At 39.4% G+C, this 60,948-nt stretch overlaps 1 pseudogene; it reads left to right on the top strand.

The window, feature by feature from the left end:
* Nucleotides 1-25,834: 25,834 nt before the first annotated feature.
* Nucleotides 25,835-59,108, top strand: LOC130029576 (cytochrome P450 2C18-like; annotated as a pseudogene).
* The last annotated feature ends 1,840 nt before the right edge of the window (nucleotides 59,109-60,948 follow it).

Below are 60,948 nucleotides of genomic sequence, written 5' to 3' on the forward strand. Positions count from 1 at the left end.
GTGGTGAGAAAAGGACCCTCCTTCACTGCTGGTGGGAATACCAACTGGTCCAATCCTTTTGGAAAACAGTATGGACTATTCTCCAAAAATTAGAAATTGAGCTCCCATTTGACCCAGCAATACCACTCCTGAGAATATATCCAAGAGAGGCAAAAAAAGTATAGCCGAAGTGACATCTGCACTTGTTTGTTTATTGCAGCACTGTTTACTATAGCCAGAATCTGGAAATACCTGAGTGCCCGAGAACAGATGACTGGTTAAAGAAACTTTGGTACATCTACACAATGGAGTACTATGTAGCAGTTAGAAAAGATGAAGTCATGAAATTTACATACAAGTGGTACTACATGGAAAGTATCATGCTAAGCGAAATGAGTCAGAAAGAGCAGGACAGACATAGAAAGATTGTATTCATCTGGGGAACATAAAGTAACAAAATAGTAGACTAACACCCAAGAACAGCCGAGATAAGTACCAGGTGATTCACTCCATGAATTGGAGGCCAGCCACACATGCTAAGGAAAAAGGCAGCTCAGATAGAGAAGGGAGCACCAAATAAAGTGTGTTGGGAGGATCCTCCCAGGATGGGACATGCATGCTGAAAGTAGATTATAGACCGAACATGATCGACTCTCAATGCCTCTTTTGCAAACCAGTGCACCCAAAAGGAGAGAGAGAACAAAGGGGAATGCCCTGCCACACAGGCAGGATGGGATGGGGGGATGGGAGGTGGGAGGGGTACTGGAATCCGTGGTGGTGGAAAATGGGCACTGGTGGATGTATGTGCACTCGATTATTGTATAATTGAAACCCAATCACAAAAATTTGTAAGTCTACAACTGTACCTCATGGTGTTTCACTAATAAAAATAAATAAATAAACAAATAAATAAAAATAAAAACTGAACCTTTTGAATCCTCTATTACATTCTTCACAGATGCTACCAAAGAAGGAAAGGCTGCTTATACCGATATGCAAAATGATAAGGTTTTACAAACTCCATATAATTTGGCTCAAAAGAATGAATTGTTCGCAATTATTTCTCTTTTACAAAATTATTTTGAACGAGTAAATATTGTAGCAGACTCTCAATATGCAGCTTAGACTGTCAGTAATATACTTACTGCTTCTTTGCCTTTGAGTGACTCTGCGCTTATTTCTTTATTTAAAGATTTACAGCAAGTTTTGAGAGATAGTAAGCATCCTTTATAGGGATCCAGTCTCTGAGAATTGGATACTAGGCCAGGTAGAAAAGAGGGGCGATATTTTGCTTTTATTTCCACAGATAAAGATCATTTTCGATGTCCCACCAAAAGACTGAAGCTTCTCAATGAATCACAACAAGGGATGACAAATGAAAAAACTGCAGTATGGATCCCCTCTTTATAAATTTTTCTTGGCTTTATAAAAACAAAAGCGCTTTTTTGACCCAATTTTAACAAGCTGGAGATAGGCTAGTTAGACTGAGAAATGGAGAATAATCCCAATCGGCCGACAGGGAATTTTTACCCTGGGGGCTGCCTTTCCTTTCTCTGTGCGTCAGTTTTTTCACTAGTTCTTGAAGGGTCAGATCAATCGATCAGGTATGTATTAGTGCACATGTACATGTGATGTTCGTTGTCTTTCTGTCTGTCTGTGTTGAGTGCTCAAATGTTGGAGTCAGGTTGAAATTGGAAGTGGAAATCCTTAAAATTGGGCAAGCAGCCACATCACGGAGGTTAGTGATATGCAATTCAATAATTTAAAAAGTTTAGGTGTTTTGGGGACTTGTTAGATAAATATTTAAACAGAGATCAGAACGTGACACTTTCAGAGAAATTGATATTCTCAATCTAACATATTTTATTGAAAAATCATTACTGGTAATTAACAGTTGAAATTATTTTGAACTTCAGAATATTCCTCTACGAAGGAAGAACTGTAGAATTAGAGCATGAAACTAAGGTGAAAACTGGTAAAAATTGGTGTAGAAAGTTCATGATTTGAAATAACTAAGGTATAAGAACTATTAAAATTAAGTCAAAAGACGTTTTACTCGTGCTTTGTAAAAATTGTCAACGTTTTTCTTATGCTAGTGTATTTCTCTCTCTAAATATTTATATTATATTTTTGTTTGTATCTGTATTGCATTGGGTTGTTAAAATGAGAATTGAAATAATTGTATCATAAAACATGTTCAAAAGGTACTGGTTTAGTTCAAAATACGAGTTTCTAGAGTTATAGGTTGCAAAATTTATCCTACCTGTTTTTTATTTGATCTGAGACTTTTAGTAGCTAACATTTCTAGAGCTAATTAGCAAGGAGTTATAATGGGTTAATGTCAAATAACAGACTGATAGCCTGAAGTCACCACATTGTGTATTTGTATTAAGACATAACAGGTTTTCCTGCTGAAATGCCAGACTAGCTTCAGAATTTTCTTCTCCTTCTGCCCTTTCTCAGAATTCTGAAGTTAGAAAATTAATATCTAAACTGTTAAAAAGGTTTTGAATGCCTTTTGAATTGAGTATATCCAGAAAACAAAGTAAGTATTTGTAGTAAAAAGGATGTATCTTGGTAGGGAGGCCAAAATAAGAACAGCACTAGCACTATTGATATGATTTAGTCCAACAATAAATTTATCACGCCCTGTCCTTAGAGTGTGTGCCTCTTCCTTATGTAATGTTGGCTAGTGTTCCATGCATATTTTATAAAATCATCTACGAAATTTAAGAAGGAGGAAGTTTCTATTTTACAGGGTCCAAGGTGTCTGGATGCTGGTGATTCTTCCTTGGCCATGAGAAGAGAGTCTGATAACGAGAGTGCTTTTTTTTAAATTATTTTTTAATTTAATTAGACATACATGGCTGTGTAATCTGGTTTATAGCTAGGAATCTCCTATTCCATCACCCACAGTATAAACAGCACTACAAACAAAGAGGCACAACAGTGTTACTCATCCACCTCTCTCGGTGTACTAAGAGATTCCTGAGTTTGCTCATTGTAACAGAGAATCATCACAGTGAGGATAACTGAGGCAGTTGCTGATTTTGGAAAAACCTGAACTATGGAATTTGTCCAGAAATGGCATGAAAGTGTTGTTTTGCTTGGAGACTTAGTTGGTCACTGTTGACAAATGTCTCTGAACCAGGACTGAAACTGGAATATTACTTAATATGTGTAAACTCTGATTATGTAAACTCTGTAGCTCTGTATTATATAATGAGAAAGAATTTCTGTAAAAAATGTTAGAATCATTTGTTAAAGCATAAACTATTATATCTAGAAGAATAGAACTCAAAAGTATATTTAAGGCTTACCTTCCTACTCTTAGGTCTCCAGAAATTTGACCAAGGATTATTTCTGATGGTTTGAGTTTTCTCAAAGGAGGTCATTACAGTTACAGTTTCTGTAACTGACTATGTTTCCGTTTCTATAACTGTTTATGTTTCTGTTTCTATTAACTGACCTTTAATTTACATGGGCTGGAGCGATAGCATAGAGGGGTTTGCCTTGCACGCAGCCAACCCAGCGGAGCTGGGTTCGATTCCTCCGCCCCTGGTGGAGAGCCCAGCAAGCTACCTAGAGTATCTCACCCACAGGGCAAAGCCTGGCAAGCTATACATGTATTCAATATGCCAAACACAATAACAACAAGTCTCAAAATGGAGACATTACTGGGCCCGCTCGGAGCAAATGGGTGAACAACGGGAGGACAGTGACAGTGACAGTTAATTTACGTATTCATAAACTGTTGAATTTCACTGGCCATAATTATAATAAGCCAGCAAATAAAAGGAGGCTGAAAAGGATGCTCTTGGTCAGAAGAACTGAGCGAGTCTGTGATCCTCCGTGAATCATTAATTTCTTTGATGTGCCTATCTTAGCGCCTCAGAATGCCTAACCGAATGTTCGTAGAACATTGTATCACATATTTATAACTGTTACTGCTTATAATTTTGATGTATATAGTTACCGTACCACTTTACCACCAAAGTGTCCAAGACCTTAGACCAATTTTCTCATATTATATCAGTATACCTCATTGTTCCCTACCCACTTTATCTGGTATTATTAGTTTTGTAATCCAGAATCAAAGTTTTGCTATAATTTGATACCACCTTATCTATTTGTGTATATACCCGGGATGAGTGAAATTATTTCAAAATTATGCATCAATGTATGGCTTATTTTACTAGACATGATATAGTCCAGTTATTTCCACATTGCAGCAAAGTGTATGATTCGACTTTTCCTTAGAGATGCATACTACTCCACTATATGTATATGCCACAACTTCTTTCATTCATCTGTCATTGGACATTTGGATAGCTTACAGGTCTTGGCTATACCACTAAGAACTAAAATGAACATTAATGTGCAAATATCTTTCCAAATTAGTGTTTTTGTATTTGTAAACTTATATGCACAAAAGTGGAATCACTGGGTTATATGACAGCTCTAGTCTTGCTTTTATGAAAGTCTCCATACTGCTTTCTATAAAGGGTGAGACAGAATTTGCACCAACAGGAATACTTTTTTAATTTATTTGATGGGAGGAAGCTCGCCCAATGCTACTCAGAAGCTACTTCCAGCTTTGTGTTGAGGGGCATCTCTCTAAACAATTTTTTAACCCAGGGTCATCATATATGAAGCATATACTCCTATGTATTGATCTATTTTCCTGATCCCCATAAATGACACTTTTAGCATCACTTAGTGCCCTCACCCTCTATCTGGGTTATGCTAAGCCCCAACAGAGTAACTGAATGGATCAGAGAACAGAATCCAACTTTCTGCTTAAAAGAGACTCACTTTATCTATCATGACTTGAACTATCATGATAAACACAGGCTTACAGCAAAGAAAAACAGTTAAAAACCAATCATACAGACAAGAAAGGACTAAGAAAAGGTAGGGATAGTCATATCAGACTAAACAGACTTCAGTCTAAAAAAGGTAATAAAGGACAGAGATGGATATTACACATCAATTAAAGAATGTATACACTAAAAATAAAACTCTTTAACATATATGAATTAAACAAAGGATCATCAGGATACATACAGCAATTACTAGCAGGCATAAAGAAACTATTGACAGTAATACAGTAGTAAGATATTTTGCTACCACACTCTCATCATTGGATCAATCAATTAGAATGAGAACCAATAAGGAAATAGGACTCAGAGAAAGAGATGGGTTCATATTCTTTAGAGAATGTGAAAACTGAGTTTACATTCTTTTCCTATGCTCATAGATAATTCTTGTTTGTTTTATTTGGGGGCTACACCCAGTGGTGCCCAGAGCTTACCTTAGCTCTGTACACAGGGATCACTCTCGGTTGGGCTCAGTGACCATATAGAATGCCATGAATCAAACCCAAGTTTGCCATGTGCAAGGCAAATGCCTTATTTGCTGTACTATTTCTCTAGTCCCTCGTTCTTTTCTTAAGTTCAATTTTATTTTTTCATAAAGTTGTTCACAATAATTTTTTACATTCAATATTCCAAGACCAATCCCAACACCATTATACCTTCTCACCACCAATACAGTTTTCCCAACAACTTCCCACCCAAGCCTGCCCCAAAGCAGGACCTAAATAATTCAATTTGTGTTGCTTGTTATGAATAATGTATTAAAAATGATCCAGTAAAGTTTCATTAGAAAATATGTGTGAATATTGTTTTATCTCACCAAAAAAATAAAAAATAAAGGAAAGATGAAATCATGCAACTTGCCAGTTAATGAATGGAACTAGAGGGAATCAAACTAAGTGAAATCAGTTCAGAGGAAGAGAGACATACACAGAATAATCTCTCTCATGTTTGTGGAACATAAAGAAGCATGACAAGAGAATAACAAATGATTGATGGCTTCAGACTCTGAGACTGGCCAAAAGAAGCGAGTTTACCAAGACAGTGAGGCAAAGGGTACATGATAGAAGTAGAGGGATGTTAAGACTTTGGAAGTGGGTGTGGCATTGGAAGACTTTATTAATAGTGTTGTTAATGATAGTGCCTAAATAAATGTTTAAAAAGAAATAAATAGAGTTAGGAGGTAATAGGAGCTGGAGAGATAAAACAGCAGGTAGGGTGCTTGCCTTGCATGCAGCTGACCCTATTTCAATCCCTGGTATCCCATATGGTCCCAGGAGCCCACCAGAAATGATTCTTGAGGGCAGAACCAGGAGTAATCCCTGAGCACTCCCGGGTATGGCAAATCAATTATATTCTATTTATGTGCTCTTCTGAGTGAACTTTGGTCCACTAGTAATAAACAGAGATTGTCTGCTTTCTATTTTCCTTACAAAAACCAGTAATGATTGTGCTTTATGAGTGTGTAGGAGAGTAAGTTAAGGGCAGGGGAGGGGTAGATGTATTTATAATTTTTTAAGTGTTCCAATGTGCATGTAGGATTCAGAACCACTTGCATAAATCTTTTTTTAAAGTTTTATTAGAGAATCACTGTGAGTTACAGTTACAGACTTACAAATTTTCGTGCTTGGGTTTCAGTCATATAATGGTCGAGTACCCATCCCTCCACCAGTGCCCATTTTCCACCACCAATGGTATCAGCATGCCTCCCACCCCACCCCCTCCACCCCGGGAGTCAGAAAGAGAGGGACAGACATAGAAAGATTCCACTGATATAAATCTTTTGATTCAAAAGTGACTCAAATTTCTGTATTCAAACAACTGGAAAGTTTTTGTTTTTTTAGAGTAATCAATGTTTTCTGTGCATTTTACAATAAAAAATAATGGTAATGCTATATCTAAGGTAGGATACACTGTACTTGAAAATAAAAATTTTCCCCAAATGACATTTTAAAAAAAAGAAAATGAAAATTTTTGATGGGATGGAGAGATAATATAGTAGATAGGATACTTGCCTTAAATATGGTCAACTAAGGTTCGATCCCCAGCTTCCCATACGATCCCCTGAGCACTGCCAAAAGTAATTCCTGAGTACAGAGCCAAGAGTAAATCCTAAATACTGCCAGTTGTGCCCCCCCAAACGCAAAAAGTGACACAAAATTTCAACTTTTTTGAAAAAACGTAACAGGCTGGAGGAAGAGTCCAGAGGTTGAGGCACTTGCTCTGCAGTAAAGCCAACCAGTTAGATTCCCTGCACATGTGTGTTCCTCTATTCACTGCCAGGGTCCCTCCTGAGCACCAAACTAGAAGCAGTACCTGAACACCGAGAGTGTGCCCTCTGTTCCCCACAAAAAAACCCAAACTAAAAATAAATGTAAGCATAATATAATGATTCGTGGCCACGCGACCTCTTATTGTCTAGTTTTTGCTCTCAGAGAACCCGGCAGGCTACCAAAAGTATCCTGTCTGCATATATGCTTGACTGGGAACACCTGTAAAGGTGATTAGAGGCTGCCCCAAAAGCCTCCATCCCTCTCAGAAAGCCCAGCAAGCTACTGAGAGTATCCTGCGCACACAGCAGAGCCTGCAAGCTACCTGTGGCGTACTTCATATGCCAAAAACAGTAACAATGATGGTCCTCATTCCCCTGACCCTGAAAGATCCCCCGATATATCATCGGGTTACACTAGCACATGACAGGAACGAATGGAGACATTACCCACTCAAGTAAATTGATGAACAATGGGATGACAGTGATACAGTGATAATATAGTGATAAATAACATTTAGATTATTGATTCTTATGTGTGAACTCATGAAAGTCACTATATTTACTGTGTGTTCAGTACACTGAGATTTGATGACTTGTTATAATCTGACTTTCCAAATATCTAAATTGATTAGTGGTTACTGATCGTCTAAACTTGGTAGCACTGAAGTTTACCTTTGTAAGATTTCAACTCAGTGGAATGCAAGACTCGCTGTAATTATTACCTAAGCAGAGAAAAATTGCATCAGAACAATTTTATACAAAAACTACCTAAAACCCCAAACATGATATTATGAATATATATCCTGTGACTATTCACAAAAGAACAGCTTCCTATTATATAGATGTTTTTGTGCTTGAGTCCAAGGATTAAGATGCTATAGATTCTCAGGAAAAGAATAAAATTAAGATACCCTCCTCCTCTCCATCCCATCATCATTGTCACTAACGTTGCATTGTTCATGGATTTGCTCGAGCAGGCACCAGTAACTTCTCTATTGTGAGATTTGTTGTTACTAAGATATGCTTTTGGCATATCTAATACGCCACAAAGAGCATGCCAGACTCTGCTGTGCTTGTGGGATACTCTTAGTAGCTTGCCAGGCTCTCCGAGAGGGCCGGAGGAATCAAATCCGGGTAGGCATTATGTAAGGCAAACGCCCTACCCACTGTGCTATCACTCCATTCCCAGAGATAGCATTAGAAATAAATATTATGAAATAATAAGGAAACAAAGTAATGAGTGAATGTTTTATTTTACAGACGATAGTCAAGGAGACTTTTGAAGGGAGACATCGAATGAATAGCCATCTGAAGGCCCCTGGGGTCAACACACACACACACACACACACACAGGTGCGCGCACATATACAACACACACATTCCAGAAAAAAGAAGAATCTCAGGTACACCTGAGGCTAAAGTTCTGCTGGAAGAAAAGGAGAGTGTGGGAGCTGGAGGGTTGTGGGTAGAATCATTGTTTGGAGCAGGGACAAAATAAGGCAAGGAACCAAAGAGGTAGTGCAGTAGGTAGAACACCTGCCTTTTGGGTGACCAACCCAGGGCCAACTCTGGCATCGCACCTGGTCCCCGGGTACCACCAAAGGAACCCTATGCACAGAACAGCATCAGCAAGAGGGAGCTCTGAGCACAAAACCAGGAGTAAGCCCTATGCACCATAGGGGGAGACCCAAAAGCCAAATAAAGGAGGATAAAGAGCTGACATACATACCTATGATGGTCTTTCTCCATCTCATAAGAGATGAAATTTGCTTAACCCAATCTCAAAACATCAGGGACAGAGTTTGAGAAACTGGCTTCCCTCACCTCTATTACTTCAGACATAACTGCTTCTAATGCCTTTTTCAAATCTTCCTTCATCAAAGGTAGTGTAATGAATTATGCACACTAATGAAGGAAAATTAGCAAAAAAATAGTATTCATTGAGTGGAACATGGGAGGCAGGGACTTCACTAAAAAGACCCATGGCCTAGAACAATCACAAAGTTTATACTGATCAACAGATGACATTTAATGATCACAATACTCCAAATGTTAGTGGATGGCCATATAGATAGTACTGCTGGTAAGGAGCTAGCCTTGCACACAGCCAACCTGGGTTTGATCCTTGGTGCTGCATATCGTCCCCAGCATATCACCAGGAGTGATTCCTAAGCATGAACAGGACTAAACCCTGAGCACTGCCCAGTATGACCCCAAACATATATACATAGAATATATGTGTATATGTACCATTTTTTGTATCAGTGAGTGATAGAGTTACAAAATGCCATCCAATTTGTTCTAAATTAAATAGTTCAGTTATTCATACACTTACTTAGAAAATAAAAATTGCTGTGTCAAGACATTATAAAATGTACTATTGCTCTTTTATGTGGATTCCGGGGCCTGAACAAGAGTACGATGGGTAGAGTATTTGTCTTGAATACAGTTAACCTATATTAGATCCTTGGTACCCCATATGACCTCCTAAACACCATTCCAAATTATTCTTGAGCACCGCTGGGCATTTCCCCTGCCCCAACCAAAATAATTGGTTATGTGTATTCTGATAATTAATAATTTTTATACTCATTGTAACTCTTTTCAATTTTTTATTTACCTTTTCCAGAGGCAAAATACCACCACTTAAGGATCAGGAAATGTAGGCTCAGTGTTGAATACTTGGACAAAGTGCATGATATCAGGATGTGGAAGAGGAGTCAAAAGAGAAAGTTCAATAGTCTGAGTGCAAGTTTGGTATGTGGGCTCTGCATGGTCTCTGAGCATATCCAGAAGTGACCCTCAAGCACTGAGTCAATTGTAGCCCCAAGCTCTGTCAGATGTATTCTCCTCAAAAACAGACTGAACGTGGAAGAGATGACAGATGCACATCTTCTGCATGCTTCCCTCAAACAAGCATGTAGTTCAACTATGATTCATTTTGTGATTAGTCCTGAGCTATCAATTTCCAGATCTATATTTACTAATAACTATATTACAGTTGATTAAAGTTGGGATCAGGATAGTTTGATTTTGTAATCTTTTGAGTAAAACAAATATTCAGTGCAAGTGTACAAGGAAAATGAGAAGCATTGTTATCCTATATAAACTCTAAAACCACCTGCTTACTTGGAATCAGTTCAGCCATTTTTGCTGGCTTTTGGGCACACCTGGCATGCTCAGGTGTTACTCCTGACTCTTCACTCAGGAATTACTCCTGGTGGGCTTGAGGGACCACATGGGATGCCATGAAATGAATCCGGGTTATTCGCAAGCAAGGCAAATGAGCACCTGCTGTGCTATTGCTCTGGCCCCTTAGCCACTTTCTTAGAGCAACTATTTTATTCCTCAAAAATGACTGTCCTCTTTACTTTCCTGAGGTTCCTGACTGGCCATTACTTTTACTTAATGAGTGTCAAAGACAACTTAAATATAGATTGAGTGTCCAAGTTGAATTAGTACTTCCTTTGAATCATAATTTATCTAAAAAATAAATTGTTAATAGAGCATAATTGTGTTGTTGTTAGGATATTATGTCTAAGGGGGTTGGATTGAGGGGATAGGGTTAGGCATTGGGGTTAAGGATTAGGGGCTCCATGAACAGGCCCTCCCGTTGATCATCGATTTGCTCTAGCGGGCCCAGTAACGTCTCCATTAGAGACTTTGTTGTTACTGTGTCTGGCATATTGAATACGTCACGGGGAGCTTGTCAGGCCCTGCCGTGCGGGCGAGATATTCTCGGTACCTTGCTGGGCTCTCCGAGAGGGGTGGAGGAATCGAACTCGGGTCGGCCATGTTGGCTGCGTGCAAGGCAAACACCCTACCGCTGTGCTATCGCTCCTGTAGTACATATACAGAAAGGAATCACTTATCACTTAACTTCTCGTTAGTCGTCGATTTGCTCGAGCGGGCGCCAGTAACGTCTCCATTTGTCCCTGTCGCGTGCTAGTGTAGCCCAATGGCATCTCTTCGCTCCGGGAACATGGAGGGCCTCAAACCAATCGTTCATGATCTTGACAAAGAAGTCTGACCATCTGGTAGGTGGGCGGCCATGCGGTCTCTTGACATCCGTGGAATCCAATCAGTAACAGCTCTAGTCCAACGGTCGTCTTTAAATCTCATTACGTGACCAGCCCATCTGATTTTCGACACCTTGGCAAATGAGACAGCGTCCCTGATCCTTGATCATCGACGGATGTCAGAACTCCGGATTCGTTCTCTCATTTGAGTGAAACGTGATATTCCAAGCATAGCTCTTTCTATTCTTCTTTGGGAGACCTGAATGGCGTTCTCATCTTGTTTGCGTAGGGCCCAGGTCTCTGAGGCATATGTTAATGCAGGAAGAACAGTGGAATCAAAGAGATGTGCCCGGAGCCGGAGGTTCTTCGTCCTCTTAGCTATTTCTTCGACGTTCTTGAAGGCATTCCAAGCCGCTCTCTTCCTCCTGCGCAGCTCGGGTGCCAGGTCATTTGTCATGTTGACCTCTCGACCTAGGTACACATAGCTGTTGCATTCGGAGATGGTCGTTCCATTGAGAGCGAATGGGGCGTCAGGAACAAGGCTGTTTCTCATAAACATTGTCTTTGTAAGATTCAGCTGTAGTCCTACCTTTCCACACTCACGGTCAAAGTCGGCCAGCATTTGTGCCGCTTGGCTGATGTTTGGTGTTATTAAAACAATGTCATCAGCAAAGCGGAGGTGGTGTAGTTGCCGACCATCTATCTTCACTCCCATTCCTTCCCATTCCAGTCGTCGCATGATGTTCTCGAGGGTGGCACTGAAGAGTTTTGGTGAAATGGTATCACCCTGCCGCACCCCTCTCTTGACATCAACGATCACTTCTTTGTAGAATGGTGAGATCCTGGTAGTGAATCCGCAATACAGCTCACGGAGGATCCTGATGTATTGGGCTTGAATGCCCTGATTGGCTAGGGCTTCAATGACCGCTTCTGTCTCAACAAAATCAAAGGCCTTCTTTAAATCAATGAACGTTAAGCAGAGCGGCATCTTGAACTCCCGAGAAACCTCAATGAGCTTGGTTATCGTGTGGATATGGTGGATGGTGCTGAATCCTTTGCGGAACCCTGCTTGCTCACATGGTTGTCCTTCATCTAGTGTTCTGCCAATCCTATTCAGGATGACTCGAGTGAACAACTTGTAGATGACAGACAATAGGCAGATCGGGCGATAGTTGCCAATGTCATGGATGTCTCCCTTCTTGAACAGTAGTACGGTCCTGCTGGTTTTCCATTGAGATGGAACCTTGCATTCAGACAGGTAGCGAGTGAAGAGCCGAGCCAGTGTATTGATGAGTACTGACGGCAGGTTCTTCAGGTGTTCAGGTCTGACCTTGTCTGGGCCGGGTGCTGTTTGCTTCTTTACTGACGAAATGGCGTGTCGGATTTCGGAAGGGAGAACGTTGGGAACGACATACCCATCATGTGGAATTTGGTATGTCGGCAAGTGGACATGGCTATCGAAGAGATTTGAGTAGAAGTCATGGATAATCTTCTCCATTGCCGTTCTGGAGGATGTGATGGATCCATCAGGACGTCGGAGGGCAGTCATCTTGGTCTTATAGTTGGCGAAGGACAGGCGGGCGTTACGAATACTTTTCCCGGCTTCTGCCGCATCTACCAGTACTTCTGCTCTTCTCTCTTTGAGGTCTTCCTTGATCGCATCTCTGCACTGCTTTGCAAGCTCGGACGTTAGCTTGCGGTTGCCTGAGGCATGCGCCAAACCACGCTGGCGAATTAGCTCAAGAGTTTTCGAAGATAGGCGACTTTTTGTGGCTATCTCTCTCTTGGCGTTCCTCGCACATTCATGGAGGTGCTGAACCAGTCGATCGTATTCCTCGTCAATGTTGTCAACAATGGCATCTTCCCATGTTGCCGCAATAGTACCAAAGAGTTCCCAGTTGGTGGTCGTTCTGGGAGTTCTCTTTTTGAACTTTGCAGCCCTTTCTCCCCGCTCTGTGAAGTAGAATTTTGCACGAAGGAGACGGTGGTCCGATCCCGTTCGAAATTTTGGGACAACAGCGACATCAGTCAGGCAAAACCGTCGATTGAATATGATGTGGTCTATTTCCTTGTGGAATCGTCCACCGGGAGACTCCCATGTCCATCGTTTAGATTCTGCCTTCTGGAACTGTGAGTTACCATGAATGGTCTTGGTCGACATGATGAACTCAGACAGTCTCTCACCCTGTTCGTTCCATTCTAGGCCATGGGTCCCGATGTGAAGTTCTTCAGCTGTACCAGTAACTACAGAAAGGAATACTATGCAAATTTAAAAGAAGATAAGTCATACAATTTTCTGTAATGTGTGTGGATCTGGATAATAACATGTTGAATGAGCCAATGGAAGGGAAAGAACAGATTCAGAATGATCTCTCAGATGAGGGGAACATCAAATGCCCAATGTCAACAAAAACAAAGACCTGAACTGGTCTTCAGTAGGAAGCTTGCTTAGCACTGGGGTTGGGATGAGGGGTCAAAGTTAGGGAAGGGAACACGAGGGCAATATGGGAGGGGAAAAGTACTTGCCACAGGTTTTTGCTCTTACTAGAGATATTGGTCAATATTTTTTTGCAGTGATATCTTTGTCTGCTTTTGGTATCAGAGTAATGTGTCTTGTAGAAGCTGGGGAATTCCTCTTTTGTGGATTTTCTGAAGGAGCATGAGAATGATTGAAAGAACTTGCTGGTAAAGCCATCAAAGCCTGGGCACATGTTTTGGGGGAAACTCTTTATTGCCATATTAATTTTCTTGCCAGTAATTTGTTCAGCTGTTGCTTCCTCTTGATTCAGCCATGAAAGAATATAAGAATTCCAAAATTTTTCTAGATGCTAGATTTGTGGAACAGTTTTATGTAATATTCTCTGGTGATTCTTTGAATTTGTTTGGTGTCTATGTAATCTCTTCCTTTTCATTTCTGATTTAGCTTATTACATTTTTTTCTTATTATAGCTAATGGTTTTTCAACTTTGCTTATTGTTTTGAAAATCACCTTTGGGGTGCCATCCTCCAGAGCCGAGCCCGATTTTCTTGTTCTCTCAGGTCAGTGAATCAGACCCGGGCCGCCATTTCCTCTGCACCTGCACCCCAGTCGGCCCTTCAGACCTCGAGCCACCCTACCTACCTGAGAGCCACCCTGTCCACCCTGCGCCATCTTCCAGCACTTCGCCCAGTTTGCTCCCTATCTCAGGTTTACGCCCCCAACCTGGCACCCCACCCACATCACATTTGGTGGTGTGGTCTCCTCAGAAGTGGGCATGGCCTTTCTTGGGACTGCAGTTATTTTCCCCTTACCCAGCATCTGAACTCACATCTTCATCTCCATCACCTAATTCTGTAGAGAATATCTTGGCCATCTCAAACACATTAGGCCAATAGTCCTGTAGCCTATTCCAATTGCACCATAATACTGAAGGGCATAAGAAGCACGACAAGCCCAATATTAAAAACATATCCTCCAAAGCTTCACTAGAGAACTCACATAAGCCACAGAGGAGCAATCGAGAGGAAGGTGAAACTCTAGAAGGGGAAAAGGTGACCACCATCAACCAAGCTCATCCAGAATCCTTTCTCTAAACTTGGGGAATACTGATAATGAACTGGAAGGTCCCACCTCCATACTACTACAGAAACATGAAGAAACACAGAAAATCACCACCTGGAGGAGAGGATGATGAAAAGGGTCCAGACACCTCCACAGGCATTACCCACATATACAATCTTTCCGATAAAGAATTCAGAGATGAAATGTTGAAGATGTTCAATGAACTCAAAGAAACTTGGAACAGACATCCAGTAAATTAAAGGAGGACATGAAGGAAACAGTGGGACAGACAGTCAAGAAAAGTAAAGAAGAAATAGAGCAGAAATTTTAAAAAGCTACAAAAAGAAGTGTCACAAATAAAGGATTCAGTAGATGAAATTAAAAACTCCGTGGATGCCCTCAACAGTAGACCGGCTACAGCTGAAGACAAAATCAGTGAGCTTGAAGATGAGCTTCAGGAAGCTTACAGGCAACAACAAACAATGGGGAAAGACCTCCAAATATCTCTTAGTCAAATCAGAGACCTATGGGATAATTTCAAGAGGAACAACATTAGAATCATAGGTGTACCAGAAGGACAAGGAGACAACCCCAGTGAAAAAGCCACAGTTAAAAATATCATTGCTGAAAAGTTCCCACAGCTGGGGAATGCAGGCATCCATCCAAGCCCAAAGAGTGTCAGCTAAAAGAAATTCTAGTAAAAAGACACTGAGACACATCATAGTGAGAATGATGGATGCCATGGAGAGAGACACAATACTGCAAGCAGCAAGATCAAAGAAGGAAATGACATACAAGGAGCACCCCTTAGATTTAAAGCAGATATATCAGAAAAAAACCTCCAAGCCCAAAGACAATGGTGGGATATAGTGAAAAAACTCAATGAAATGAACGCCTCACCAAGAATACTTTATCCATCTAAACTCTCACTCAAATTCAAGGGAACTGTACACTATTTGATGGATAAACAACAGCTCAGGAACTTCATAGACTCAAAATCAAACCTGAAAGAAGTACTAAAGGGGCTACTGTAAGACAAGAAAAACTGCTATAAGCAGAACAAACCCTTACGAAAGATGGCACAAAGCCCCATGATAATTATCCCCCTCAATGTCAATGGTCTAAATGCACCAACTAAGAGACACAGAGTGGCAAAATGGATACAGAAACTAAACCCAACATTCTGCTGCCTACAAGAAACACATCTGAACAGTCAAAGCAAATACAGACTCAAAGTCAAAGGATGGAAAACAATACTGCAAACAAACAACTCCTTCAAAAAAGCCAGGGTAACCCTACTAGTATCCGACAACACAGATTTCAGGTTGAAAAAGACTAGAAGGAACAGCAAAGCCCTTTTTTCACTAATCCAGGGATTTGTTCAGCAGGAAGAAATCAAACTCCTAACTGTATACGCACCTAATGAGGGACCAGCCAAATACTTAAAACAACTGTTATCATATTTTAACAAGGACTTGCTAGCAACACAATAGCAGTTGGAGACTTTAACGTTGCCCTATCACCTCTAGATAGATCAACAAGATTAAACCTCAGCAAGGAAACATTGGCTTTGAAGGAAGAGATAGAAGAGATAGGGCTAATAGATCTACACAGGGCATTGAATCACCAAAATAAAGAATAAATATTTTTTCTAGTGCACATGGAACATTTTCCAAAATAGACCATGTGCTGGGTCATAAAACGTACCTCAATAGAATCAGGAAGATGAACATTTTATCAACTATTTTTTCAAACCATGGTGCACTAAAGATAGAAGTTAATTACACACAGACATGGAGAAACAAATCAAACACCTGTAAATTAAACAACTCAATGTTGAACAACAGGTGGGTCAAGAAGAAAATCAAGGAAGAAATCTAAAGATACCTGGAAACAAATGAGAATGAAGACACGAGTTACCAGAACCTATGAGACATGGCTAAAGCTGTGTTAAGGGGCAATTTTATAGCTCTGGAAGCATGCCTCAGGAAGGAGGAAAGGGCCTACATAGATAACTTGACTTCACAGCCCAACGTATTAGAAAAGGACCAACAAAAGGAGTCCAAACCAGGTCGAAGGAAAGAAATAACAAAACTTAGAGCAGAAATTAACAACATAGAAACCCAAAAAAACAATCCAAAAGATCAACAAAATCAAGAGCTGTTTTTTTGAGAAAATAAACAAAATTGATAAACCACTTGCAAGGCTCACAAAGAAATAGACAGAAAACCCTAATAAACCAAATTAGAAATGAAAATGGAGACATCACAACAGAAACCAAAGAAATTCAAAAGATCATCAGAGACTACTTTGAAAGTCTATATACCATGAAACAAGAGAACCTAGAAGAAATGGATAAATTCCTGGACTCTTATAATCTCCCAAAGTTGAACCAAGAAGACCTGAAATACCTGAATAGACCTACTACTATCAAAGAAATTGAATCTGTAATCAAAATTCTTCCCCAAAACAAAAGCCCAAGTCCAGATGGATTCACTAGTGAATTCTTCCAAACATTTCAAGAGGTCCTATTGCCAGTTCTTCTCAAGCTTTTCCAGGAAATTGAAGAAACAGAAACTCTCCCAAACAGTTTCTATTTGAGATATGTGAGACACAAATCTCCCTAATACCAAAAGCAAACAAAGACACCACATAAAACAAAAACTACAAGCCGATACCCCTGATGAACACGAATGCAAAGATCCTTAAAATATTAGCAAATAGAATCCAACAACTCATCAAAAAGATCATACACCACAACCAAGTGGGATTTATTCTGGGGATGCAAAGATGGTTGAACATCTGGAAATCAATCAATATAATCCATCATCTCAACAAAAGAAAAGATAAAAGCCATATAATCATTTCAGAGAAAGAATTTGACAAGATCCAGCACCCGTCTATAATGAAAACTCTTGCCAAAACGGGGATAGAAGGGACTTTCCTCAATATAGTCAAAGCCATCTACCACAAGCCTATAGCAAGTATCATCCTCAGTGGGGAAAAACTAAGAGCCTTCCCTCTAAGATCAGGGACGAGACAAGGATGCCCACTCTCACCACTTCTGTTCAATATAGTACTGGAAGTACATGCAATAGTGGTTTGGCAAGAAAAATATATTAAGGGCATTCAAGTAGGAAAGGAAGAAATCAAGCTCTTACTATTCGCAGATGATATGACACTATATTTAGGGAACCCTAAAACCTCTACCAAAAAATTCCTAGACACAATAGACTTGTATAGTAAAGTTGCAGGCTATAAAATCAATACCCAAAAGTACATGGCCTCCCCATACACAAATAATGAGAGAAAGAAACTGACATGAAAAAAGAAATCCCGTTCATAATAATGCTTCAGAAAATCAAGTACCTCGGAATCAGCTTAACTAAGGAGGTAAAGGACCTGTACAAAGAAAACTACAAAACACTACTTCACTAAATGAAAGAAGACACGAGAAAATGGAAAGATATTCCCTGTCATGGATTAGGAGAATTAACATTGTCAAAATGGCAATACTCCCCCAAAGCATTGTAGAAATTCAATGTGATTCCTATAAGGATACCCAATATTCTTCAAAGAAATGGAGCAAAAACTCCTGAAATTCATATGGAACAATAAGCCCCCAACAATAGCTAAAGAAATTCTTGGGAAAAAGAAGATGGGAGGCGTCACCTTCCCCAACCTCAAACTCTACTACAAAGCGCTAATAATTAAAACAGCTGAAACAAAGGCAGAGCCACAGACCAATGGAACAGGGTTGGACATTTTGACACATACCCTCAAATATATGATTATCTAATCTTTGATAAGGGAGCAAGAAATGTGAAGTGGAGCAAGGAAAGACTCTTTAACAAATGGTGCTGGCAAACCTGGATAGCTATATGCAAAAAAAAAATGGGTTCAGACCTCTACCTAACACCGTGCACAAAAGTGAAATCAAATTGGATTAAAGACCTCAACATCAGATCCGTCAGATCAGAATCGATCAGGTACATTGAAGACAAGGTCAGCAAAACTCTCCACGACTTTGAAGCTAAAGATATCTTAAAGGTGAAACACCATTGGTGAAGTAAGTGAAAACAGATAGACAAATAAGACTACCTTAAACTGAGAAGCTTCTGCACCTCAAAAGATACAGTGTCCAGTATAAAAAGACAGTATACAGAATGGGAAAGGATATTCACTCAATACCCATCTGACAAGGGATTGATATAAAGGATTTACAAGGCACTAGTTCAACTCCACAAGAAGAAAACATCTAATCCCATCAGAAAAATAGGGTGATGAAATGAACAGAAATTTTCTCAAAGAAGAAATCCAAATGGCCAAAAGGCACATGAAAAAATACTCGTCATCACTATTAATCAGGGAGATACAGATCAAAACAACAATTAGATATCATCTCACACCACAGAGACTAGCCCACATCCAAAATAACATAAGCAACCAGTGTTGTTGCGGATGTAGCTAGAAAGGGACCCTCCTTCACTGCTGGTGGGAATGCCAACTAGTTTAGCCCTTTTGGAAAACAGTATGGATGCTTCTCAGAAAATTAGAAATTGAGCTCCCATTTGATCCAGCAATACCACTTCTGGGAATTTATACTGGAGATGCAAAAAAGTATATTAGAAATGACATGTGCACTTATATGTTCATTGCAGCACTGTTGACAATAGCCAAAATCTGGAAAAAAAACCAATTGCCCAAGAACAGATGACTGATTAAAGAAACTTTGGTACATCTACACAATGGAATACTATGCAGCTGTTAGAAAAGATGAAGTCATGAAATTTGCATATCTTTGGATCAACATGGAAAGTATCATGTTAAGTAAAATGAGTCAGAAAGAGAGGGACAGAAATAGTAAGATTGCACTCATTTGTGGAATATGAAGTAACAGAATGGGAGACTAACATTCAAGAATAGTAAAGATAAGTAACAGGAAGATTACTCCACAGCTTAGAAGCCAGCCTCACATGCTGGGTAAAAAGACAGTTTAGATATATAAGGATGCTAGGAAGTCCCGCTCGGTATGGGAGATGCATGTGAAAGTAGACTATAGACCGAACATGATGCCACTTTATACCTGTATTGCAAACCACAACACCCAGAGAGAAAGAGAGAGAGAGAGAGAGAGAGAGAGAGAGAGAGAGAGAGAGGGCAAAAGAGAATTTCCTGCCACAGAGGCAGGGTAGGATGGAGGGGACAGGGGGTGGGAGGGATGCTGGGACCATTGGTGGTGGAAAATGGGCAGCCATGGAGGGATGGGTATGACTGAAACACAAGCACAGAAGTTTCTAAGTCTGTAACTGTACCTCACAGTGATTCACTAATAAAAAAATTTTTAGAAAAGACTGGAAATTTGCTTACACAAAATAGGAAGATTACTTTAGGATGCTGCTATTTACAATAATTAATTAATCAAGATACAAATAAAATAGTCTTTTACCTTACTAATTTACAAGTGAAGGAAGCACTTCAAGTGAATTTTAAATGGCAATTAGAAATTTCTGACTTCATTAGGGCTGATAGATAATGATTACACTTCTAACTTGTTTCAATTCCTAAAACTAGTTGGATTTTAAAAGGGGTCTTTTGGGGATCCACTATGAAGATGTGGCAAACACCTTATTTCTCAGACCAGAAAGTGAAAATGGTGGCAGTGATTCAACTATTAAAAGATGTGACAGGAGAAAAAATATTGTTTTTGATAGCCAGCATGTAGTCAGAGTAGTGCAAGATACAGAAAGTATTAATCTTTAGGAACCCATGAAGAATCTGATTAACTCTAAAGGCATTTACAAAATCGCCAAGTTAAAGTATTTATTATGCATAAAAACTCATTTGTAAAAACAACCCTTTTTTTTCCTCTTCAAGGAAAGGAAAAAATGTTCAGCTGAAAAGCATTGACAACTAGCCAGTGATAAAATCCAGATAAATGAGCATATCTGGTTTAGGGATGAAGAAAGGGGGAAACAGAATAAATCACTTAATCACTTAATCCCCGTTATTCATTGATTTATTCGAGCGGGTGCCAGTAACGTCTCCATTCATCCCGGTTGCGTGCTAGCGTAGCCCAATGGTATCTGTTTGTTCTAGGAACATGCAGAGCCTCAAACCGATCATTTAGGGTCTTGACGAAGAAGTCTGACCATCTTGTAGGTGGGCGTCCACGTGATCTTTCGATGTCCCGTGGAATCCAATCAGTAATGGCTCTAGTCCAGCGGTTGTCTGTAAACCTCATTACATGTCCAGCCCATCTGATTTTTGATGTCTTGGCAAATGAGACAGCGTCCCTGATTCTTGAGCGTTGACGAAGATCAGAACTCCGGATTCTATCTCTCATTTGAATGAATCATGATATTCCAAGCATAGTTCTTTCGATTCCTCTTTGAGAGACCCGAATAGCGTTCTCATCCCGTTTTCGTAGGGTCCAGGTCTCTGAGGCATATGTTAATGCAGGAAGAACAGTGGAATCAAAGAGATGTGCTCGTAGCTGGAGGTTCTTTGTCCTTTTAGTTATTTCTTCAATGCTCTTGAAGGCATTCCAAGCCACTCTCTTCCTCCTGCGCAACTCAGGTGCCAGGTCATTCATCATGTTGATTTCTCGACCTAGGTATATATAACTGTTGCATTCGGAGATGGTGGTTCCGTTGAGAGTGAATGGAGCGTCAGGAACAAGGCTGTTTCTCATAAACATTGTCTTCGTAAGATTCAGCTGTAGTCCGACCTTTCCACATTCACGGTCAAAGTTGTTCAGCATTTGTGCTACTTGGCTGATGTTTGGTGTTATTAGAATGATGTCATCAGCAAAGCAGAGGTGGTGTAGTTGCCGACCATCTATCTTCACTCCCATGCTTTCCCATTCCAGTCGTCGCATGATGTTCTCGAAGGTGGCACTGAAGAGTTTTGGTGAAATGGTATCACCCTGCCGAACCCCTCTCTTGATATGGATGATTACTTCTTTGTAGAATGGTGAGATCTTGGTAGTGAATCCGCAATAGAGCTCACGAAGGATCCTGATGTATTGAGTTTGTACACCCTGATTGGCTAGGGCTTCCATGACTGCTTCCGTCTCAACAGAATCAAAGGCCTTCTTTAAATCAATGAACGTTAGACAGAGCGGCATCTTGAACTCCCAAGAAACCTCAATGAGCTTAGTAATCGTGTGGATATGGTCGATGGTACTGAATCCTTTTCGGAATCCAGCTTGTTCACATGGTTGTCCTTCATGTAGTGTTCTGCTAATCCTATTCAGGATGACTCAAGTGAATAGTTTGTAGATGACAGACAATAGGCAGATTGGGCGATAGTTGCCAATGTCGTGGATGTTTCCTTTCTTGTATAGTAGTACAGTCCTGCTGGTTTTCCATTGGGATGGAACCTTGCATTCAGACAGGTAGCGTTTGAAGAGCCAAGCCAATGTATTGATGAGTACTGATGGTAAGTTCTTCAGGTGTTCAGGTCTGATCTTGTCTGGGCCAGGTGCTCTTTGTTTCTTTACCGGTGAGATGGCATGTTGGATTTCGGAAGGGAGAACATTGGGAATGACATATCCATCATGTGGTATGTGGTATGTGGGCAAGTGGACGTGGCTATTAAAGAGATCTGAGTAGAAGTCATGAATAATCTTCTCCATTGCCCTTCTGGAAGATGTGATAGATCCATCATGATGTCGGAGGGCAGTCATCTTGGTTTTGTAGTTGGTGAAGGATAGGCGGGCATTACTAATGCTTTTCCCAGCTTCTGCCGCATCTACCAGTACTGCTGCTCTCCTGTTTTTGAGGTCATCCTTGATGGCTTCTCTGCACTGTTTTGCCAGTTCGGATGTTCGCAGAATAAATAGGAAGATGCAAATGCTTGGTGGAGAGGATATGCTTGTATTTTGACAAGAAAAGATACCCAACCTGTCCTTCAAAAGACCCAAGTCAGTGATCCATCAAGCATCACTGCACAGCTGGAGACTAATAAAGAAGTTTTACCCAGGAGGCAGGAAGAAGTTGTTTTCTTTTTTTAAAATTGAATCACTGTGAGATATAGTTACAAACCTGTTAATGACCAGATTTCAGTCATACAATGTTCCATCACCCATCCCTACACCAGTATACATTTCTCACCACCAGTGTCCCCATTATCCCTCCTGCCCCCCCCCAAACCTGTCTCCATGGCAGGTAATTTACCTCTCTCTCTCTCTTTCTCTCTCTCTCTCTTCTTTTGGGCATTATGGTTTGCAATACAGATACAGAGAGGTTATAATGTTTGTCCTTTTACGTACTTTAAGTATGCAGTTCTTGTCCAGAGTGATCATTTCCAACTGTCATTATTTTAGTAGTTTCTTGTTTATCTCAACTGCCTTCTCCCCCAGCACTTGGGGAGAAGCACTAGGTTGGAAGCACCAGACTTCTAACTGTGGACCAATCCTCCTGGTCCTTGTTTCTACTGTCCTGGGGTATTAGTATCATACTATGTTTTTAATTTTATATCCCACAAATGAGTGCAATCATTTTGTCTGCCCCTTTTCTTCTGACTCATTTCACTCAGTATGACACTCTCCATTCATTTATAAGCAAATTTCATGACTTCATTTTTCGTCACAGCTGTAGAGTTTCCATTGTGTAGATGTACCATAGTTTCTTAACCAGTTGTCTGTTTGGGGCACTTGGGTTGCTTCCAGATTCTGGCTATTATGAATAGTGCTGCAATGCACATAGAAGTGCAGATGGCATTTCTGCTATGTGTCTTTGTGCCCCCATAGTACATTTCAGAAGTGGTATTGCTGGGTCATATGGAAGCTAGATTTAGATTTTCTTTATGAATGCCCACATAATTTTCCAAATCAACTGAACCACAAACAAGGAATAAAAGTCCCTTTCTCTCTATCTCCACATCAGCACTGTTTGTTCTTGTTCTTTCTGATGTGTGCCAGTCTCTGTGGTGTGAGGGGATATCTCATGGATGTTTTAATTTGCATCTCCCTGATGATTAGTGATGTAGAGCATTTTTTCCTATTTCTTTTAGCCATTTGTATATCATTTTTGAGAAAGTTTTTGTTCATTTATTCTCTCTATTTTTTGATGGGGTTGAATTTTTTTGTTTGTAAAGTTCTACCAATGCCTTATATATCTTGGATATTAATCCCTGATCTGATAGGTACTGGGTAAACAGCTTTTTCTATTCCATGGGCTGTCTCTGTATCTTGGTCACTATTTGTTTTGAGGTGCAGACGTTTCTTAGTTTCATGTAGTCCCATTTGTTTATCTTTGCTTCCACTTGCTTGGTCAGTGGTCTTTCATCTTTAAAGATGCCTTGAGCTTCAATAGTAATGGAGATTCGAGGCTGAAAGAAAGAGTATTGATCCAGACCAATACTGATAAGACACCAACTACTATGTTTCTAGCTATAACTGATATTATGAACATAATGGTAAGATATGCTGGTGAGCATTGTACAGGGCTTTCTTCACTCACCACCAACTAAGCAGGTAGTAGAATGGGAGATATACCATCTTTGGAATTCACTAATGAAACCATAAGGATGCCATGTCCCTGGCATCAGAAAAAATAATGGAAAACGGGACATTTCTCAAAACTGTGCTCTGGATTTTTCCACTTTCCCAAGCTATTAAGGCTGTGGAGATCTTGTCTCTAACTAGTAAATCAGGTCTGGCTTCAGACCTATAAATATTACAGGAGATTTGCTCTTACAGATATTATTAGGCTTTTCTCTTTGATGGCTTGGACCTATGACTCAAAAAGATATATGATTTTCAAATATCTCCAGGCCAGATATGTTAACTTGTAAAGTCAAACCCTCTGACTTCTGGTTCTAGATTTTGGATACTATGGAACAATGAATAAGCAGAGTAGGTAGAGTTCTACTAACTACCCACCACGACGAGATAATTGATTGGAGACCTTTTGTTTTTTCCAGTGCAAGCAAAAATTAATTAAATTGAATAGGAAAATTGTTAGAGATTCTGAAATTGTGATTGCTGATTCCAACATGATTGTACTATGGAACATGGGAGAACTTTCTCCTCCAAAGCCCAGTATTCTAGAGAAGCCTCAATATCTGGAACTGTGGAAGTTTGTTGCAACTTTAAAACTCAGAAAAGGGTGGATGGGAAGTATCAAAATATTAGTAAAAGAACTCTGTTTGGCTTCAGTTTCACTGAAAATGACACTCATTTTATACAAGTTTGTGTGAAAATACTCTTCCTATCCATAGGAAAAGTAAGATTTGATAAAGTAAAACAAACCCTAGTCTTTGTCTTTTGCAGATTTTTCACTTGCTTAAATTCAAGCATTTCCTTGCCTTTGCTTACTTAAAGCCATGGATGACTGTTAAGCTTCCTAGGGCATTGCAGGACTCTCCTTCAACGTGCATTGTAGAAAGATTGTTAGAGAAGGTACTGAAAAGATCATGAAGGTTTATATCCATGCATATCTTTGGAATCATGGCATTAATGGCATTAATGGCCACCGCACCTGTTACTAGAACTGCCCTTCATCAGGGCATCCAAACTGCCCATTTTGTTGAGAACTGGCATTGAGACTACTTTATTATTAAGATAGTCAACAACAAATTGTTACAAAAACTGTTACCCAAATAGCGATTTGCAACAAGCAGCGCCTTTTTAAAGGGGATGAAATACAAAATTTTCAAAATAAAGCTGGCTTAATATGGAATTGGAATGTTACCCAGTTCTGCATTACTCCCAAAATTTAATAATGAACCACAGGATTTCTGAAAATTAATTAGAAAACGTTTGCTTAAATCAGGGAAATGCTTTTTATTATATAGAACATTTGCAACTTAAAATCTTTGATACATATTCTCATAAATTGCAAGTTCTTTCCCACTGAGATCTACTTGAAAGCTTGGTTGATGTTATAAAGAGTTTCAGTCCCCTAAAACATTTCTCATCCTGTATAGCAATTCTAACATTTCTTCTTTTAGTCATTATGTTTTCACTATTAGGTGCACTCTGGAGAAGCCACTGCAGAGTTTGCACCATCAACAGGACAGGGATTTCTGCCATCTTGAGGTTACTAGTAATTTTTTTACCATTATCACTGGGTCAAAGTCCACTCACAGAGCCTATAAAAGGCTCTATAACCAGCTTTTCTGAAAGGCAAACCGTGAATTAGCAGGAAGTGTTTTTCAAAGACCTTTAGAGTTCAGGTTAGCTTCTCTGAGTAAGAAGAGAAATCTCCAATGTATCCAGTTCTGTTGCTGGTGTTTTGTCTCTCCTGTTTGCTTCTCCTTTCACGCCTGAAACAGAATGCCAGTAAAGGAAAGCTTCCACCTGGCCCTACTCCTCTCCCAATTATTGGAAACATCTTACAAGTAGATGTTAAGAATATCAGCAAATCCCTGAGCAATGTGAGTATATTTTATGCTCCTTTAATGATTTGAAATGTAAGTAATTTACACAAAATTTTAAAGGTAAGATATACCACCACTTGCACCCTATTAAAATAGACTCACTGTCAACACTGTGATTCAAATTACTTCTAGTTATTCTAAAATTTATCTTGTGTTCTATTGTAACAGTAAACTGTTAAATAAACAGTAAACAGTAAACTGTTAAATAAAGGAAGGAGTTTGTGTGTAGAGAACCAATTGGGTTTTGTGTGTGTGTGTGTGTGTGTGTGTGTACGTTATCCTAAAATTGTTGTGCTACTTTTGACGGTGGTGATTTAAAAAATAAAAATAACACAATAATATCATTTTGGAGAAAGCACATATCTTATCAAATACTGACTTACCATTTGCTTTCTTTCCCAGCTCTCAAAAGTCTATGGCCCTGTGTTCACTGTGTATTTTGGTATGAAGCCTACTGTGGTACTGTATGGATAAGAAGCAGTGAAAGAAGCCCTAGTAGATATGGGAGAAGATTTTGCTGAAAGAAGTGATAACCCAGTAATTGGAAAACTTAATAAAGGACATGGTAGGTGGGGTGTGTTCAAGTGTTGCACTGATTTTGGGGATGACGGAGATGAAAGACAGGAATTTGTTGAACTCCAGCAAAATTTGACCAATTCACATCACCTCCTCTTCACCTACATTGTTTCTCCTTTTTCTGTCTTATCTCATAGTTGGAATAGTGTTCAATGTTGGAAAGTCATGGAAGGAAATCAGGCGCTTCTCTCTCATGACCCTACGGAATTTGGGGTTGGGGAAGAGGAGCATTGAGGAGCGAGTTCAAGAGGAAGCCCACTGCCTTGTGGAGGAGTTGAGAAAAACCAATGGTGAGATAATTATGTGTGCTCTTACTCGGGCCTGGAGGGCGTTTTCTGCTTTACCTCTGCCCTTGAAAAGTTGGAAAGGTCTCGGGTTCAGCTAACTACTTTAAGGATAGAAACTTTTTATCCTATGTGAAAAGAAGAATCTCATTTGTTTATTTGTTTGTTTGGGGGTCTCACTCAGCATTGTTTGGGGCTTACTCTGGATTCTGTGCTCAAGGATCACTCCTGATGTGTCTGCTTGCAATGCGAACACCTGCTACACTATCCCTCAGGACCTCTAAGGAAGGCATCTAAAGCAGACAGTCAATTGAGACTGGCACATGTGTGCACCTATGCCTCACTACACAGCACACCCATTGTCTTATACACAGTGTGGGTATGACATATGAAATGTTATTCAGTTCTCTACTCAATTCAGTTTTATTTCAATTTTTTAAAATTAATTTAATGTAGACAAAAGCCACAGCTATTGGTATAATTCCAGAATTTAAATAGATTAGATAACAAAGTTCTAATATTAAAATCAATAAGTATAAAAAATTGAATGTGAAAATTGTCATATTCCATCATAGGGTTTTTAAGTCCTTGTCAAAAGATTTAATAGGCTGGTTGTTGTTAGTGGAGCCTTCTGTGTTATTGTTTTTGTTTGTTGAGTTTAGTTGTCTTCTATATAATTTTCCCATCTAATTTGGTGTGCTCTTACTGGAACTTCAGTATCGAGGAATTAGGAAGTGAAGGAGGTTGCTTGCTCCAAGACCACTTGACTCAAGACTATGGCAATAAGCTCACAAGGTGGTATCTTTGAGATGTAGGCGTGGCTTCCAGGACTTTTGGCAGTTGGTGGGGGGGGGGGGAGAGGCAACATTATTCACAGTTTGGCAACTCTGCAGAGAGTATTAGTGAAGCAATAGAGTTGAACCTTTGGCATGGTTTCAGCAATGGGGTGTGAATCCTTCCGCTGGAGCTTCAGCATGGCAGGTACTCGAACTGCCCACTTCCAAGGGCAGACCTGAGTTTTCAACTATGAGGATTGGTGTTTCCATGAGTTTTAGCTTCTTAATTTACATCTCCTGGGAGATTTAGTTGGGAATCAGTCAAGCAGGGCTATTAAATATAGTGGTGGCTGTGGGACGTCCTGAATTAAGTTTTTAAACCATAAATCACAGAGAACAGTTTTGAGTCATTAAATGAAATAGTTAGGGAATTTTACGACAAGTTTAGAACATTTTACTAGGGAATACTTGTCAAGTGCACAAGGTAGAAATGATCTCAAGATACAGGAGACAAATATTTTCCTTAGTTGGACTATATTTGTATAATCAGTCTCATAGACATGCCTCATAGTTAACTCAGAGATCAGGTCTACAACTTGGGCTAATAATAATAATACCTTCTGTGGTTTGAAGCAAGTAAAAATATTGTGGTGCAATTCTCATTACAAGCCGTTTTTGTGCAAAGACAGCCAGTTTAAAATATATCAGCATTAATTACTCTTAATTATCAATGCCCTCTGTGCTTAAATGTGCTCTGCTTCATAATTCTATAATATATACACACTGCACAGCACTGCACTGTCCTCCCATTGTTCATCGATTTGCTTGAGAAAGCACCACTAGCGTCTCACAACAAATTGTGAGACTTGGTGTTACTGGTTTGGCATATTGAATACGTCATGGGTAGCTTGCCAGGCTTTGCCATGTGGGCGAAATACTCTTGGTAGCTTGCTGGGCTCTCCAAGAGGGGCAGAGGAATCGAACCCAGGTCAGTCATATTGGCGGCGTGCAAGGCAAACTCCTTACCCACACAAAGTTATAAAATGTTTTATTGCACTAGTCTTCAATCATTATCAGTAACTAACCTGGCTTGTCTAAGTGGACTTTGGCTTTGTTTTCACTTTGCTCGATCTTTGTGATTTCTCTAACGTTCAAAAGAGAAATTGATTTTTCAACACTCTACAATTTTTTGGTTTGTCTAGTAATGACACTGACACAAAGATTAACAGAGAAAATTACATTGGACTACTGACATCCAGGAACATAGAAACAACAGGCTAACAATGGTTAGGCAATGAGAAATTAGATGAGATGGGGAAAAGAGGGTACTTTTAAACTTCAAAAAAAAGGAAATTTATAGAAAGAAAAGAAAAGTATTTGGTTAAAAAATGTTTGTTGTACCATACAGAGATAAAGAGACACAGAGAAGAATTTGAACAAACAGGTCTTGCTAATATCCCCAGCCTAATCAGTCTAACTTCATATTATTTTGTTGTTGTATACATAGTAATTTCTCCTGAGAACAGTCCCTTAGCTAAATTCTGTTAGACATTTAAAGGATAAGAAAAGAAAAATCTTAAGTGGGCTGTTTTTAAAGTACTCAGCCAGGGGCTGGAGTGATAGTATAGCAGGTAGGGAGGTTGCTTTGCACAAGGCTGACCCGGGTTCTATTCCCAGCATCCCACGTGGTCCCCTGAGCACCGCCAGGAGTACTTCCTGAAGGCAAATCCAGGAGTAACTCCTGAGCATCGCCAGGAATACTTTCTATGGGCAGAGCCAGGAGTAACTCCTGAGCATCGCCAGGAGTACTTCCTGAGGGCAGAGCCAGGAGTAACTCCTGAGCATCACTGGGTGTGACCCAAAAAGGCAAAAATAAATAAATAAATAAATAAAGAACTCAGCTGAGCATAATACTTACTCTAAACAGACATATTTTGGAATACCAAATCTTGTTCCTCTTTGTAGTAGCTCATTGTATTCACTTGTATTCCAGTACTATTTACTTGTCTCACTGATTTCCAGCTCAGGTTATACATTTTATTGTTTGTGTGTGTGTTGTTGTTGTTTTTGGCCACACTCAGAAGAGCTCATGCTTATTTCTGGCTCTGTGCAAAGCAAACACCTACACCAGTTTTTTTCTAATCTAATTATAAATGAATCATTTAAAATCCCTAACCATGTACTCTTGCCTTTAATATTTGTGCCTAATTTTCTTTTTTTTTAATGTAGGAGTACTGCTATTTAATCAACCACTGATTAGATGATTGAATTGTGCATGAACTCCACCTTACTTTTTTTTCATTTTTTATAATTTTATTTATTGAATCACCGTGAGAGCAGTTACAAAGCTTTCGGGTCTAAGCCTCGGTCATACAATGAAACACCCGTACCTTCACCAGTGCCCATTCTCCACCCCCAACAACCCCAGTATACCCCCGTCCCACACCCTCCCCCTACCTGTGGGGCAGATGATTTCCACATTACTCTCTCTCGACTTTGATCACATCCAATATTTTGACACCAGACCCACCATTATTATTTGAGATTTTACCCCAACACTCAGATCTGCTAAAAAGGCAACAGTAGGCTAGGGGGAACAGGCCAAGGCATGAAACCTATTCCCACCTGGGTTGGTCCAGCACCAGTAACCTACTGCAGGAACCGGACGCATTTCTGCCAAAAGCCACTGGGTTTCGAGATTTGTTTCTGAGTCTCTGGGATCATGGCCATTAAGCAGTTTAATCAAGAACCAGAGAGGTCATGCCTCCAATTATATAACTGAGCCAGAGGTGGCTTGTGGGTGTGTTTCCCACATACCTAACTTATGACCATTTACTTTCTTGGGAAACTTTGCCCCAAGTTTTTGGGGTCTGACCAAAGGCACAGCAGCAATTTGGGGGTATCTGGAAGTCTGAAGGCACCATCAGGCTGCTGATGCTCTCACCTCACAGGTACAGATTGACCTGCTGGCAGCACCATACCCCCGCCTAATTTTCTATAGGTTTTTCGTACAGAAAATATTGAATACTGATTACTTTAGTTATTAAATTACTTAAGTGACTTCTTAAATGTCATTTTTTAAAATGTCCTATTAATTGAGGCACTTTTCTGAATGGGTAAAAATATAGGCAATGGTGATAAATTAAATATTTTAATTGTTTTTCTGTTAATGTTTATATTTTACTGTCAAATGGTATAAAATATAATTTTTATGTATTTTATAGAACATTATTTAGGTACCTGGGTCAAAATAGTTTACACTGATTTAACATAAAGTGACCTTTCAGTTTTATACATGTTGGTATTTTTCTTGTTAAGGGAATTTTTAGGGAATATTTTATTTTAAAGTTTCATTTTTTTTGTTTACTTGTCATCTAAAAGACCGTGTTTCATGAGCGATAGCACAGTGGTAGGGCGTTTGCCTTGCACACAGTCAACATGGCCGACCCGAGTTCGATTCCTCCACCCCTCTCGGAGAGCCCGGCAAGCTACCGAGGGTATCTCGCCCGCACAGCAGAGCCTGGCAAGCTCCCCGTGACGTATTCGATATGCCAGACACAGTAACAACAAAGTCTCCAATGGAGACGTTACTGGGCCCGCTCGAGCAAATCGATTTTAATTATATTTTAAAATATTCTCTGATTTTTAGCTTCACCTTGTGACCCCACCTTTATCCTGGGATGTGCTCCATGCAATGTGATCTGCTCCATTATTTTACAGAATCGCTTTGATTATAGAGATCAAGATTTTCTAAACTTGATGAAAATATTGAATGAAAATATTGAAATTCTTAGCTCTCCATGGACTCAGGTGAGGCCATAATTCATTTTTACTTAGGAATTATTTTGTTCTTTTATCCAAGATTGCAAATCTCTAGATATACTAAGCTGAGAAGTAAATATGTGAACCTCACAGCCCTGCAGAGCTTAGCTCTTGATTGCTCATCTGTGAAATATGGCCTTGTCCCAGCAGTCCTCTTAGCACAGTAGGCAGAGCATCAATCTCATAATATGGCTTTCCCCTGAAAATATTGGCAAAAAATGCTCAGAGTATTTTCAGAATAAAGAACTGGAATTAAATACTCTTGAGTTTGTCCAGTGCTTTTCTCACTAAAGTTCAAATCTATAAAGTACTTTGGTAACTTCCCCAAAACATGTCCATTGCATTAAGTGTTCCTTTACACTCATTAAAAGAGTTCAGTTACCTACAAATATTGTCTTTCAACACTGAATAACACTTTCATCACATTAGATGCAAAAATATCTGTATTTGTGGAAGAAGACAATGTTCTTTCACTGTCACTGTCACTGTCCCCCCATTGTTCATCAATTTGCTTGAACTGGCCCAGTAACATCTCCATTGTGAGACTTGTTGCTACTGTATTTGGCATATTGAATACGTAACAGGTAGCCTGCCAGGCTTTGCTGTGCAGGCAAGATACTCTCAGTAGCTAGCTGGGCTCTCTGAGAGGGGCAGAGGAATTGAACCCAACTCAGCCAGGCCAGCTGCGCGCAAGGTAAATGCACTACCACTATGCTATCAGGGAGTACTATTGTAGTGATGTGTTAAGCTTCAAGAGTTCGCTTACCTACAAATACTGTCTTTCAACACTGTATAACACTTTCATCACATTAGATGCAAAAATATCTGTATTTGGGGAAGAGGACGATATTCTTTCAGGGAGTTCTATTGTACTGATGTCTTAAGCTTCAAGTGACTTTCTAACTAACAAAATAATTGGGTTTTTTATTGAAGGGATGGCAAGGAAAATCATGGTCTCACTCTGTATTGAGCTGATGTATCTGTACTCTGCCTCAAAGATAGTGATGTTATTTCAAAGAAATCTCACTATTCTATTGCATAGTTTCTATATATGTAGAATATTTAGATAGTATCTTCTGTTGAGATATTTCACAGTATCTTAAAGACATTTGCATTTCTAAAACACTAATTTTGTATCTGAAGCTAGTAGAAACAGCAGGATTTTTTTTCACTGCCCAAACTTCCTTTTTCTTTGGTGTCATTTAATATGTGTTCATTTGTGGATGTGCAGAGACAGTCATTTAATATGTGTTCATTTGTGGAGGTAAGATGTTTGCCTTCCAAACAACTGATCTAGGTCATTATGCGGCACCACATATGATTTTCCAGTCTTGCCAGGAGTGATCCCTGAGCACAGAACCAGGAATAAGCCAGGAGTATTACAGCATGTGGCCCCCAAAACAAAACAAAAGTAAAATAAAATATGTAAATCTACCTCCTGAGCACAGAGGTAGGAATAGCCCCCAGTGTATTTCTTGAGTGTTGTCTAAAACCCACAAAACGTGAATTCTAGTACTTTCAATATTTTAAGAGTTTATGAAAGATTTAATCTATACATGAGAGAATTTATAGGATTCTTGAATTGCATAAACATTACATATGAGTGAAAGGCATGATTATCAGATTGTTGACCTGGTTAAAAATGATTTCTACCAAATCATCTATTGCATAAAAATAGCAGCTATTTAAAAAATAAATATTTTCTTTCAATACAAAGACTCTTATTTAAATTTATAATGCAGTTCCTAACCAGGCTTGGTGTTTCTGTGTAGATTTTTAAGTGTTCACTATTTAATAAAATTGTTTTCTCTTCTAGCTCTGCCATTCTTTTCCTATTCTCCTTGATTACTTCCCAGGGATTTGTAGCAAGTTTTATGAAAATATTTCTTATTGTAAAAGATATTTTATGGAGAAAATGGCACAACATCAAGCATCTTTGGACATTGATAATCCTCGAGACTTTATTGATTGTTTCCTCATCAAAATGGAGCAGGTAAGATGTTAGTGAAAGTTCAATTACTTGATTGTTAGTGCACTTTTGACACTTTGTGGTTTGTTGAATAGTTCTTCATTTATCAGGGATCTCTCAATAATTGCACAAATAATGCCGTCAAGTGCTTTCATATGTATTATACGCATGAATCTACACTAATAATTAGGGAAGATGCAAATTAAATTGTTAAAAAATAAATAGAATATTTAGTCCTGTTCTATGGTAACTAGTAATTCACTTAAGATGTGAGAAAAGACCCCCGATCCCAACTCCGGACCCAGAAACCCAGCCGCCACCACCGACCCCCGGGCAGGAGCAGCTCCAGCGTCTCCAGTCACTTCTGCAGGAAGCGCCTGGTCCATGTAGTCGCCGCCCCCACCAACAGGTCTATGGACTAGCATCTGGACTGGCTGGGGTCGTGGCCATTACTGTAGGGGCGTGGCCTCCATTTAAAGTGGGTGTGGCCTCACCAAAGTGGGCGTGGCCTTCTACAGTTGGGTGGCCGCCAAAGCGGCCACAGTTATATTTCCCACCCTGAGCACTCTAGACCCTCACCCCAGCCCTAGTCACCTAAATCTGTGGGGAAAAATTCTGGCCACCTACACTAGAATACAATAATAATCCACTGGCCTACTCCAATTCTAACAAAAGACCAATACGCAATAGAAGCTACATAAACTCAATACTAAAAGAATACCTCCTACAAACCTTCGCTAGATGCCCATCATAAGCCAAAGAAAAATGCCAGAGCAGATGCTCAGACCCTAGAAAGAGAGAAGGGTATCAACTATGGACTGGCCCTATCCAGAATCCTATCCCACAATAAGAGTGAACAGTGCTAGTGAATTCCAGGGTTTTATCACTAGACAAACAACATGAAGAAATAACGCAAATCTCCACCACAAGGTGAAGACGAAGAAAAGATCCCCGAATCCTCAACCGGGATGACCTACTAATATGCTCTCTCCGATAAAGAACTCCAAGATGAAATGCAGAGGATATTCAAGGACCTACTCAAAGAATCAATGGACGAGATATCCAGAAAACTAAAAGAAGAAATGAAAGAAACAATAGAAAGGTTAGTCGAGAAAATGCAGGAAGAAATGAGAGCAGAAACAAAAAAGCTACAAAAAGAAGAGTCACAGATAAAGGACTCGGTAGATGGAATTAAAAACTCAGTAAGTGCCCTTAGCAATAGGATAAGTGCAGCTGAAGAGAGGATCAGTGAGTTTGAAGATTAGCAACAGAAATCCCATAGGGAAAAACAAGCAATGGTAAAAGATCTCAAAATGGCCCTTAGGAGAAACAGACACCTAGGGGATGACGCCAAGAGGAACAACATTAGAATCATTGGAGTACCAGAAGGGCAGGGAGGTAACCCCAATGAAAACGCCACACTCAAAGAAATCATCGCTGAAAAGTTCCCAGAGTTAAAGAATGCAGACATACAGATCCAAGGAGCCAGAAGGGTGCCAGCAAAAAAGAGATCCTAATAAAACCACTCCAAGGCATATCATAGTCAGAACGATGGATGCTGTGGACAGAGACACAATACTATAAGCACCAAGGTCAAAGAAGGAAATTACATTCAAAGGAGCACCCCTTAGATTTACAGCAGACCTATCAGAGGAAACCCCCCAAGCCCGAAGGCAATGGTGGGCTATAGTAAAAAAAACTCAATGAAATGAATGCCTCACTAAGAATACTTTATCCAGCTAAACTCTCACTCAAACTCGATGAACTGTACACCATTTTGTAGATAAACAACAGTTCAGGAACTTCATAGACTCAAAACCAAAGCTAAAAGAAGTGTTAAAGGGGCTCCTATTTTCTTTTTCCCAAGAATTGCTTTAGCTATTTGTGGGGGCTTATTGTTCCATATGAATTTCAGGAGTGTTTGCTCTGTTTCTTTGAAGAATGTCATGGGTATCCTTACAGGGATTGCATTGAATTTGCACAATGCTTTGGGAAGTATTGCCATTTTGGCAATGTTAACTCTCCCAACCCATGAGCAGGGAATATCTTTCCATTTTCTCATGTCCTCTTTTATTTCCTGAAGCAGCGTTTTGTAGTTTTCTTTGTACTTCCTTAGTTAAGCTGATTCCTAGGTACTGGATTTTCTGGGGCACAATTGTGAACGGGATTTTTTTTTCATATCGCTTTCTTCTCTCACACTGTTTGCGTATAGGAAAGCCATGGACTTTGAGGTATTGATTTTATAGCCTGCAACTTTACTATACAAGTTTATTGTTTCTAGGAGTTTCTTGGTGGAGGTTATAGGGTTCTCTAAGTATAGTATCATGTCATCTGCGAATAGTTAGGGATTGATTTCTTCCTTTCCTACCTGAATGCCCTTAATATATTTTTCTTGCCTGATCGCTATTGCAAGTACTTCCAGTACTATATTGAACAGCACTGGAGAGAGTGGGCATCCTTGTCTCGTCCCTGATCTCAAGGGGAAGGCTCTCAGTTTTCCCCCATTGAGGATGATGCTTGCTGTAGGCTTGTGGTAGATGGCTTTAACTCTGTTGAGGAAAGTACCTTTATACCCATTTTGGCTAGGTTTTTCATCATAAAGGGGTGCTGGATCTTGTCAAATGCTTTCTCTGCATCTATTGATATGATCATATGCTTTTTATCTTTTCTTTTGTTGATATGATGGATTATGTTGATTAATTTCTGAACGTTAAACCGTCCTTGCATCCCTGGGATAAATCCTACTTGGTCATGGTGTATGATCTTTCTGATGTGTCATTGGATTCCATTTGCTAGTAGTTTGTTGAGGATCTTTGCATCTGTGTTTGTCAGGGATATCGACCTGTAATTCTCTTTCTTTGTGGTATCTCTGTCTGCTTTTGGTATCAGAGTAATATTTGCTTCGTAGAAACTGTTCAGAAGTGTTTTGATAGTTAAATTTCGTGGAAAAGCTTAAAGAGGATTGGGAGTAAGTACTCTTTAAAGATTTGGAAGAATTCACTAGTGAATCCTTCCAGGCCGGGACTTTTGTGCTTGGGGAGAATTTTTATTACCATTTCAATTTCCTTTATGGTGATAGGTCTGTTCAGGTATTCCAGGTCTTCTTGGTTCAACCTTGGGAGTATATACCAGAGAGTCAAAAATGTATAGTCGAAGTGACATCTGCACTTATTTGTTCATTGCAGCATTCTTTACAATAGCCAGCATTTGGAAAAAACCTGAGTGCCCAAGAACAGATGACTGGTTAAAGAAACTTTGGTACCTCTACACAATGGAGTACAATGTAGCTGTTAGAAAAGATGAAGTCATGAAATTTACATACAAATGGTACTACATGGAAAGTATCATGCTAGGCGAAATGAGTCAGAAAGAGAGGGATAGACATAGAAAGATTGCATTCATCTGGGGAACATAAAGTAACAAAATAGGAGATTAATACCCAAGAATAGCCGAGATCAGTACCAGGAGGATTACACGATGGCTTAGAGGCCAGCCGGGCATTCTAGGGGAAAGGGAAGCTCAGATAGAGAATGGAGCACCAAATAAAGGGTGTTTGGAGGATCCTCCCAGGACAGGAGATGCATGTTGAAAATAGACTATGAACCGAACATAATTGCGACTCAATGACTCTTTTGCAGACCACAACACCCAAAAGGAGAGAGAGAACAAAGGGGAATTCCCTGCCACAGAGGCAGGGTGGAATGGGGAGGATGGGGGTGGAAGGGATACTGGGATCCATGACGGTGGAAAATGGGCACTGTTGGAGGGATTTGATCATTGTATAATTAAAACCCAAGCACAAAAATTTGTAAGTCTACAACTGAACCTCATGGTATTTCACTATAAAAATTATTTAAAAAAAGAAAGAATGTCCTTGAGATATAAAATTTCAGTTCAAAGTTTAAAAACAAAAAAGGGGGGAGGGTCCTGTAGGATAAGAAGGAAAACACTTAGAAACACAACCAACCCCTACATAAACATGGCGCAAAGTCCCATGACAATAATCTCTCTTAATGTCAAAGTTCTAAATGCACCAATCAAGAGACACAGGGTGGCAAAATGGATCCAGAAACAGAAACCAACATTCTGCTCTCTACAAGAAACTCATCTGAACAAACAGAGCAAACACAGACTCAAAGTAAAAGGATGGAAAACAATCCTGCAAGCAAACAGCTCCCTCAATAAAGCTGTGGTGGCCATACTAGTATCCGACAACATCTATTTCACGTTGAAAAAGATTAGAAGGGACAGCGAAGGCCACTTTCTATTCATCAAGGGATACATACAACAGGAAGAAATTAGACTCTTAAATGTATACGCACCTAACGAGGGAACAGCTAAATACTTAAAAGAACTGCTAACAGATTTTAAGGAGGACATTACTAGCAACACAATAGTAGCTGGAGACTTCAGCATCGCCCTTTCACCTCTGGATAGATCAACAAGAACAAAGCTCAGCAAGGAAGCATTGGCTTTGAAAGAAGAAATAGAAGAGAAAGGACTTATAGACTCGTAAAGGTTTTTACACCCCAAAAAACATAGAATACACATTCTTCTCCAGTGCGCACGGAACATTTTCCAAAATAGACCATGTGCTAGGCCACAAAACATACCTCAGTAGAATCAGGAAGATAGAAATAGTAGTAACAATCTTTTTGGACCACGATGCACTGAGAATAGAAGTGAATCACACATAGACACGGAAAACCAAATCGAACACCTGGAAATTAAACAACTCAATGCTAAGCAATGAATGGGTCAGGAAGGAAATTAAGGATGAAATAAAAAGATACCTGGAAACAAATGAGAATGAAAATACGAACTGCCAGAACTTATGGAATGCAGTGAAAGCAGTATTAAGGGAAAAATTTATAGCTCTGCAAGCATATCTCAGGACAGTAGAAAGGATGCACATAAACAATTTGACTTCACAGCTCAAGATCGTAGAAAAGGATCAACAGAAGGAGCCCAAAGTAGGCAGAAAGAAAGAGATCATAAAACTTAGAGCAGAAATCAATGACATGGAAACCAAAGAAACAATCTAAAAATCAATGAAACTAAGAGTTGGTTCTTCGACAAAATAAATAAGATAGATAAACCACTAGCAACACTCACAAAGAAACAGAGGGAGAGAACACTAATAAACCAAATAAGAAATGAGAATGGGACTATCACAGCAGAAACCAAAGAAATTCAAAAGATCATCAGAGGCTACTTTGAAAGTCTGTCTGCCATGAAACAAGAGAACCTAGAAGAAATGGATAAATTCCTGGATTACTATTATCTCCTGAAGCTGAATCAAGAAGATATAGAGTACCTGAATAGACCCATTAACATCAAGGAAATTGAAACTGTAATCAAAAGTCTTCCCAAAAACAAAAGCCCAGGTCCAGATGGATTCACTAGCAAATTTTCCCAAACATTTAAAGAGGATTTATTGCCAGTTCATCTCAAGTTTTTCCAGGAAATTGAAAAAACAGAAATTCTCCCAAACAGTTTCTCTGAAGCCCATTATTTCCCTAATACCAAAAGGAAACAAAGACACCACAAAAAGAAAACCACAGGCCTAATATCCCTGATGAACACGGATGCAAAGATTCTCAACAAAATGCTAACAAATAGAATTCAACAACTCATCAAAAAGATCATACACCATGACCAAGTGGGATTCATCCCGGGGAATGCAAGGATGGTTCAACATTCGGAAATCAATCAACATAATTCATCATATCAAGAAAAGAAAAGATAAAAATATATAATGATATCAATAGATGCAGAGAAAGCACTTCACAAGATCCAGCACCGTTTTATGATGAAAACCCTTGCCAAATTGGGGATAGAGGGGACTTTCCTCAATATAGTTAAAGCCATCTACCACAAGCCTACAGCAAGCATCATCCTCAATGGGGGAAAACTGAGAGTCTTCCCCTTGAGATCAGGGACGAGACAAGGATGCCCACTCTCTCCACTACTGTTCAATATAATACTGGAAGTACTTGGGGCAATTGCGATTAGGCAAGAAAAAGATATTAAGGGCATTCAGGAAGGAAAGGAAGAAATCAAGCTCTCACTATTCACAGATGATATGATACTATACTTAGAGAACCCTATAACCTCCACCAAGAAACTCCTAGAAACAATAGACTTGTATAGTAAAGTTGCAGGCTATAAAATCAATACCCAAAAGTCCATGGCTTTCCTATATGCAAATAGTGAGAGAAAAGAAAACGACATGAAGAAAACAATACCGTTCACAACTGTGCCACAGAAATTCAACTACCTAGGAATTAGCTTAACTAAAGAAGTAAAGGACCTATACAAAGAAAACTACAAAACGCTGCTTCAGGAAATAAAAGAGGACACAAGGAAATGGAAAAATATCCCGTTCATGGATCGGGAGAATTAACATTGTCAAAATGGCAATACTTCCCAAAGCATTGTACAAATTCAATGCGATCCCTATTACGATACCCATGACATTCTTCGAAGAAATGGAGCAAACACTCCTGAAATTTATATGGAACAATAAGCCCCCACGAATAGCTAAAGCAATTCTTGGGAAAAAGGAAATGGGAGGAATCAATCTCCCTAACTTCAAACTCTACTATAAAGCAATAATAATTAAAACAGCATGGTACTGGAACAAAAGCAGTACAGCAGACCAATGAAACAGAGTTGAATATACTGACATCTCCCCCCAAGCATATGATCATCTAATCTTTGATAACGGAGCAAGAAATGTGGAGTAAAGAAAGCCTTTTTAACAAATGGTGCTGGCAAAACTGGACGGCTACATGCAAAAAAATGGGCTCAGATCTCTGCCTAACACCATGTACAAAAGTAAGATCAAAATGGATTAAAGACCTCAATATCAGACCAGAATCCATAAGGTACATTGAAGACAAAGTCAGCAAAACCCTCCATGATATTGAAGCTAATGGTGTCTTCAAAGATGTCACGCCACTGGCTAAGCAAGTGAAAACAGAGATAGACAAATGGAACTATCTTAAACTAAGAAGCTTCTGCACCTCAAAAGAAACAGTGATCAAAAGGGAGTTGGGAGGATCCTCCCAGGATGGGAGAAGCATGCTGAAAGTAGACTATAGACCAAACATGATTGCCACTCAATGCCTCTCTTGCAAACCACAGGACGCAAAAGGAGAGAGAGAGAGAACAAAAGGGAATACCCTGCCACAGAGGCAGGGTGGTATGGAGGGGGTGGGGTGTGGGAGGGATGCTGGGACCCATGGTGGTGGAGGATGGATGCTAGTGGAGGGATTTGTACTTGATCATTGTATAACTGAAACCCAAGGACAAAAAGTTTTAAGTCTATAACTATCTCATGGTGTCTCACAAAAAAAAAAAATGAGAAAACAAAAAAAAAGAAGTGAGAAAATAATACTCAAGTAAAATGGATACAATTACAGAAAAATTGGAAGTTACAAAATATCAGGTTATAATATGAAGATACACATAATTATTATATACGATGTTTAAGGAAAGATTAAGGAGGTCTCAGGATGATGGCCTTCTTCTACAGCTGGTGATTACAGATATGTCAATAATGCATATAACATACAGAGCTCTATGCTTGGATAATGTAGATAGAAATAAAATTACTTGAATATAAAATAGAAAGAATTTGATATGGAAAAGGAGGGTTGTGTTTGAAAACATGATATGGAGGAGGAAGGTTATTTGAAAACATTTGTTGAAAAGATGATTTTTCCCACATGAAAGAAAAATTATAATACCTGGTCAAAAATCAGTTGATGGAAATCTAAGAAATTATATTTTGAATCTAAACAACTAGTCTTAATTACTAGATCACTTGATCACTTGACATCCCATTGCTCTTCGATTTGCTTGAGCGGGTGCCAATAACATCTCCATTCGTCCCTGTCGCGTGCAAGTGTAGCTCAATGGCATCTGCTCGTTCTAGGAACATGAAGAGCCTGAAACTGATTGTTCAGGGTCTTGACAAAGAAGTCTGACCATCTCATAGGTGGGCGGCCACAAGATCTTTGAATGTCCCATGAAATCCAGTCAGTAACGGCTCTAGTCCAGCAGTCGTCTCCAAATCTCAAAATGTGTCCAGTCCATCTGATTTTTGACGCCTTGGCAAACGAGACAACATCCCTGATTCTTGACTGTAGATGGAGGTTGGAACTACGGATTCTTTCTCTCATTTGAGTGAAGCGTGATACTCCAAGCATAGCTCTTTCGATTCCTCTTTTGGAGACCTGAATAGCGTTCTCATCCTCTTTTTGTATGGCCCAAGTCTCTGAGGCATATGTTAATGCAGGAAGAACAGTGGAATCGAAGAGATGTGCCCAGAGCCGGAGGTTCTTCATCCTCTTAGCTAGGCTATCTCTCTCTTGGTGTTCCTCCCACAATCATGGAGGTGCTGAACCAGTTGATCATATTCCTCGTCAATGTTGTCAACGACGGCATCTTCCAATGTTGCCACAATAGTGCCAAAGAGCTCCCAGTTGGTGATCGTTCTGGGAGTTCTCTTCTTAAACTTTGCAGCCCTTTCTCCCCGCTCCATAAAGTAGAATTTTGCACAAAGGAGACAGTGGTCCAATCCCATTTGGAATTTTGGGACAACAGCGACATCGTCAGGCAAAACTGTCGATTGAAGATGATGTGGTCAATTTCATTGTGGAACCGTCCACCGGGAGACTCCCAGGTCCAACATTTAGATTCAGCCTTCTGGAACTGTGAGTTACCATGGGTGGTTTTGGTCGACATGATGAACTCAGACAGTCTCTCACCCTGTTCTAGGCCATGGGTCCTGATGTGGAGTTATTTGGCTGATCTTCTCAGTCCTATCTTGGCATTAAAATCACCGACAATGATCTTGTAAAAGGTGTGGTCTTCCTTATAGAACTTCTCCAGCTCCATGTAGAACTTCTCAATTTCTCCTTCATCATAATTGGATGTTGTTGTGTAGACAATGAAGATAGAAACTGCTGGCAGTGAGCCACATCTATTCAAGTGTAATCATCCCATCCGGTTCAGGTTGTTGGGCATATGAATGAATCAATGCTCATAGCCAAGTTCATGTTGACAAGGACAGCAACACATCCGACGCTTCTTCTGTTGCATATTCCAAGGAACAGTTCTTCTCCAGTGTCGAAAACAGCGTGATGTGATTGATGCCTTCTTGTCTCAGTCAGACCAATGATGTCGTACTGATCTTTTGCACTTGTACCATCATGTTCTCGATATATGCATCTGATCCCAGCGTACGTGAATTGAAAGTACAGACAGTCATTTTTGTCTTTCTTCATTTTGACAGCCTACTTCAACCTCTCCTTCCTCATCCTTCTTAATGCTGCCATATTGGTGGCTCTTTCAGTGTCAGGGGAATGAGACCCATTGTATTTACTGGTTTTGACATATCGAATATGCCATGGATAGCTTGTCAGACTCTGCCGTGCAGGCATGATATTCTCGGTAGCTTGCCAGGCTCTCTGAGAGGGATAGAGGCTTTTAGGGCAGCCTCTAATCGCCCTTGCAGGTGTTCCTATGGTTCAAACCATATTTGAATCCTATCAAATATGGTGCGGCAATCCTGGAAGATGGGTGTTAAGTGTCTTATGATGTGTCCAGAAAGCATCCTGGAGCAAGCTGGGTAATTACTAGCTTTATAGAAATTTGAAATTGAACTGTTAATCTTGTCTGTTATTTATCTTGGTTATTATTCTGGGCCCATTGAATTTCCACGTGCACTGTAGAACTGTAGCACTGTCCTCTCTTTGTTCATTGATTTGCTAGAGTGGGCCAAAACAAATTGCGAGGCTTGTTGTTACTGTTTTTGGCATATCGAATACACCACAGGTAGCTTGCCAGGCTTTGCTGTGCGGGCGAGATACTCTTGGTACCTTGCCAGACTTTCCGAGAGGGGCGGAGGAATCGAACCCGGGTCAGCCTCATGCAAGCAAGGTAATTTTTATTAAATAAAACTTACTTTTAAAGTAAGTTTTGGTTGGAGCGATAGCACAGCGGGTAGGGCATTCTCCTTACAAGCGGCCAACATGGCCGACCCGAATTCAATTCCTCCGCCCCTCTTGGAGAGCCCGGCAAGCTACCGAGAGTATTCGATATGCCAGACACAGTAACAACAAAGTCTCCAATGGAGACATTACTGGGCCCACTCAAGCAAATCGACGATCAACGGGAGGGCCTTTGCCTTTACCTTTACCTTACTTTTAAAGATTTGAGAGGAGGGCCGGAGTGATAATACAGTGGGGAGGGTGTTTTCCTTGCTCAGCGCCGACATGGGTTCAATCCCCAGCATCCCACATAGTCCCCCAAGCACAATCAGGGCTAATTCCTGAGTGTAGAGCCAGTAATAACCCTTGACCCCTGAGCATCGCAGGGTCTGGTCCCCCCCCCAAAAAAAAGATATGAGTGGAGGAAAAAAGAGTAATTTTTTTAAGGGAGAACTTAGGCTTCTCCAGAATGGAAATAGTACAGCCCTACCCACTGCTTTGGTCCCTAAAAGCTATTTTTGTAGGGGTATTTTGTTATTTTGTTGCTTTATTTATATTACAGATGTGAATGAAAGCATCTAGCATTTATCTCTCACTTTCTGTCTTATTTTACTTTGCATATTTACAGGAAGATTTTATCATGCCCAACGACAACATAATTTCATCATTTTAATAGCTAAGTAGTAATTTATTTAATATATAAAACACAACTACTCTTTCAAATGATTTATTCATAGACATTAAGGTTCCTTTCATGTTTGACTATTATGAATAATGTTATAGTCAATGTAGAGATGTATAAGTCTTTTGGCTGCTTTCATATTCTTCAAATAAATAGAAGTAGAAATTGTATACTATATAGTTTTTCCATCTTCAGTTTTTAGAAGAATACTCATACCATTTTCTATAGAGTTACCTACCAAACCATGCATGAGTTTGTTTTTTCCATACCTTTGTCAACCTTTATTTCTAGTCTTTTCAAAATATAGATCATCTCACAGGGTTTAAGGTGATAAAAATTTGGATTGATTTTTAAAAATTTTATTAGAGTTAAGGACTTTTATGGTATTTATATACAACATTACTACATTACTACATGTCACCATCACCAAAGTGCCCATGACCCTCCATGACTGTCTTTATGCTTCTTCTAGTCCTGTTTAATTCCTCCCCTCCAAACTATTTGGTAATTTGTTCTGTATTCCAATTTCAATTTTTGTCATTGTTTAGTACTTATTTTCAGACTTATTCTCTAATTTTGACTCTCTATATCCACAGATAAGTGAGATCATCTGGTATTTGTTTTCTCCCTTTGACTTACTTTAACATGATACCCTACATTTCCATCGAAGTTGTAGCAAATAACATGATTTCATCTTTTCTTATAGCTACATTGTATTCTATTGTGTGTGTATATATATATACATATATATCACAACTTGCTTGATCATCTATAGTTGAATATTTGAGTTATTTTATTATTTATTTTTTTATTTTATAAAGTAGTTCACAATATTTGATTGCATTTAATATTCAAACACCAATCCCACCATTACACCTTCTCACCACCATATTTAGGATATTTTCATCCTGAACCCCAACCTTTGCCCTAAAGCAGAACCGAAATAATTTATTTTGTATTGTTTATTATGAAAAAACCACTGAAAATGCTAGAAAAAAGTTTCCTTAGAGAAAAGAGGGGGCCATTAAGCCCTTCTATAATAGATCATTACTTTGTTGTTAAAGGTTGAGCCTTGTGTGCATATATATAAATATATATAATATATAATATACATATATGTGTGTACATGTATATGCACTGCAGCACTGTCCCCCGTTGTTCATCAATTTGCTCGAGCGGGCACCAGTAACATCTCACAACAAATTGTGAGACTTGTTGTTACTGTTTTTGGCATATCAAATATGTCATGGGTAGCTTGCCAGACTTTGCCGTGTGGGCGAGATACTCTTGGTAGCTGCTGGGTTCTCCAAGAAGGGCAGAGGAATCGAACCCAGGTTGGACACGTGCAAGGAAAACGCCCTACCCACTGTGCTATAGCTCCAGCATATATATATATATATATATATATATATATCTGTAAAAAAAATTTCCCTCTAAGATTGGTTGCCTCCTACTTTGAACCCCATCAAATGTGATGCAGTACTCTTGGAGTATGGGTGGTGTGAGGTATGAGTTGTCGGGAATCCAGAAATACGTTCATTTCTGGATGAGGCTCGGCTTGAGCATGTGGAGAGGGGCCGTGAGCATGGCAGCGGTTGAGTTCTGGAGATTTTTGGCTGACAGGGATGGATCCCTTGGGTGGGGAGAGGTCTCACCTCCCTCTCTAGGGCGCCCCAAATGAAGCAGCCTGGTGTCAGGTCCGGTAGCGTGGTTATGGTGAGTGTTTCCCTTCCAGGAGAGAAGGACATGAAACTCTGAATCATGGCTGATGACAGGATTATCTGGCGCCTTTGAGTTATTTTCATAGTTTTGCAGAAGGTGTTAAATAATGATCTGTTTTCATTTGTCATTTTCCCCTGTGGATATACAACTGTCCCAGCACCATTTGTTCAAGAAACTTTCTTCTTCATTGTATGGTCTTACTCTTTTGTTATATATTAACTGTCTATATGTACTGGTGCTTATTTTCAGACTCACAATTATATTCCATATCCTATGTCTATTTTTGTTCAATATCTTAATTTTTATTATTTGTGATTCTTTGTAATGTAGTTTGAGTTAGTGTCATATGATAGCTCCATATTTTTCCCCATAGAATTCTTTGTCTGTTCACAGTATTTGTGGTTCCACATAAATGTCACCAAAACTTATAAATGGTAAATCACTGTATCCCTGTCACTGTCACTGTCATCCCATTGCTCATTGATTGCTCGAGCAGGCCCCAGTAATGTCTCCATTCAGCCCTGTCGCGTGCTAGAGTGGCCCAGTGGCGTCTGCTCACTCCAGGAACATGAAGAGAACGTTGCTGTTGTTACTGTTTTTGGCATATCAAATACATCATGAATAGCTCGCAAGGCTCTGCTGTACAGGCGGGATATTACATACAAATGTTACTTCTTCTATTTTCTTAAAATGTTGTTAGGATTTTGATGGATATTATGCTGAATCTGTAAACTGTATTAGGTAAGATGGACAGTTTAACATTATAAGACTTTAATATATTGATTTTGTAGCCTGTCACTTTATTATATTCATTAGTTATTTCTACTTAGATTTAACATACTCTTTTTAAAAAAGTTTTTATTGAATCATGATGAGATACAGTTACAAAGCTTTCATGTTTGAGTTTCAGTCATACAATGATTGAACACCCATGCCTCCACCAGCGCACATTTTCTACCACCAATGTTCCCAGTATCTACACCCCCCATCACAACCCTCCCCCTGCCTCTATGGCAGACAGTTTTCCCCCATACTCTCTCTACATACTCTTTATAGTTGTCTATGTCTGGATTTTTTTATGGAGGAAGTGTGGTGCTTAGGCCACATATAACTGTAGCTCAGGGCTTACTCCTCTGTACTCAGGAATCGCTCCTGAAGGTGCTCAGGATCCAACCTGAGGATCCAACCCAGGTTAGCAGCAGGCAAGGCAAGCACCCTACCTGCTCTATTATCCTTATAATCCTGGTTTTCTGTTTATGATATTGCACTTTTCAGTATCTGAAACTATTAGTTTATCTTTTTATTATCAATCTCAGCTTGTTTATGCAATTTAATGATTATCTCTAGCTTTTTATATTTAAGACATTTATTTTGCTTGAGCGGGCCCAGTAACGTCTCCATTGGAGACTTTGTTGTTACTGTGTCTGGCATATCGAATACTCTCGGTAGCTTGCCGGGCTCTCCGAGAGGGGCGGAGGAATCGAACTCGGGTCGGCCATGTTGGCCGCGTGCAAGGCAAACGCCCTACCCGCTGTGCTATCACTCCAGCATTTATTTAAAACATTTATATTCTTATTTATATTCATATTGAGCATATTTTAGACATTTATTCAAAGTATTTTCTTGTAAATTCAATTTCTGGGCTTACTCAAGAATTTTGTGTCAATTTAAATTTTCAGCTATGAATGGTCATACACTTCTGTCTTTTTTTTAAAAAATTATGCTCTTTATCTGTTGGTAATAGATCGTTTAAATATTATTGTAATAAGGTACCTTGACAAATAAGACTTTTCTCTCTTGGAATTACATTGTTGCTTACTAAACATTTGTTTAGGAGTTTTCTGTATTATTTTTGCCAATAGTTTTTTTTCTCATCTGTGTAGATACTTAAATCTCTGGTTATCTCTTTGACCAGTGCCCTTATAGAGAGTTGCCCTTAAATGCCTAGATGTTTGCATCCTTGATGAAAGCCAGTGGAAAAGTTTCTTAAGGCTGTTGGGATTGAAACCATAGCTACTCTCGGTGCCACCCTTTCAGTGATCAGAGCACAAGTCCAGTGCTGAAGATTCTATCCTTTTGCCACTTTGGGACCATTATCTGACACTGATTTAAGCACTGCATTGTGTACCTTAGCTGATCAAAACATCCATGACGAACATCCAGTTCAGCTTTTTCTGGTAATTAATAGTATACTTGTCTACAATTAAGAGTAAGTTTACTATGAGTAGATTTATTATTATTCTCACAAGTACTGGATTTATTCACCTCCCATTCAGGGACTATAATGGTGTTAACATAGTTTAATACAGTGACCCTGGAATATCAGAATCAAATGTCTTCCACTATTCTTCATCCACACAGAGTATTTTATAATAAGCCTTAATTAACAATTGATTCCTCTCACCCAAGATGATATCTACTATGCTCTTCCATATTCGTTTGGGATAAGAAGGTAAGCATAGAGAAAATAGCATGCTCAATTCTCCTTATTTCTCACTGATGAATATTATGTTTCATGACACATCTAACTGTGAAAAAAATCTAAAAAACAGAACTTCTAAGTGAGCAAGGGACTAGATCCTGGGAAATGACATTCCAGTCATCTGATCTACTGTATTTTATCATCCCATATGGTAATATTTTCTAAAATATAACTGAAATCTCATATGTTGGTTTAATTTTATAGTAGACACTATATTGGATCAGCTATAATTCTGGAAAATTATTTCTCAAATAATCTTATCAAAATCTTTTTAGGAAAAACAGAGTCAAGAGCTGATATTTACTTTAGAAAGTTTGGTGATGACAATACTTGATCTAATTGGAGCTGGGACAGAGACAACAAGCAGCACACTGAAATATGCTTTGCTTCTGCTGCTAAAGCACCCAGATGTCACAGGTATCACCAGCATGGTAGACTGGGAGAATTTCAGAAACATCTTGATAGACACAGCAAAGGCACACAGAGAGTCCTGTTTTTCTCTGAAAAACTTCATTTTTCAATTGTCTGACTACTTGCTTAATCTTCTCAAATATAATAAAAAGGAAATAATGGAAATCTTTGTATAATATGAGAACATAATTGGGACAAATTAAATCATAGTAGGCAGTAAACAATGAAAAAAGAAAACAAACAGTGATTGGACTTCATGGGCAGTTATCTGTGACAGGATATCCATCTTGAATTGGCGAGAGCTACATATTTGTTTTCATATGAAAGAGATTAGCCTGAACAGTACATGTATTATTATTTTTTTATATTTTTTCTTTTTTCCAGTGACGCTCAGGGGTTACTCCTGACTCTGCACTCAAGAATTACTCCTGGCAGTGCTTGGGAGACCATATGGAATGCTGGGGATTGAAACCGGGTCAGCCACGTGCAAGGCAAACACTCTACCCACTGTACTATTGCTCTGGCCCCTGAACAGCACATGTATTATTAGAGATCTCTCCTGTACTGATAATGCACTGTCCAGAAGTTAGGGAATAGAAATTATCCATCTTAAAGCACAGATAGAAATTTTAGAAATCTATTTCATGTCTTAAATAATTTCCATAGACAGGAAAGTATTGTTAAAGATTATATTTACAATAATAATCTTCAGGTTTGTTTTTACAACTTAACATTGATCTACATTTTTGTGGAATTTCAGGAACTTAGCTTTACTCACCCATATGGTCTACATGATCTATATGCAAGTAGGTGTCAGCACATCCACAATTTCCTTAAAAAGATCTCGCATATGTGGGATTTAAAAAAGAAACACAGTAAGGAAACAACAAGTGATCAAAGTCATTATAACCGTAGATTTTGTCTGTATGAGTTTATGTGAGAAGGGTGGTAGGAGGAACCCTTGGGACATTGGAAGGAAGTGGTCTCTCTGGTGATGGGTATGGTGTTGAAGTGATGTATGCATTAAAAATATAATTGACAGTATTCTACATCCTGGTGTAAGGATAAAAATGACTAAAGTTAAAGAAGTGTAGAAAGTGTAGAAAGATTAAAAAATACTGAACTTTTAGCAGGTTTCTTAAACATATAACATATATCTGCAATTGGGGCTAGAGCAATAGCACAGCAGTAGGGCGTTTGCCTTGCACGCAGCCGACCTGGGTTCAATTCCCAGCATTCCATATGGTCCCTTGAGCACCGCCAGCAGTGATTCCTGAGTGCAGAGCCAGGAGTAACCCTTGAGTATCGCCGGGTGTGTGACCCAAGAAGCAAAATATATACATATATGTGTGTGTGTCTAGTAATTAATACTATATTTAATACTATATATACATATATAATACTATATATATACTATATATAGTATATATAGTACTATATAGTATATATAATACTATATATACTAGTATTATATATTATATAGTATATATAGTACTATATATAGTATATATATTATATAATATATATAGTATATATAGTACTATATAGTATATATATAATACTATATATACTATATATATACATATATATACATTTTTATACTTTAATACTATATATATATACACATATATATAGTATTAAGTATAGTAGTGGGAGCAATAAGGCACTCCGTTGATAAAATGAGGCAATAAGACATGGTCTAAATGTCAGAAAAAGTAGTTATATTGAGGAAAAACTTTTGTGTCCCTATGATTGAAAGTTTCAGTAATTGGAGCTTAGTATCACTGCATCACTGTCATCTCATTGTTCATGGAGTTGCTCCACCAGCAATGTCTCCACTCGTCCCTATCACATGCTAGTATAGCCCGATGGTGTATTGGGGTCTCTTTCAGGGTCAGAAGAATGAGGACCGTCAATTTTTACTGTTTTTGGCATGTCAAGTACACCATGGGTAGTTTACCAGGCTCTTCGTGTGGGTGGGCTACTCTCAGAAGCTTGCCAAGCTCTCCAAGAGGGACAATACTGCCCTAGACCATGTTCATGCAAGGCGCATAGTAATGAAAATGCAGTGCACTGTCCAACATGGTCTTGATACATGATTATAAAACTATCCTACTAACCCATGTGCTTCAAAAGTATCAAATTGCATGGCAGTTTGTAAACACTGATGCAGTGCCTGCCCTTAAACAGCAAACTGGCTAGTGTTGAGGGAAACAAGAGAGTGCCACAAAGCACTGACAGTACAAGGAGGCCAATTTTTTTTTAATTTATTTATTTACAGCGGGTAGGGCGTTCGCCTTAAAAGAGGCCAACATGGCCGACCCGAGTTCGATTCCTCCACCCCTCTCGGAGAGCCCGGCAAGCTACCGAGAGTATTTGATATGCCAGACACAGTAACAACAAAGTCTCCAATGGAGACGTTACTGGGCCTGCTCGAGCAAATCGACGATCAATGGGAGGGCCTTTACCTTTGCCTATTTATTTATTTATTTATTTATTTTATTGGTGAGACACCATGAGGTACAGTTGTAGACTTACACATTTTGTGCTTGGCTTTCAATTATACAATGATCAAATACCCATCCCTCCACCAGCGCCCATTTCCCACCACCAGGGATCCAAGTATCCCTCCCACCCCCCATCCCCCCAAACGCACCCTGCCTCTGTAGCAGGGCATTCCCCTCTGTTCTCTCTCTCCTTTTGGGTGTTGTGGTTTGCAAATGAGGAATTGAGTGAGGCCAATTTTTAAATCTTCACAACTGAGTGGATCTTCAGTATAAAAAATCTGACCTGAATAAAAGTCATCTAAATCTTAGTACCAATGAAAATAGAGGAAGAGGCTGTTGGAGAGAGCTCTTTTCTGCTGTCTTCCCTCCAAAACTTCTTTAATGTTTTCCCAAAGTAAGGTGAGAGACATTTTCTCTCTGGAGAACCTGAATCTAAGGGGCCCGACAGATAGGCACAGGAAAAGTGTGATATGCACAACTGTAGGTTTGGAGTCACATTCAGCAATATTTAGGGGTTACTTTGGCTCTGCATTCAGGAATTATTCCTGGAGGGACTCAGGGGAACATATGGGATGCTGAGCAATGGACCTGAGTCAGCAACATGCAACGCAAATGCCCTACCAGCTGTACTATCACTCTGGTCCCATTATTAGACTTCCTAACAGAAACTATCTAATTGTATTTTAGTGAAAGGAAAGCATACCCAGACGTGTATGCTATAGCCATGTCCACCTGCCAACATACCAAATTCCGCAGGGTGGATATGTCATTCATAATGTTCTCCCTTCCAAAATCCGACGTACCATTTTGTCAGTAAAGAAACGAACAACACCCAGCACAGACAAGGTCAGACCTGAACGCCTGAAGAACCCACCGTCAGTACTCATCAATACGCTTGCTTGGCTCTTCACACACTACCAATCTGAATGCAAGGTTTTGTCCCAATGGAAAACCAGCAGGACTGTACTACTGTACAAGAAGGGAGAGATCCACAACATTGGCAACTATCGCCCAATCTGCCTATTGTCTGTCATCTACAAGCTGTTCACTTGAGTCATCCTGAATAGGATTGGCAGAACACTAGATGAAGGACAACCATGTGAGCAAGTCGGGTTCTGAAAAGGATTCAGCACCATCGACCATATCCACATGATATCCAATCTCATTGAGGTTTCTCAGGAGTTCAAGATGCCGCTCTGTCTAACGTTGATTGATTTAAAGAAGGCCTTAATTCTGTTGAGACGAAAGCAGTCATCGAAGCCCTAGCCAATCAGGGCATTCAAACTCAATACATTAGGATCCTCCATGAGCTGTATTACGGATTCACTACCAGGATCTCACCATTCTACAAAGAAGTGATCATTGATGGCAAGAGAGGGGTTCAGCAGAGTGATACCATTTCACCGAAACTCTTCAGTGCCACACTTGAGAACATCATGCGACGACTGGAATGGGAAGGAATAGGAGTGAAGATAGATGGTTGGTAACTGCACCACCTCGCTTTGCTGATGACATCATTCTAATAACACCAAACATTAGCCAAGCAGCACAAATGCTGCCCAACTTCAACCATGAGTGTGGAAAGGTCAGACTAGAGCTGTATCTCACGAAGACAATGTTTATGAGAAACAGCCTCGTTTCTGACGCTCCATTCACTTTCAATGGAATGACCATCTCCGAATGCAACAGCTATGTGTACCTAGGTCGAGAAGTCAACATAATGAATGACCTGGCACCTGAGTTGCACAGGAGGAAGAGAGTGGCTTGGAATGCCTTCAAGAGCTTTGAAGAAACAGCAAAGAGGTCGAAGAACCTTCGGCTCTGGGCACATCTCTTCGATTCCACTGTTCTTCCTGCATTAACATACTCCTCAGAGACCTGGGCCCTACACAAACAGGATGAGAGTGCTATTAGGGTCTCCCAAAGAGGAATCGAAAGAGCTATGCTTGGAGTATCACGTTTCACTCAAATGAGAGAAAGAATCCGGAGTTCCGACCTCTGTTGACGATCAAGAATCAGGGATGCTGTCTCGTTTGCCAAGTAGTCAGAAATCAAATGGGCTGGACAAGTAATGAGATTTGGAGACGACCGTAGGACTAGAGCCGTTACCAACTGGATTCCACGGGAGGTCAAAAGACCACGTGGCCACCCACCTACCAGATGGTCAGACTTCTTCATCAAGATCCTGAACGATTGGTTTGAGGCTCTTAATGTTCCTAGAACGAACAGATGCCACTGGGCTACACTAGCACGCAACAGGGACAAATGGAGACATTACTGATGCCTGCTTGAGCAAATCGATGATCAAGTCAAGTGATCAAGTGAGTTGTTGGGGTTTGGCCAGACAGCAGCAGCATTTTGGGGGTATCAGGAAGCTTAAAGCTTAAAGGCACCATTAGGCTGCTGATGCACTTGCCATCCGCCCCCCCCCTCCAGGTACAGGTTGAACTTCTGGTGGCACCAAAACCCCAATGTGTCCTTTTGATTAATATTTTCATGTTGTTGTTGTGGTAGTGGCCAATGATAAAACTGCAGGGTGAAAGGAAAACTCTATTCCTAATTTTTTGAGACTTGTACAAACCATTTTCCAAAGAAACTGAAGCAAGCAACAGTCTAAACAGCAGTAGATAATGTTTCTGTTTTACCATATATTTGCCAACACTTATTGTTTTCAGACCATTTTATTTAAACCATCCTGGCTGGTGTAAAATGATGTTATCATTTTGATTTGCATTTCCTTGACAAATTGTGATGATGCAACATTTTTCAGTATCTTGGTTGTCTTTATACATCTTTGAGAAATTTTTAATTTACCCTTTCCATTTTGATAGGGTTGTTTGTTATTTTTGTGTTGTTGAGCTTTGAGGGTGATAATATAGATACAATTTTATAGACATGATAGGTGCTCTCTGTCATCTGTGTGATGTTCAGAGAATTTCTACCAGTTAGTTGGGTATCTGCTAACTTTAGATCTCATTTCTTCCACAGTAAAGGAGCTTTTTAGTTGATATAGTCCCATTTGATGGTTTCTGCTTTGTTTTCTTTGCCAATGGGGTCATATCTTTGAAACCTCGTTTGAGGTCAAGATCTTGGAGCTCTGCCTATGTCTTCCTCAATGCATTTTATGAATAAAGATTTGATGTTAATATCTTTAGACAGTTTTTAATCAACATTTATGTACAGTGTGAAGAAGGGGTCCAGGGATTTTTTCTATTTTTTTTTTTTTGTATTTGGTTTACCAGTTTTTTCCAACACCATTTGTTAAATGGCTGTTTTTGTTCCACTTCATAAAGCTAGGTTCTTTGTTATAAATTCACTTCCCATACATCTGAAGTTAATCTCTGGACCTAAAATTATAGTCTGCTGACCTGTGAGTCTTTGTTCTTTACCATGCAATTTTAATTACGATAGCTTTGTAGTAAAGATTAAAGTCTGAGAAGGAAATGTTTCCTAAATACTTTTTTCTTAGAGTTATTTTGGCTATTTTGGAGTATTAAGGTTTCATAGAAATTATTGATGTACCTAAAATTCCATGGAAATTTTTATGAGCATTGTGTTACATCTATAAAATACACTGGGTAAGTGGTCATTTTTACAATGTTGATACTGTATTTAATATATAATACATGGTGATCAAGTGTTATAGTATTTATCTCAGGGAAGCAAGTTTGTTTTAACATACATTAAATCAATTAATGTGATTCACAGCAGTATAAAGAGGACAAGAACCACATGATTTTCTTCTATATGCAAGGGAATATTTTATATGCAAGGGAATATTTAACAAAATCCAATCATCCTGGTAGAGACTCTCAACAAAATAGGGGTTGAAAAAACTTCTCTCCATACTGTGAAGACCTTATAAAATAAACTCGTGGATAACATCATCCTTAAAGGGAAAACTGAAAGGCTTTCTCCTTCAAGTCCTTCAAGGACTATATGAGAAGTCCTTGACACAGCAATTAGACAAGAAAATAAAACAAAGGGATTCAGATTAATAAAGAAGTTATATGATCACGATATAAAGAGGACATAATATTGTAAAAAGAGGACCCAAATATTCCACTAAAATTGTCCTAGAACCAATAAAACATGAAGTAACAGGCTACAAAGTCAAACTCACAAAGTTATTGTGTTCTGATGTGTTAACAAAGGCACGGAAAAGAAAAATATTTAAGTGATTCCATTTTTATCATCATCTCAAAAATAGTTGAATATCTCTGAATTAATTTTATAAAGGAAGAGAAACACCTAGTTAGTGAAAATTATAAATCACTTCTAAAAAAATAAAAGAAGGCACAAGAAAGTGTAAACATAGTCTAGTTCATTGGTCAGAAAAATCAACGTTGTTAAAATGCCCATCACATGTTTTTTAATTAAGAAGCAAACTACATGGCAATGTTAAACACTAATATTTGTTAGTGTGCTATTTAATTAATACAAAGAGACTAGTCTTATTAGATCACACTTTTATTTATAAAAATCTTATATTCAAATAATACTAAATAAGCTCTTCAAGCTTCATATATATTCACATTTTATCTATGATCCATATTAGAAATTAGTGAAAGTAGAAATAAGATAATCCATCTGATAGTGTAAAATATCAGTGTCCAAATAAGCAGGATGAATTTAGAGGTCTTGTGTCCTAGTTTTATACTATCGTTCTTTATTTTTCATTTTATCTAACTCAAGAAACACTGACATTTCTGGAACCAGGCTTTTAAAAGAATCTATAAGATTGGATTGAATTACTTTGAGCATTTCTTCTAGCTTCATAACTTCTTCATAACTCAGTTTATATTTATTTCAGGGCACAATGATATTCACATCACTGACTTCAGTCCTGCACGATGACAAAGAATTTCCCAAACCAAAGGTTTTTGACCCTGGTCACTTTCTGGATAAGAGTGGCAACTTTAAGAAAAGTGACCATTTCATGGCTTTCTCAGCAGGTAATAAGTGTTTAATTTATTTGTACTTATAGGACAAGGTACATTTTGGGAATTAGTAAAAACTTATGTAGTGCCCATTCTTTTTTTCCAAATTTAGCCATTGTGAAATTACAAAAGTTATTCATTATTGGTGGGGGATTGGAACAAAAATACAGCAGATAGGGTGTTTGTCTTGAACAGGACCAATCCTGTTTTGATTCTCAGTGTCCCACATCGCTATGTCCCCTGAGCATTGCCAGGGGTGATTTCTGAGTGCAGAGCCAGGAGTAATCCCTGAACATTGCCAGGTGTGGTCCCAAAACAAACCAAAAACAGTTATTCATGATTGAGTTTCAGGCACACAATGTTTCAACGTGGATTTCTTCACCATTGTCCACTCATTGCTCCTCACCCCATTTGCCTCCCATCCACCAGTCTGCTTTTACCAGAGGTGCTTTTAAAAAAAAAAACTAAATGTATGTTTTTGCACTGTGATTTACAGCACTGTTGCTGATAGAGTTTCATACATAACACTTTATCACCTTTCAGTACCATCTCCTCCTCCTGCTTGAACACTTCTCTCCACATAGATATTTTGCCCCTCCCTGTCCTATCCCCTAACATTCTCAAGTGGCATATTTCCTACTGAAGACCAGTTCTCATGTTCTTTGTTTTCATTGTCTTTAGGCTTTCGTTGTTCCACCATTATGGTTCTTTATATCCTGCATATGAGAGAGATCGGTGTGTGTCTGTCTCTCTCTCTCTGACTAATTTCACTTAACATGATACTCTCCAGGTTCCTCCATATAGGAGCCGCAAATTTTATCTTTATATTTTCTTATGGTTGAATAATATTCCATTGTGTATATGTACCATAGTTTCTTTTTTTAATAATGTAGAAGTACTGCTATTTGTTAGTTATTGATTAAGCTGATTGAATTGGGCATGAACTCTATATTACTTATCTTTTTAATTGTATCACGGTGAGATAGAATTACAAAGCTTCCACATTTGATATTCAGTCATGCAATGATGAAACACCCATCCCTCCACCAGTGCACATTTTCACCATCCACATCCCAGTGCTCATCATGCCTGTATGACAGACAACTTCCCCAATATTCTGTCTCTAATTTTATGCAATATGTTTTGCTTGAAATTTTCCATCACCATTCAAGCATACTGGCCAGGGGAAGATGCTAGATAATTTATTTTTTGTTGCTCATTTTTAATATCATGAGAGCTTGAAATTTCCCATCACCATTCAAGCCTACTGGCCAGGGGAAGATGCTAGATAATTTATTTTTTTGTTGCTCATTTTTAATATCATGAGAGCTTATATGGCTGCAGTTGTAAATGTAAATTTCTAGATTGTAAATGTTTGGATTCCAGAGATATCTCTGTATGGCACTAACCCATTTTGGGATTCGATTGAGAGTCTCTAGGCCAGAAAGGCAAATTGTGGGTGTGACTGCCAGGCAGGGACCCAAGGAGGGACAGCGCGGGTCCTCTGCCACCATGCGGCCTAGAGATTCAGTCCTGGAACCTGCATACCTGGACCTTGCTTGTGGAAGCTCTTGGTCACCGGGATTCCATCTGGAGTAGGCAAGGAGACTGCATCTGCTCCATCTTGGGTGCCCCGGTGAAATTGGCCCTGTATGGGGCCCAGAGATATCTCTGGCACTGTGATCTCTTCCAGTACTTGCTGCTGTGTCTCTGGGTCAGGGCTGTTGGTGCACTAAATGGTGCCCGAAGGCAAATTGTGGGCCTGAGAGCAGTCTGCTGGGCTTATCCAGTCATCTATGCTTGGACACTTGAGTGCTCATATTTGAGTTGATAGAATTGCAGTCTGTTAGTAAAAACATCAATATTAGTATCCATGCAATTTCCTTTTTATGATAATAATTATTGACCCAGATCATTGGAACTTTGGATATATTATACAGTTTTTTAAAAGGTTAGAAATACAATTTGATCAGATAATTATAAAATATGAATAAAGGGCATACCAAAAATAACATTGCAGTAAAATATATAAACTTCTTGGTTTATTGAATTTTGATAAAGGAAGTAATATCAGAGATGAGAGGTTATGAAGAATTGAAACAAACATAATGGAATAACAGAGTAAGAACAGAAATTACTACTAATGCATGTGCATTTCTAGAAAAACACTGATCAAAGTTTTAAATGTCAAAATAGCAATTATAGGATTATTTAATGAAGCATTGGCATAATGTTCATCCTCAGTACATATTTACTTAGAGAAATATGTGTTTAGGTAAAAGGATAGCATATGTGTCTACCTTTTGTTCAACTGTCTATTCAAACCTTCTGCTTTTCGTGCAACCATTCATTGTATAGGTATTGCATACTCTCCTTCTCACAAGAGAAAAAATGTTCAAGACATTTTTGCATTCTGTATTTGTTATTTTCAGGGAAACGAGTATGTGTTGGAGAGAGTCTGGCTCGTATGGAGCTGTTTTTGTTTCTCACCACCATTTTACAGAATTTTACCTTAAAATCTGAGGTTGATCCCAAGGACATTGACACTACCCCAACTTGCAATGGATTGCTTTCTGTACCCCCGAAATACAAACTCTGCTTCATTCCTGTGTGAAGAACAGAGACCATTTGATTTTTACTGTGATGTTACGTATAACTTCTGCTTACCTGCGGCTGGGTTTACCTCCTTTCATTTTTATCCAGTTCCTGAAATTGCTCGTCTACCTCTCCCATCTTCATCAAAATCCCAACAACATCCAACCTCCATTAAAAGATAATCTCATTAGTCTCAATGCACATTGTATCAGTTCTTCAATAATCTATAACAGTTGTACTGACCACAAAATAATATTTACTTAATATTGAGTAGTTCTGGGTAGACAATATGACAGAGAAAGATGATTAATATATACCAAATCATTTATACAGATATTTTTCCTCTGTATGTTCTAAAAAAAATTATATTTGGATGAGCCAAGTACTAGATTTTATTCCTATTTTTCATAATTCAGATAAGAAAAGAAGCATGAAAATAAGAGGCTAAAGAGATAATAAGAAGGTAGAACATTTTTCTTGCATTCAGTGGACCCGGTTTTGATCCTAGGTACCCCATATAGTCCTAAAAATACCACAGGAGTAATCCCCGAGGAGTTCGACCTGAGCACTGCTGGGTATCCCACCCCTCAGAAATGAAAACAACGCAAAGAAGGTCTTTTGATCTTCATAATGATTCACAAAGGAAGGAGAAAAAGAAAGAGAATAGAACAGTCCTTTGGGCTTAGTATTGTTGAGAGATATTAATACCAATTTTGAAAGTGTGGGAAAGCTGTTCAAAAGCAGCCGTATTCTCTAAGGACATACTGAAATGAGTGATGGTGAGGCATTTTACACACCTAAACCATAAAGACTATAAATAAAAATAAGAGCAGAAATCAATGAAATTACAAGCATACAATCAATATAGGAAAACAATGAAAGAAAAACTCTTTAAAATAGTTAATGATGCTGATAAAAACAGACTACTCTGAAAAAAAAGAGAAGATGCAAATGTCTAATACCAAATTTAACAAGGTAACATCATTTGATTTCACTGAAGTTAAAAGGTTTAAAAAACAAGTCGTATGAGCAAGTCTATGCCCAATATTTGATAATGTAAATGAAATATTTGCTCATCACACATTTAGTAAAGTACAAGATACACGAAGCATCCAAAAAAGTAATAAGAAAATAACAACTCCATAAAAAATAATGGAGAGAATAGATGAACAGACACGTCCTCAAAGAAGGCACACAGATCTCCAATAGGCATATGAAAAAATGTTCTACTCACCATTAGATATACGCAAATCAAAGTAATGTTTTTACTTCACACCAGTGAGACTGACACACATCAGAAAAAGTAGGAATGGAGTGGGAGTGATAGTAAATAGGACACTTGCCTTGCACTCAGTCAACTGGAGTTTGATTGCCAGCACCCCATGTTACCCTCTGAGGGTACCCCCTTCACCAGACTTCCCGGCCAACTTGGGGCACCTTGGTGGTTCCTCTGGATCTAAGGGAATCCCTGGGGGCCAGACGGAGGGACGTTGATTCCTGTTTGGACAGTAAGCAAGGGCCTGGGCACGTAAAAGCAGTGCCCCATGGGTGTGTCCCGCTGAGGGCCAGGGACCACAGGACAGCCCTGGTCTGGGGTGTCTCAGGCAGCTCTGGAGGGCGTCCCCTGGCGTCCCAGTGGGGTCGTGTTGCATGTGACCCCCAGTGCAGCCTCTGCTCTGGGCCGATGTCACAGGATGGGGGGAGGGCACAGGCGTAGTGGACATTTGGGGGGGGGATCTGGATACAAATTCCAAGTCCCCAGTCCTGGGGGCCAGGTGTGGGGTGCAGCCCCGTGTTGGGTAGGCTGCTCATTTGACGCAGTGTTGGTGGGACACGAGAGTGGGGGGGGGGGGGGGGGGGAAGGTCAGGCCAGACTCAGGTTCCCAGAGCCCCAGTGCTTGATCCTATCTGCTGCTGAGTTTAACAGAAAGTCTCCAGGAGTAGCTCCTCAGCCAGGGGGCGTCTGGCAACCAAATCCCAAGCCGCCTCCTCCCCCTTGCTCGCTGCCAAAATCATTTCTGCTATTCTGAGGTGAGGGTGCATGGAGGCGTGCAGTGGGGGCAGGCAGGGCCCGGGCGTGGGGAGAAATGGGAAGCCCATGCCAG

Source organism: Sorex fumeus, unplaced genomic scaffold (genome assembly GCF_029834395.1).
Source record: "Sorex fumeus unplaced genomic scaffold, SorFum_2.1 ptg000043l, whole genome shotgun sequence".
Lineage (NCBI taxonomy): Eukaryota > Metazoa > Chordata > Mammalia > Eulipotyphla > Soricidae > Sorex > Sorex fumeus.